Below are 72089 nucleotides of genomic sequence, written 5' to 3' on the forward strand. Positions count from 1 at the left end.
TTCCCCTTCCTGGGACAATGAATTCACGGTGTTCTTATTTCTATTTCCAGGAGTGTAATTATGGAATTAACTACTTCCAGTTGCTGACCTGCTACATTGTAGCTAAATGACAAAGGCTCTTTCTTTCTATGTATTCGAAGCACATTACACTTGTCTACATTGAGATTCAATTGCCATTCCCTGCACCATGCGTCAATTCGTTGCAGACCCGCCTGCATTTCAGTACAATTTACCATTGTTACAACCTCTCGATATACTACAGCATCATCCGCAAAAAGCCTCAGTGAACTTCTGATGTTACCTACAAGGTCATTTATGTATATTGTGAATATCAACGGTCCTACGACACTCCCCTGCGGCACACCTGAGATTACTCTTACCTCGGAAGACTTCTCTCCATTGAGAATGAAACGCTGCGTTCTGTTATCTAGGAACTCTTCAATGCAATCACACAATTGGTGTGATTGTCCATACGCTTTTGCTTTGTTCATTAAACGACTGTGGAGAATTGTATCAAACGCCTTGCGGAAGTCAAGAAACACGGCATCTACCTGTGAACCCGTGTCTATGGCGCTCTGAGTCTCGTGGACGAATAGCGCGAGCTGGCTTTCACACGACCGTCTTTTTCGAAATCCATGCTGATTCCTACAGAGTAGATTTCTAGTCTCCAGAAAAGTCATTATACTCGAACATAATACGTGTTCCAAAATTCTACAACTGATCGACGTTAGAGATATAGGTCTATAGTTCTGCACATCTGTTCGACGTCCATTCTTGATAACGGGGATCACCTGTGCCCTTTTCCAATCCTTTGGAACACTACGCTCGTCTAGAGACCTACGGTACACCGCTGCAAGAAGGGAGGCAAGTTCCTTCGCGTACTCTGTGTAAAATCGAACTGGTATCCCATCAGGTCCAGCGGCCTTTCCTCTTTTGAGCGATTTTAATTGTTTCTGAATCCCTCTGTCGTCTGTTTCGATATCTACCATTTTGTCAACTGTGCGACAATCTAGAGAAGGAAGCACAGTGCAGTCTTCCTCTGTGAAACAGCTTTGGAAAGATTCATTTAGTATTTCGACCTTTAGTCTGTCATCTTCTGTTTCAGTACCATTTTGGTCACAGAGTGTCTGGTCATTTTGTTTTGATCCACCTACCGCTTTGACATAAGACCAAAATTTCTTAGGATTTTCTTCCAAGTCAGTACATAGAACTTTACTTTCGAATTCACTGAACGCCTCTCGCATAGCCCTCCTAACACTACATTTCGCTCCGCGTAATTTTTGTTTGTCTGCAATGCTTTGGCTATGTTTATGTTTGCTGTGAAGTTCCCTTTGCTTCCGTAGCAGTTTTCTAGCTCGGTTGTTGTACCACGGTGGCTCTTTTCCATCTCTTACGATGTTGCTTGGCACATCCTCATCTACTGCCTCGTGATGGCTGGGTGTTGTGTGTTGTCCTTAGGTTAGTTAGGTTTAAGTAGTTCTAAGTTCTAGGGGACTGATGACCATAGATGTTAAGTCCCATAGTGCTCAAAGCCATTTGAACATACTCATCTAAGGCATATTGTACGATGGTTTTGAACATTGTCCACTGATCCTCAACACTATCTGTACTTGAGACAAAACTTTTGTGTTGAGCTGTCGAATACTTTCAAATGAGCCTTACTAAAGACTGAGCTTGCGACCACACACTCACTGGGTTCTTGTATGGGTCACAATGGGCTTCACTTTAAGGCAGTAGTGTTGACGTTTAAAGCATAGTGCCCGAGTCAGCGCTGCTTAGGAGTTCCCGGTTAAGACCTGCGAGAGGCTCGGCCTGTTTATACAGAGTGTAGAGAGGAAGTTGGGTACGGGGCAGGAGGAAGGGGGGGCGGGGGCGACGCACAACAGACAGACACACACGGCTGGGGCACCAGCGGCGGCCCGGGCTCCGGTTTTGCCACCGGCCGGCTATTTCCCTGGGCTGCCACTCGGCGGCGCGGCGATCGCGCTTCGGCCGCCGCCCATTGGTCGGCGGCGAGCGGTAGGGGGATCCCCCGGGCCTTATCTTATCTGGAGGCGCATCAGCAGGTCGCGCGCGAGAGACTTAATTGAATCACCCGCTCGCCAGGAGCGCATGAGCGCGCTCGCTCGCACGCACACACAAGCATCAACACATTCGGCAGCCTTTCCTCTTCGGAGTGCTAGCTCGCTGTATGTTGCTCCGTCATAATCCCCCGGTGCTGCGCGGACTTCGTTGCGGCAATTTGCCGGCGCCTGCAGATCTGGCAGATAGGGGCTGCGCCGGTACACACCTGCAGCCCCGACACCTTCCCCTCCCCCCAGCACTTTATATTCTTCTGCCTCGCCTCGCCTCGCTGCAACCACTCACACGAACGACCTCTCGCGCCGTCGCACCGACTGTGCGCATCCTTCGCCCACTCTGACAGCTCCTCCACGCTACGGATCCCCGCCTCTTGTATTCCTCACACTCGTCGCAGTCTAAAACATTATCTGTAGGCGGTGGCGTCTCCTACAGAAGGGGCCGGGCACGTTCTCGATGCAAATTTGTAAAAACTGCGCATCTCTCTCTCTCTCCTGGCGTCCTATCCCGCTAACAGTATTCATCTCATAAATTTCTCCCCTGAGGTTTCTCCTCGATTTTTGCTTCCTTTCTGCTCTCATTCCACTTTTTCAGAAGCTACACAGCATTCGACCAACTTTTCCTCCTGAGTGGATTTGTTCACAACGTCTTAACACAAACTGAATGCTGTTCAACTTAATTTTTGCCTATGAAAACTGAAGAATTTCAGAGTGTGATTTCTTCTCGTAAGTGGACGAGTAACTGTTAAGTGTGCAACCCATAAAGAATAAAGTTAGAAATTGAGAACCATGTCTTTCGCGACGACATTCTTGTATAAAACACTTTCGGAGTTCTTGCCGCGTTAATTCAGGGTAAAACCTTGACGTTTTTTTTTTTTTTTTTTTGGTGTGGTGGTGCTGATGTTTGATCAACTTCGTTAATTTTTGCATCTATAGGGAAAGGAAAGGGTTAAAATTTTCGCTTTATTTATTTATTCTTCTATCAGCTTTAGTTTGGGCACACAGAGGGGTCATTTAACTCGCTGATTTTGGTGTGTGTTTGAAAACAGTGTGTAGAAGTGCTAAAGTACATTACGCCCGTAAATTATGTAGAATTACGCAGGGCTAACGAATACGGGGGCTCAACTACTATCGGCTTCGGTACTTTATATTTGTGGCTGCATGAGGGTTCCACCGTACCTACTGCGGTGAGTTGTGGTGTACTGTCGCTTATCATCTCCAGCTTCCGAAATAAGGTTCGTGCCTTCTCCTTGACCGTATCTGAGAGGTGAGATTCGCTTAAGGCTCGATGAATATCATGATTCCGGATCCACCATTGGTCTCCAGTGATCCATTGTAGGCATCTGCTTTGTATAACCTGTATCTTCTTGTATTTAGTGGTCGATATAAAATAGATGGTTCGACTGTGGCGTGGTACAACTGGAGTTTCGTGCGTTGGCTGAGGTATGAGTTCTTCAGAAATGGGATGAGAGCTCCCAGTGTTTTGAGGCCAGATGTCTTGTCCATAATGTGATTACTATACAGCAGTTTGGCGTCCAGATGCACTCCAGTGTATTTTACAGTTGCTGCCTAGGGGAGTGGCTGGTCTGATATCCGTAGGCGTTCCCTGACGATGGGTCTCCGACGTGTGAAGACAATAACTTTGGTTGTTTTGTTCCTGTGGGTCCAGTGGTCCACTAAATCTAGTCGGCGCTGCATCCGTGTGACGAGGTGGTCCATTCTGGTGCCTGCAGTCAGGAGCGGTGTGTCGTCCGCATAGAATCTGGCAGTAACATGTGGCACCGTCGGGAGGACGTTAATGTATGAATTAAACAGCAGTGGAGACATGACCGTGCCTAATGGAAGTCCTTCAAGGACAGGCCTGGTTGTTGAAGTCTTGTCATCAATGCGTATATGTAATCTGCGATCCTGGAGAAAATTGCCGAGAAGTTTTAAGTAGCAGTCTAGTAGGGGAGTGGTACGTCTGAGCTTGACGATCAAGTTGCGTCGCCATACTTTATCGTAAGCCCTCTCTGTATCGAGTAAGACTCCAATAGTATGTTTTTTCTTGTTGAAATTATCTTGGATGGATTCCGTGATGCGTAGTAGTTGTAACTCAGCCGATAGCTTCGCCTGCAAGCCAAACTGCTCCGGTCGGATGATGTTGTGTGCCACAAGGACGTCCAGCACGCGTTTCAGTAGGACACGTTCCAGTACCTTTCCCAGGCAGTAAACTTAGGGGTCTGTAGCTGTCAGGGTGTGAGAGATCCTTGCCCGGTTTTGGTATTGGCACTATTCTGGCAATCTTCAACGCCTCTGGGAAGTACCCAGTCCTGAGGCAGCTGTTCACTACCCGGGTGAGAAGCACAATAGGCTTTCTCGGTAGGTGTTTCAATTCGTATTTCCGATTCTATCTGTCCCAGGTGAGATGTGTTTGCTATACTTGATAATCTTCCGAATTTGGCTTCCCCTTCCGCCGCTGTGTCCTCCTCTGCACGGTGCAGAGCATCATCTCCATCCTCCGTGGAGGGCGTAATCGTCTGTTGTTGGTTTGTATCCGCATACAGCTCCGCCTGCGCCAATGAGTCGTACAAGAGACCATGGGGTCCTCGAATTGCCCTTTTGGGGGGGCGGGGGAGCTGTTGCTGTCTGAGACTTTTAACTATTCGCCATTTATCTTTGGTGCGTAACAGAAAGTTCTCCATTCGCAGTTCCCACGTGTGTTGTTTCCAGCCCTGAACTGTCCGCCGGAGTTCTCGGGTTAGTCTGCGAGTCTACCGTCTATCATCCGGATGGCGGCAACGGACCCATCGCTTCCGAAATCGATTTCGCCTTGTCTTAAGGTCCTGCACTGGTGGTGAAACTCGTCATAATTGACTTCTGGTTGCAGGTGCTTCGTGAGTGCCAGCTGCCACATCAATCGCTTCTCTGATAGTAACAACCTGGGTTGGTCGCACATTGTTGTTGAGGTACGTTTGGAACTGCTGCCAGTCGTAAGTTCTTGTCGTCGGCAGTGGGAGTTGCAAAGTAGCGCTCTTTATGAGTCCTAACACCGGTCTGTGGTCCGACGAAAGAGGATCCAGTGTTCGCAGATGGAGATTCGGGTTGATGTTCTTGATTATGACGATGTTCAGAACATCGGAGTCTTGTGTCCGGACGTAAGGTATCCTCGTTGGTTCCCGCGTGTCGTGGACGGAAACATGTAAATGGTTCAAATGGTTCTGAGCACTATTGGACGCAACTGCTGTGGTCATCAGTCCCCTAGAACTTAGAACTACTTAAACCTAACTAACCTAAGGACATCACAAACATCCATGCCCGAGTCAGGATTCGAACCTGCGACCGTAGCAGTCGCACGGTTCCGGACTGCGCGCCTAGAACCGCGAGACCACCGCGGCCGGCAAACTTGTAAATCCTCAAGCAGTGCAAACAACATATGTCCTTTTGGGTAAGTCTTACGGGAATTCCAGGGAACATGTTTACTATTAAGATCCCCTCCAAGGAACGTCTTGTCGTAACCATCCGTAACCGCGTAAAGATCTGCTGGGTGGAGAGGCTTCTTTGGGCTAAGGTAAGCTGCAATGCAGGTGATGTTTCCGAGCGTCGTGTGGGTTGTTACTGCCGTGGCCTCTAAAGTCTGGAGTTGGGGTAAAGGTTCTTGGTGACGAATGAATTTTTTTTTTTTTGACGAGAACTGCGGTCCCTCCACCCCGTTGGTCCCGTCTGGTAGATGTGCATGTTCCTCAAGCGGATGTCGGTTGACTCGCGGAGATGTTTTTCGGAGACAAATGCTACGTCTATCCTGTGGCGATGTAATAAGTCCGTGAATTCTGTTTTCTTCAGTTTCAGGCCGTTGGCATTCCATATGCAGAAGTTGAGATTCCTCGTGTGATATGCCGTCTATCCTTTTAGCGCGCTTGAAAAGGCATCAGACGCTTTCTACAAGAGGGAGGATAGACGTCAGCTTCTGCTGGAGGGCGGTGAGTGGTTGAAAAGCTACTACTGGTGTTGTGGCGGCCTTGTGTATCACAAAGACGGCTTCTGATTGGTCGTTAGTTACGGCATGCCGTCACACTTCGAGTCAGCGTGTGCACTGGTGGCGCCACCTTGCCCGCCGTAGCGCTAACATTGCGACGAATGAAACTTCCTGGCAGATTAAAACTGTGTGCCCGACCGAGACTCGAACTCGGGACTTTTGCCTTTCGCGGGCAAGTGCTCTACCATCTGACCTACCGAAGCACGACTCACGCCCGGTCTCACAGAGTTACTTCTGCCAGTATCTCGTCTCCTACCTTCCAAACACACAGTTTTAATCTGCCAGGAAGTTTCATATCAGCGCACACTCCGCTGCAGAGTGAAAATCTCATTCTGGATTGCGACGAATGTATCTGGCGCTCCTCTGCATGTAGGGCTCGCTTCCATGCACCTCTAAGGTTATATCCGCTGTCACGGTTGAAGATATCCTACAGCCTAACTCGTTTTCATTCCTATAGCATCTTTAATTACGGAATCCCTGTATGTAGGAACCCGCGACGTAACTTTTGTTTCGGCAATGAGTATCTTGTGTTGGTCTGTGGGATTCTGTTCAGCAACTGCAGCACTTCTCGATCTTTAATATGCCGTTGGTGGTCTGCACAGCCGTCGGCAATGGCGCTTATGAACTGACAAATGTAATTGCTGCCTCACTCATACGGGATGTTGTAAATCCCAGGAGTTCTGAGGCAAACGCTGTCGTTAAAAGGGCGCAGCATCTCATTTGTCTTCCTAGGACATCAGAAAATAGATCTGATACGTTATGAAACGTCCCCTTAGAAAAATTAGTGAATTACTGTGCTGATAAATTTCTTACATTATTTGGTTTTCAAATAGCTGAGCAAAACTAACTCAGATATTTCGCTCTTTACCTATTCTGATCAACACTAAACTGACACACAATATTTTTGGCGCAACGCAGTCTGACTTTCAATAATCCCTACAACAGAATGGCCCTGACTAAATTAACCTATACGTTTCACAAATCACTTACCTCACAAAATTCTTCGTCACTCGAACTACTGCAATACAGCGAGCGCCACTACTGCCAGCTAATTAAAAGATTCAAACCACTGAAGGCACTAACTACTGATAGGCATAGTTAGCAAAAGAAAGATTTTGATAGAGAACAAACAATGTATTTACCTTAATAGTGCTCAAAAAAGAACACATTGACACCGGTGTGTCAGACCCACCATACTTGCTCCGGACACTGCGAGAGGGCTGTACAAGCAATGATCACACGCACGGCACAGCGGACACACCAGGAACCGCGGTGTTGGCCGTCGAATGGCGCTAGCTGCGCAGCATTTGTGCACCGCCGCCGTCAGTGTCAGCCAGTTTGCCGTGACATACGGAGCTCCATCGCAGTCTTTAACACTGGTAGCATGCCGCGACAGCGTGGACGTGAACCGTATGTGCAGTTGACGGACTTCGAGCGAGGGCGTATAGTGGGCATGCGGGAGGCCGGGTGGACGTACCTCCGAATTGCTCATCACGTGGGGCGTGAGGTCTCCACAGTACATCGATGTTGTCGCCAGTGGTCGGCGGAAGGTGCACGTGCCCGTCGGCCTGGGACCGGACCGCAGCGACGCACGGATGCACGCCAAGACCGTAGGATTCTACGCAGTGCCGTAGGGGACCGCACCGCCACTTCCCAGCAAATTAGGGACACTGTTGCTCCTGGGGTATCTGCGAGGACCATTCGCAACCGTCTCCATGAAGCTGGGCTACGGTCCCGCACACCGTTAGGCCGTCTTCCGCTCACGCCCCAACATCGTGCAGCCCGCCTCCAGTGGTGTCGCGACAGGCGTGAATGGAGGGACGAATGGAGACGTGTCGTCTTCAGCGATGAGAGTCTCTTCTGCCTTGGTGCCAATGATGGTCGTATGCGTGTTTGGCGCCGTGCAGGTGAGCGCCACAATCAGGACTGCATACGACCGAGGCACACAGGGCCAACACCCGGCATCATGGTGTGGGGAGCGATCTCCTACACTGGCCGTACACCTCTGGTGATCGTCGAGGGGACACTGAATAGTGCACGGTACATCCAAACCGTCATCGAACCCATCGTTCTACCATTCCTAGACCGGCAAGGGAACTTGCTGTTCCAACAGTACAATGCACGTCCGCATGTATCCCGTGCCACCCAACGTGCTCTAGAAGGTGTAAGTCAACTACCCTGGCCAGCAAGATCTCCGGATCTGTCCCCCATTGAGCATGTTTGGGACTGGATGAAGCGTCGTCTCACCCGGTCTGCACGTCCAGCACGAACGTTGGTCCAACTGAGGCGCCAGGTGGAAATGGCATGGCAAGCCGTTCCACAGGACTACATCCAGCATCTCTACGATCGTCTCCATGGGAGAATAGCAGCCTGCATTGCTGCGATAGGTGGATATACACTGTACTAGTGCCGACATTGTGCATGCTCTGTTGCCTGTGTCTATGTGCCTGTGGTTCTGTCAGTGTGATCATGTGATGTATCTGACCCCAGGAATGTGTCAATAAAGTTTCCCCTTCCTGGGACAATGAATTCACGGTGTTCTTATTTCAATTTCCAGGAGTGTGTATCAGTCCATGATATCCAATATTACAAATTTACTGTCTCTCATGGACACACGTCCAGATCTCAAGATTCCGCCGTCTCTCTCCCCACATCCACCACTGCTGGCGGCTCACCCCCAACTGCGCAATGCTACGCGCTTTTATCAGCCAACTGCCCTACAACAGCAATACTGCAAAAATGCAGACCAGCTACAGACTTCACACAGCACAGTCAGTGATTTTCATATAGAGCGCTACGTGGCGTTACCAACATAAGAAAACCTAAATAGCCTACTTACAACGTCACCTTCACAGGACTCTGCTTATTTCGCTGGATGTAGCGCCTCAGAGAGGAAGCAATGGAATCGGAGACACATCAAGCGAATGTTCAACATTTTCGCTTTTCCTTTTGTTGGAGAACGCCGACTTTGTGTCACGTGACCCATAGCCTTCCGCATGTCGAATTTCACGTGATGAGCCACCCATTGTATTTCTTCCTCTCTGCGGAACTACATCCAGAAAAATATGCAGAATACTGGGAAGACGAGGTATCACATCTATTTTACGACCCCCTAAGAAGATAAAAGCGATGCTACGCCATATTAAGGACAGTCTCGGCCTCGGGATCCCAAAGATATACAATATCCCTTTTGAGTGCGGAAGCTATTATATTGGTCAGTCCATCCACACCGTTTCCGAACGTTATGCACATCAGCGGCTTATTAAAAATCGAGAACTGGAGAAATCTGCAATTGCTGAGCCCAGCCTCATAAACAAACACAAAATACTGTTTGAAGAGACAAAACATTTTGTTCCAGGGTCCTACATACTGGAACTGTATAATTAAAAGCCACGCGTGGTAGCCATGAGGTCTAGGAAGCCTTGCCACGGTTCGCGTGGCTGCCTCCGTCGGAGGTTCGAGTCCTCCCTCGGGCATGCGTGTCTGTGTGTTGTCCTTAGCATAAGTTACATTAAGTCGTGTGTAAGCCTAGGAACCGATGACCTCAGAATTTTGGTCCCATAGAACCTTACCACAAATTTCCAAATCTCCTATAACTAAAGAAGCTGCAGAAATAAGAATGCTTGAGAAAATCTTCAACAGTGACAGCGGATATAATCTTAGCGGCGCTCGGTAGCGAGCTCTCGATTCAGAGAAGAGCCAGACATATTTGTCGCAATGTTTACGCTACGGCGGGAGCCGTGGCGTCACCATCGCAGATGTAGACAGCGTCGCGTAACTGCCGACCAATCAGAAGCCGTCTGTGGGCTATCTAAAGCCACCGAAGAGGAACTTTTGACAGCGAGTTTCTCCTGACGAAGACGATGGAGGCAACACTAAAAAACACGAGCTTTTACACTGAATTGACACGGCAGGAAGTCCGAGAAAGTTTTATACAAATATATAAACACTAATAGAAAAAACCGTCGACTCAGTCATCAATATATCGATTATCGATAGATAATTCAGTGATTCTCCCCCGTACCTGATAATACAAGAGCGTTACAATCGGCTGTATTGCTTGTTGCTGAATCTATAAAGTAATGAACATGACTCCAGATGTCGTGTTCATAGTCAAAATATTAGCGAACGCATTCACTTCCTCGCAGTTTTTTTTTTTTTCGCCTTCGATTACAGAAAAAAAATCATAAGTAGCAACCAAGGTTACAGAGCGAAAAACATTTGACCTGTATTCAGCTAAAGTGATGTGCTTGTATCCAGATATAACTTTTGCATCGTTTCCCTAATTTGACGGACGTGCAATTAGGAACAGTTTCTTTCAGAACGACACAGTCCTTTTCCTCCAGATACAAGAATATTCTGACAATATAATGCTACATTGCTGAGTGGACGTAACAGCAGTTTCCTTTTTTTTACAAACAAAGCCGTATAGCGTGCCTATTGACTCCCGCTGTCAATTAAAAAAAGTGGCCGAGCGGTTCTAGGCGCTTCAGTCCGGAACCGCGCTGCTGCTACGGTCGCAGTTTCGAATCCTGCCTCGGACATGGATGTGTTAGACGTCCTTAGGTTAGTTAGGTTGAAGTAGTTCTTATTCTAGGGGACTGACGTGAAGTCCCATAGTGCTTACAGCCATTTGAACCATTAATTTTAGGTGCACATCCGTGAGTCGTCCATTTCCAGGAAAGTCTTAGACACTGTTTGTCTCTTTAAAGTTTCTGAACTACCTCATTGCGCTTGTTTCCGCCGGCGGTCCCATCGCCCACTGGCGTTTATAATTCCGTAGTCCCGCTGTCACAGTTTTGGGCTCTGTATATCTAATACATAGGCATCCGAAAGGGAATTGTGAAGTTGCGGTTAATAATGGAAGTAAGACTAAAGAAAAATCAAGACACGTTCATAGGATTTTTCGACCAAGAAAAAGCTTTGGATAATGTGAAATGGTGCATGATGTTCGAGCGGTTCTACAGAAGAATCTTGAGTGTTAGGCGGGCTGATAAGGTAAGGAATGAGGAGGTTCTGCGCAGAATCGGTGAGAAAAGGAATGCATGGAAAAGACTGATAAGAAGAGGGGCAGGATGGTAGGATATCTGTTAAGACGTCAGGAAATAATTTTCATGGTACTAGCGGGAGCTGTAGAGGGAAAAACCTGTAGAGGAAGACAGAGATTGGAATACATCCAGCGCTACGGTTGCAGGTTCGAAACCTGCCTCGGGCATTGGTGTGCGTGATGTCCTTAGGTTAGTTACGTTTAAGACGTTCTAAGTTCTAGGGGACAGATGACCTCAGAAGTTAAGTCCGATAGTGGTCTGCCATTTGAACCACTTTTTGTTGAGATATTTAGCACTTGTCACGTATATGTCTCATTTTTATCATCAGCTATATACGGGACAAAGCACAACAAATGTGTGTAGTGGGTGGAATGTGTGAGGAACCTGTAACCGCCACCGAATTAATGCTACTAATTGACAAAAAGTAGTTATTGATAACTTATACAATCAGTACCAGAGTATTACAAAATTGTAATGACTGAAACGGAATCAGATCAGTTTTTACCCGTCAGAAAATTTCAAGTTACCCCTCAGTGGGTAGCTAACCCCCAGGTTGCGTCCCACTGATCTAGACGCACGTGCGTCTACTTTTAGTACTTTTCAAGGTATTCCGCTTATAGGGCATCTTCCTATCACCATTTTAGAACACATACATACATTACGTGTGGATATCCCAGTGCCTCACCTTAGGCATATTTGAAGGCTTGTTAGGGTCATTTTGGATAACTCGTCTGTGTGTACTCTTATGCGCCACCTGTTAGATCCATTTGAGTTCAACCATCAATAGAGACACTTCTTGGGGCCATTCAAGATAATTCATCTGCTGGAAGAGTTACGCAACAAATGCAGCTGCAAACGCGTGCCGTTACGTTGACGGGGCCGGTGGGTCGTGAATTGCTGGCGGGCCCTCTCTCCGTACACCGCGCCAGGATTGGCCCGCGCTGTGATGCGCGTCTGGAGTGCAGGTCTGGGCCTGTGTGGGAGAAGTGGAAGCGAGCGGCCGTTAAGCAGCGCCGGCGCCCGACATGCAGCCGGGCCTTATCTTATCAGGGGGGCCATCCCGGCCCACACAAACTTAATTGAATCACCTCTCAGACAGTTGGTAGGCCTGCCGATGGGCCATCCCCGGCGCTGGCCGCTCCGCCGCCGGCCGGGGAGTCAATCGCCCCTCCCCTGTCCAGCCCTCCCCCCCCCCCATCTCTCTGTCTCTCTCCTCATACACACACACAGAATGGCAAAGTTTCGCGCGCCAGCTCTTCCTTGGCAACTTGTGCCCCCCCCTCTCCCCCCCCCCCCCACTGCCCATCCCATCTCCTTCCTTCTCGCCACATCTAGTCGGCAGTCTTTCCTCCTCGACAGCGATGAATGCCTCCTCCCTCTCCCCTCCGCAAATCTCCCTTTTCTGCACTTACTCTCTTTCCTCCCCTAGAGAAGACCTGGCTGTTTCAATTACGCCGGGACTCCTGAAGTGCCACAGGAGCTAAACGGCAGCATGTTAGTATCGCACTAATTTCCATTCTCAGTTGTCATACAACACACTAGAACCTTTCAGTCTACGAACATCTGCAGCTGTTCTGCAGTTCCTGCCAAGAGACACCTTGTGTGTGAGGGTCACTTGAAAGCGCTGTGTTAACAATTATGGAGCGGAAAATACACTCCTGGAAATGGAAAAAAGAACACATTGACACCGGTGTGTCAGACCCACCATACTTGCTCCGGACACTGCGAGAGGGCTGTACAAGCAATGATCACACGCACGGCGCAGCGGACACACCAGGAACCGCGGTGTTGGCCGCCGAATGGCGCTAGCTGAGCAGCATTTGTGCACCGCCGCCGTCAGTGTCAGCCAGTTTGCCGTGGCATACGGAGCTCCATCGCAGCCTTTAACACTGGTAGCATTCCGCGACAGCGTGGACGTGAAACGTATGTGCAGTTGACGGACTTTGAGCGAGGGCGTATAGTGGGCATGCGGGAGGCCGGGTGGACGTACCGCCGAATTGCTCAACACGTGGGGCGTGAGGTCTCCACAGTACATCGATGTTGTCGCCAGTGGTCGGCGGAAGGTGCACGTGCCCGTCGACCTGGGACCGGACCGCAGCGACGCACGGATGCACGCCAAGACCGTAGGATCCTATGCAGTGCCGTAGGGGACCGCACCGCCACTTCCCAGCAAATTAGGGACACTTTTGCTCCTGGGGTATCGGCGAGGACCATTCGCAACCGTCTCCATGAAGGTGGGCTAGGGTCCCGCACACCGTTGGGCAGTCTTCCGCTCACGCCCTAACATCGTGCATCCCGTCTCCAGTGGTGTCGTGACAGGCGTGAATGGAGGGACAAATGGAGACGTGTCGCCTTCAGCGATGAGAGTCGCTTCTGCCTTGGTGCCAATGATGGTCGTATGCGTGTTTGGCGCCGTGCAGGTGAGCGCCACAATCAGGACTGCATACGACCGAGGCACACAGGGCCAACACCCGGCATCATGGTGTGGGGAGCGATCTCCTACACTGGCCGTACACCTCTGGTGATCGTCGAGGGGACACTGAATAGTGCACGGTACATCCAAACCGTCATCGAACCCATCGTTCTACCATTCCTAGACCGGCATGGGAACTTGCTGTTCCAACACGACAATGCACGTCCGCATGTATCCCGTGCCACCCAACGTGCTCTAGAAGGTGTAAGTCAACTACCCTGGCCAGCAAGATCTCCGGATCTGTCCCCCATTGAGCATGTTTGGGACTGGATGAAGCGTCGTCTCACGCAGTCTGCACGTCCAGCACGAACGCTGGTCCAACTGAGGCGCCAGGTGGAAATGGCATGGCAAGCCGTTCCACAGGACTACATCCAGCATCTCTACGATCGTCTCCATGGGAGAATAGCAGCCTGCATTGCTGCGAAAGGTGGATATACACTGTACTAGTGCCGACATTGTGCATGCTCTGTTGCCTGTGTCTATGTGCCTGTGGTTCTGTCAGTGTGATCATGTGATGTATCTGACCCCAGGAATGTGTCAATAAAGTTTCTCCTTCCTGGGACAATGAATTCACTGTGTTCTTATTTCAATTTCCAGGAGTGTATTAGCTACTAACGACTCACGACGTCCGTCAGCAGAGGTACAGGAAATGAGTGTCTGCTGGGTGCAGAGATCAACTTCCTACTGGACGTACACTATGTGATCACAAGTATCCGGACACCCTCAAAAACACACACGCGGAGAATGACATATTATGTGCGTTGTGCTGCCACCTACTGCCAGAAACTCCACATCAGCGACTTCAATAGTCATTAGATATCATGAGAGAGCAGAATTGGGCGCTCCGCGGAACTTCGAACGTGGTCACGTGATTGGGTGTCACTTGGGTCATACGTATATACACAAGATTTCCACACTCCTAAACATCCCTAAGTCCACCGTTCCGATGTGACAGTGAAGTGGAAATGTGAAGGGACCATTACAGCACAAAAGCGTACAGGCCGACCTCGTCTGTTGACTGATAAGACACCGCCAGAGGTCGAAGAGGGTCGTAATGTGTGATAGGCAGACATTTATCCAGACCATCACATAGGAATTCCAAACTGAATAAGGACCCACTGCAAGTACTATGACAGTTAGGCGGGAGGTGAGAAAAATTGGATTTTAGGCCGAGCGGCTACTCATAAACCACATATCACGCCGCTAAATGCCAAACGACGCCTCGCTTGGTGTAAGGAGCGTAAACATTGGACGACTGAACAGTGGAAAAAGGTTGTGTGGAATGATGAATCACGGTACACAATGTGGCGATACGATGGCAGGGTATGGGTATGGCAAATGTCCGGTGACCGTCATCTGCCAGCGTGTGTACTGCCAACAGAAGAATTCAAAAAATGGCTCTGAGCACTGTGGGACTCAACTTCTGAGGTCATTAGTCCCCTAGAACTTAGAACTAGTTAAACCTAGCTAACCTAAGGACATCACACACATCCATGCCCGAGGCAGGATTCGAACCTGCGACCGTAGCGGTCTCACAGTTCCAGACTGCAACGCCTAGAACCGCACGACCGGTAGAATTCAGAGGCGATGGTGTTTTGGTGTGGTCTTGTTTTACCTGGAGGGTCTCGCACCCTTTGTTGTTTTCCGTGGCACTATCATAGCACAGACCTACATTCATCTTTTAAGCACCTTCTTGCTTCCCACTGTTGAAGAGCAATTCGGGGATGACGATTGCATGTTTCAACACGATTGAACACCTCTTCATAATGCACGGTCTGTGGCGGAGTGGTTAAAGGACAATAACATCCTTGTAATGGACCGGCCTTCTCACAGTCCTGACCAGAATCCTGCAGAAAACCTTTCGGATGTTTCGGAACGCCGACTTCGTGCCAGGTCTCACCGACCGATATCGATACCTCTCCTCAGAGCAGCTTTGCGTGAAGAATGTCTGCGATTCCGTAAGAATCTGAACGTATACATGCTAGAGTGGAAGTTGTCATCAAGACCAAGGGTGGGCCAACACCATATTGAATTCCAGCATTACCGATGGAGGGCGCCCCGAACTTTTAAGTCATTTTCAGCCAGTCGTGCACATACTTTTGATCACGTAGTGTATGTATTACACTTCACAAAATTGACAGCATTCGAGAAATGTTCTAAACGAGTCATTAAGATTGACTGTGAACACCGAATGAAAAACGGCGCGCCACAGTGATAACAAAGGCTCGCACCATCAGGATCGAAGGCCAGCTCTTGTGAGTTACAAACCGTGTAGAACGCCCAGCTAGGTATCCGCCCTTAAATAATGGATACACAATCATATTGGTGCAACAGGATGATACCATGCAACTGAATGCGAAACCGTCTCTCGTGGAGTGAAACTGTCTATCCTTAAGGCGTAGCTACAGATAGTTCGATAATGTGTTTTATAAGCACGGAAAAAAACAGTCATCCAGAGGCTGAATTTCTCCAATGGTTCCAGGTGATATTAACTGCAATGTCACACACTCTTCAGGAGTGTGCTCTAAAAGACGATGATTTTTTTCTTTAAAGTCAGTACCGCTATTACACTGTTGTTTATTTACAGTGATACATTTACACTTTAAATAAACAAAAGTCTAATGACGGTACTGACTTTAAACAAATATATTATGACTGTGGCACCGCATTATGAAAAAATTATTAAGAGTATGATTTTGATGCGCAGACCAAAAAACAAAAAAAAGCAAGTTATTTTGACCAGCTGCTAGCCAAAAGCAGTGCTCACACCATGGTCTTAGTTCTCTTACGCCAATTTTCCCACTCTTGATTGCTGTGACGTACGTAGTCCCTCGTGCCTTTGCAAGATCACGCACACGAGAAAGAATCGTAGGGACCAGAGCAGCTCCAACTTCTCGCAGCACGATAAATAACTTTCCAGCCAATTTACCACCTAGATTAACAGTCGGCATATTTGTGTACGAATGCGTTAAGGCACTGATGTTACTTGACCTTGATACAACTCTTTCCGTACCTCTAATTTCCGGGGTTCCTTTCACACGCATTTCCTGTACAAATCTCGACTGATCGGAGTTGAAAATAAATTACTTGTGGAACGGTATAATAAGTTACCTCAGCGACAAATTTTCTGGCCGATTCCGCAGTTTGTTGTGCGTCGCCCAATTGACGATTTGTTTGACATTTCGTTATCTCACGTCTTCCAGTTCTGCCACACTGTTTGAAGTTATGCAAACATCCACTGCTTCCCTTGAAATCACTGTAATCTCTGTCTCACGCAATTTGACGTGCATAACGTAGTAGGTAAATGTCATGCACGTCTTATAAACTGTATCGAGCATGCTTGTAACAGGTGCGCCATTGAATATCCGTAGTTTTTCTTATGCAGTACACGGTGATATTGCAGCGAACTTATTCGATATCTGTTCCTGATTGTTTTGTTACTATGCTGCGGATGATCTTCCACGTACATACTTACGTTTAGTACCCCTGAACAATGGTTGTCCTTTACTACGCTTCACTGGAGATGGAATTTGTGGCTCCCTGTCTGATAAGGATTATGAAGTACATCGCTCGACACCTGTATCAATGTCACTTTCACTTGTTAAGCACGTATGGTCATCATTGTACTCCTTATGTACATAGCCTGCACAATCAAGCGTATACGGCACCTCAAATTGCTCGGCCACCATTGACCCGAGGTTTCCAATTGGTGAGAGATCTGGAGAATGTGCTGGACAGGACAGCAGCCGAACATTTTCTCTATCCAGTGGCCCGTACAGGATCTGCAACATTCGGTCGTGCATTATCCTGCTGAAATGTAGGGTTTCGCAGCGATCGAATGAGGGGTAGAGCCACGGGTCGTAACACATCTGAAATGTAACGTCCACTGTTCAAAGTGCCGTCAATGCGAACAAGATGTGACCGAGACGTGTAACCAATGGCACCCCAAATCATCACGCCGGGTGATATGCCAGTATGGCGATGACGAATACACGCTTGCAACGTGCGTTCATCGCGACGTCGCCAAACACGGATGCGACCATCAGAATGCTGTAAACAGAACCTGGATTCATCCGAGAAAATGACGTTTTGCCATTCGTGCACCGAGGTCCGTCGTTGAGTACACCATCGCAGGCGCTCCTGTCTGCGATGCAGCGTCAGGGGTAACCGCAGCCACGGTCTCCGAGCTGATAGTCCATGCTGCTGCAAACGTCGTCGAACTGTTCGTGCAGATGGTTGTTGTCTTGTGCACGTCCTCATCTGTTGACTCAGGGATCGAGACGTGGATGCACGATCTGTTACAGCCATGCGGATAAGATGCCTGTCATCTTGACCGCTAGTGATACGAGGCCGTTGGGATCCAGCACGGCCTACCGTGTTACCGTCCTGAACCCAACGATTCCATATTCTGCTAACAGTCACTGGATCTCGACCAACGCGAGCAGCAATGTCGCGATACGATAAACCGCAATCGCGATAGGCTACAATCCGACCTTTATCAAAGTCGGAAACGTGATGGTACGCATTTCTCCTCCTTACACGAGACATCACAACAACGTTTTACCAGGCAACGCCGGTCAACTGCTGTTTGTGTATGAGAAGTCGGTTGGAAACTTTCCACATGTCAGCACGTTGTAGGTGTCGCCAACGGCGCCAACTTTATGTGAATACTCTGAAATGCTAATCATTTGCATATCACAGCATCTTCTTCCTGTCGGTTAAATATTGTGTCTGTAGCACGTCATCTTCGTGGTGTAGCACTTTTAATGGCCAGTAGTGTAGGTATATAGTCCTAGTATTGCGATTACCGGAGGTAGTTATTAAGGTAGCATTATCACTCGAGATTATGACATTATATAAACAATGTTTTGTTTGTTTAAGGACCCGTGTCTGCACTGAGGGTGCACACTGAACTCCTTGACAGGCAGTCAAAATGGGAACTCGTGTTCCCCGGGGTGTGATTGGCAAACGGGCGCCCACTGCTGCCCAGAGCGGGTATAAAGCGTCGAATATTCATCTCCTACTACAGCGCATGTCTCTGTCTTAATTTCAGAACCTCCGTAGACAGATTAAGCAACTCTTCGTAAGTAAAAATTTAGTACAGACCCAATTGTATGTGCAAATTTCGCTAAAGATCGACAAATACACAATGGTTTCACAGTTCAAGTCACACACTTGAATCCTTCTGTTACATTGCCACTGAAGTGTCCCGCCTCCGGGCAGTTTTACAATAAGTCAGTGATTACACTCGCAAATTGATTACACTCGTAAATCAACTTATCGACACAAGCAGTTTATGTTCAATATGGTAAGTTCTGTGCTCTGTTAGCAGTTCGAAACAAAGAAGAAAAAATCTTCTTGAAAATAAAGGAATGACTTATTTGACAAATTAAAGTTCTTGGAAAACAACATAAATAAGTCTTTGCGTGAAACCATCCCCTGTAACGTTATTTTACCAAAGAAATCGACTACCTTTTTCGACATTAACGTAGGCAGAAAACTGAAATCCCATCTCGCGAGTGCAAGGAGTTCCAGCCTCAGAGTCCGACAGATCGGGATGCGCGGTGGTCCCGAGTGGCATGGTCAGCGGCGGTGTGGTGTTGGCGATCTTCTGCTTCTGATGGCGGAGAGGGAACTGCCTGTCGCTCGCCGGGCGAAGCCAGGTGTGTCCGCGTGGCGGGTGACTAGCAGACAAGCCATAGATCTAGCGATGTGAGCTCGGATTGGCTGAGGAAAATGGCGCCTTAGTTGCAACGATCTCTACTGCTGCTGTGAGCTCCCTCTGAGCTAGCCTGCTGCCTTCAGGTCAGGCGAAGTTCGGCTGAATTCGGGAGGTGCGCCTGCGAATCTGTGGAGTGATGACCCGCATAGCGCTCCTACATTGCGGGTTGGTGGCATTGTAGGGGACCCCGGAAACAAGCAAGTCTGGGTGTTACACTACTAACTTTATGTAACTAAATCGTTCAAATCGCGCTGAGCACTAGGGGACTTAACATCTGAGGTCATCAGTCCCCTAGACTTAGAACTACTTAAACCTAACTAACCTGTGGACAATACACACATCCATGCCCGAGGCTGGATTCCAACTTGCGACCATAGCAGCAGTGTGGTTGCGTACTGAAGCGCCTAGAGCCGCTCGGTCACAGCGGCCGGCGTAACTGGTTGGAAAGGTTGATAAATAATCGCCGAGATGGTTGGCGACCATAAACCGTACAAGAACGAACTGCATTCTTCTTTCACTCTCCATACAACGTGAGCATGTCGGCTTTTTCTGCATTGATATATTCCATCGTACATCCACGACCTACAGATTGCACCGTCACATAACAACTGAATAGGAAGTCGCAGTACACTCAAGGAACACACAAGCACGCTGTAAGCAAACATAACAAAATCGTACCTAGAAACTACGAAGGTTGAATGGCACAAGCAAGAGTTGGTGTGGGAACTTTTCAAAGTACGATCTCTCGTAAATGACTTGCACTACAATCCTTCAAGAAACTCCACTGGCATTTTAATTTGCCCTTCTTTTAGTTTTTTAGTATCAACGGCCGTAGTTCCATTTAAAAAAGTGTATATTTGACATAAAGTACACTTTCTATTATTATGATACAATGTCTTTATTGGCAAAAAAGTACAAGCCCCTGACTACCAAACCGGTTTGTGAAAACAACAATAGTACTTTCCGATTCCGCAATATCTGCGGTGCAGGTTTTAGGCGATTCACTCTTCATATAATGCACATTTTAAGTAGCAAGAAATGCGTTTCTGCCGTGATCTGGTTGATGGTGTTGACAGCGGCATTAGACTGTTTGCCGATGATGCTGTAGTCTACAGGAAGGTAGTATCACACGAAAGTTGTGAACAAATCAATGAGGATTTGTCGAAAATAAATGTGCGATGTAATGACTGGCAATGTTAGTAAGTGTAACATACTGCTTATAACAAGGCGAAAATCCCCATTGATGTACGAGTACAAAATAAATGCCCAGTCTTTGGAAGCGGTAACACCCGTCAAGTATCTGGGTGCGACTATTCGAAATGATCTGAAATGGAATGATCAGATTACAAAAGTAACAGGAAAGTAGAACTCTAGATTGCGGTTTATTGGTAGAATCTTGAAGCGATGCAGTCCTTCAACAAAGGAAATTGCTTACAATACGTTAGTTCGTCCAGTCTTAGAGTATTGTTCGTCTGTATGCGACCCTTACCAGTTGGGTCTGGTTCAAGAGATTTAGAAGGCCCAAAGAAGAGAGGCAAGATTCGTGACTGGTACATTTAGCCATTGCGAGAGCGTTAGAGATCTCATAGAAAGTTTGAAGTGGGACACACTTGCAGATAGATGACGGGCTAAACGGAAGGGGCTGCTCACTAAATTCGAAATCCGATCTTCGACGAGGATGTGGAGCATATATTATTACCACCAACTTTAAAATCGCGCAATGATCACCATTCAAATATTATAGTTCTTACTGAGGCGTTCAGACAGTCGTTTTTCCCTCGCGCGATCCGCGAGTGGAACACATGGGGGGGAAATATGACTTTGGCGCAAATTGTGCCCTCCGCCACACACTGCTTGGTGGCTAGTGGAGTATATATGTAGATATGTGGAATTGAAGTGATTCTGACGTCGATGTGTTAGGAAGCACTTTGTAAAGGCATGCGTATGTAGTGCACCGTTGTACATGTGAAATGAGGTCGATAGACGAGTACAGGCAAGACATGTGGTGCCGCGGGAGAATGCTTAAGATTAGGAGGGTAAATCGGATAATTAATGAGGAGTTACTGAATCGAAAAAGAAATTTATGGTATAACTAGAGTAAAAGAAAGGATCGGCTGTTAAGATATGTCGTGAAGCATCGAGGAATCATCAAGTTGGTAAAAGAGGGAAGTGAAGACCGTAAAAATAGTGGAAGAAGACGAAGGGCGTAATTAGTGGAACTAGCAAGTTCAAGTGGAACTAGGTAGTTGTAACTCATGCTTACTAGCGTGGAGGATTTTGACATAACTGGCACTGTTGCTGACATGTAGTTAGATTAATGTAGAAAAGCAGCTCATATAGTCTGTTAATACTGTAAATGCTACTACAGTCCGATTAAAATTACTTGACAGTTAACACTTCAGACGTTGGAGCTGGTTTCCTCCAATCATAGCACTCAACGTCGCGCCCGAACCGTTCGCCGTTGCGAACAACTATTGGGCGGTTCACTCCTACTTCCTCATCCACTATTCTTCCTTCTTCCGAATCGTGGGTCTGGCAATTTTATTTCATAACACATAATTAACCATACCCAAAACAACACACACACAATCATGGTCATGAAATACACACGTTTCATACGCAGCACTAACCAAACACTACTAGATCTAAGAACCTTCAACATCGCAGCACGTCAGCAATCTTTGGTTAATATATTAAAAAACTAAAAACCCACCTCGATTGCGTAAAAAGCACCTAGTGTATAGCTAGCGGGTTAGGCTTGTAAGTGAGCGACCGTTTGTAGCTGCAGTTTATGGCGTGTCATGGCCCATCGGCGGGTGTGAGGTGGGGCGTTCACCATTAAGTTAGGTAGTGGTTTTGACTTTGTACATATGTACTGATAGTGCTTTCCTTTTCTTTCTCGTTTATAAATGAATAGCCATGGTGTTCTTTTAATCATTGACAAAGGTCCTCTTAGGCACTTGTGGGTTTTATTGTTGTTCTGAACAAGATGTAGTTATCTACGCCGAAACCTGGGTTAACACTTAACATTAGGTGTATTTTCGCAATCGAGGCGGGTTTTTAGTTTGTTGATAAACTACTAGATCCTTCCGCACAAGACGCGATTCAGCGTCACGTATACAGTTCTCATAAACACTGAGATCGGCTTACAGCAGATAAGCTTCGCACGACATGGCGTGAAGCTTTGAAGGCTGCAATTCACCGTTGCGACTGGGTCGCCACAGTCATAAATATAGCTACTTATCTGACTTTGTAGCTTAGCGCTATGGTTAGCGTGTGCACTTAAAGGGGAGAAGGTCGTAGGTTCGAATGGTCAAATGCAGTAATTTTTTTTAATTTGTAAATCTCTTCCAAGTTTACGTAGTTCAAAAACAGATGGGACACCCGGTCTCCCTTCCTGAGATTACCTTGAGGACCGTGGCGGCAATAAGGGTGTCCGCGCACGAAATTAAATCCATACATATTATAAAAGTTTACATATGTATGTATGTTCCACATCTCCTTCTAAGCCACTGCACCGATTTCAACCAAACTTGGTACACATGTTACTTGCTATCTGGAAATGAATACTGTAGGCGTAAGAATCACGAACCTCCTATTGAGGTTGGGGTGATATGGTGGAGAGCGAAGGGGGAAGGAGGGCGTGGACATAAGGAGAGGGGGAGAGAAGAGACGGACACAGGTAAGCCAGAGGGGTACGTGGTCTGAGAGACTGGGACGGCGAAATGGATACAGAAAGAGAAGAGGAGGAGGCGGAGAGGAGGGAATGGACACAGCAAGGGAATTCAAGGAGGTGTGTTCCGTCTGTGCAATCAAATGAAAGGCAGTTTGTTTCGTGTCATACGCGTTTCGATTCTTTTATTTATAAAGCATCTTCAGTGGCCTTTAATACGTGTTTGTTCTTGCATGTATGATTAATGTATTACGTAGTAGTTACAAATATGTTACTGTGCCGCGCGGGGTAGCCGTGCGGTTTGGGGCGCCTTACCACGGTTCGCGGGGCTCCCCCCGTCGGAGGATCGAGTCCTTCCTCGAGCATGGGTGTGTGTGTTGTCCTTAAGTAGTGTGTAAGCCTAGGGACCGATGACCTCGGCAGTGTGGTCCCGGAGACCTTACCACAGATTTCCAATTTATGTTACTGTGTTACGTTTTCTTATCGGTTTTGTTTTGGAGATTAGAAACAACTTGTATAGCACAAGTTTCGTGAGGCAAAATTATCGTTTGGCATTACTTACGATTTCCAGTGTTACAGCACAAGAATCACACTCTTGTTACATTTAGAAACAACGATAGACAAACATAAATACTATGGAGCAGATATATACGAGTAAGAATGTCAAGAATGTGAATCAGCATATCCTGCAGTGACAAGCAGGAATTTCAAAACTAGATATAAAGAACTAGTAAGAAGCTGGAATTACGAAATTAGCCGTTGTATCTTTGGTGAACACATAATAAAAAATTAAATTTGGACATTTGTGGTAAGTTCCTTTTGGATCAAACTGCTGTGGTGATCGGTTCTTAAGCTTATACACTAGTTAATCTAACTTGCACTAAGGACAACACACTCACCCGTGCCCGAGGGAGGACTCGAACCTCCGACGGGGGGAAGGGGGGGGGGGGAGGGAAGCTACGCGAACCGTGCAAGGTGCCTGACACCGCGCGGCTACCCCCCGCGGCAACAAAACGTGAACATGAACCACATTCACCAAGAAACAAGGTTTGGAAATTGCACGGAACAAAATATGTAAATTATTAGAGTGAACAATTACAACAACAAAACCCTGATATTACAGGAAATGTCTCATATACAAAGAGCCTTTGCAATGAAAACGAGAGTAATTAGTGATAAAATGAATACAAACAGTAACTCACTGATCGTGTTAGCCACTAAATCAATAACACACACACACACACATACACAAACACACACACACACACACACACACACACACACACACACACACACACACACACACACACACAAACACAGACGCATCAGACGCATGTACACACACAAAGCAAATGGAAACTTTCAAACCGCACATACAGCACAAACAAAAGACGAAAGGTAAATACATAGCGACAGTTGGCAACACTACACACTGTAGACACACACCCGTTGATCACACAGTCAAAGGTGTAAGCGATATGCTGTAATAAATGTGAGTGGAAAACCGCCGGGAATCGGACAGCTGGAGTATGAGTACCGAATGGACACACCTCCAGGAGCATACACATACAATAGCAACATTGAAAATCATAAGCAACACTAAACGATAATTTAACCTCACGTGACGTATGCTTCAGAATTTGTTTCTAATCTGATAAACAAGAGAAAAGCATCAGAAAACTTAACATTGTAAAATATTTGTAACTACTACTTAATACATCTATTACACATATAAAAACAAACACGGGTTACAGGCCATTGAAGATGCTTGATAAATAACAGAAGCGAAACTCCTATGGCAAAAAACAAACTGTCTTTCTTTTAGTTGCAAAGACGAAAGGTACCTCCATGAATTTGACGTAACTAAGGACCGACGGGAAACGAGAAAAACGACGAAGATGAAGAGTAAGTGAGGAGATGGACAGAGACAAGGTGGAGGAAGCTATGGGCAGCGAGAGGGGGGAACGAGGTGATGGACAGAGAGACTGAAGTAGGAAAAGGACAGAGAAAGGGAAGAGGAGTAGTCGGACTGAGAGAGGGAGAGAGGGGGGGGGGGTAGAAGGTGGAAAGAGGAGGAGGTGCAGAGAAAGTTTGGGGAGGAGGGGATGGGATAATGGAAAAGTGATATAAATACATACTTGGACAACGCCTGGTACTCAGCTAGTAATAAAATAAAGTTGACAAATACTGAATGAAGGCTGTTCCCGATCTAGCCCTTTATTTGGCACACACAGAAATATTGCGAAGAAAAGTATTAAATTACTTAAATTAGATGTATGTGGCCATGTGGATAGTTTACATACATTGTTTTAAAATACAGTACATTACCTGACGAATGTCCACAATAGGGTCATGGATGCTACAGTAAAAGTACTACAATGTTGTTGTGGCTGTAAAAAATGCTTGAATTTTGAACTACTTCATATGAAATGCCTTTAAACAATTCCTTTATGCTGTAAAGCACGGAATAATTCCACATTTTCCGCGTTTTTACAGTCGACTTTCCCTGAGGGCAAAGGCTACGTTATCGCTTTTGGCCCACTCTCTGGCCAGTGAAAAAAACTGGTATACTGCAGATCATTCACAGGCACAAGAGCTTACGATTACTTCTTCTTCTAGTCTGATTGTCCATTCTATTTTCAAAGCCAGGTTTCCTCATCCCAGAAAAGATACGTTAGTTTGCAATGTCCCAGGTAAGAATTCGGTAAAACATTTCTGTAAGAAGTCACCTTCAAGACTTCCTCCTTCAGTTTATAAACAGTTAGCGTTGCACAGTTATAAACAGTGCCACAATTCGAACCAAAATGGTACACTAGTAACTGATGTTCCGACCACCTTGCAAGACGTCTGCTGACGATGCACATCATTTAGAAACTTTTCTCTAGAGACAACAGAGTATCGCTGTATGAGAGCTTCAATGTTGCATGCAGACACCATGACCCTTCCAAAGACGAAACTTGAAACAACCTGAAGAAAAGAGGCGCAGTTTTTGATGTTGCTTGAGAGCAACATTGCCGAATAAACGGCTAGATGGGGTAAATGCCACGGACATCTACATCTACATCTACCTGATTACTCTGCAATTCACACTTAAGTGCCTGGCAGAGGGTTCATCGAACCATTTTCATACTACTTCTCTACTATTCCACTGTCGAATGGCGCGTGGGGAAAAGGATCAGCTAAATCTTTCCGTTTGACCTCTGATTTCTCTTATTTTATCATATGATCATTTCTCCCTACGTAGGTGGATGTGAACAAAATATTTTCGCATTCAGAAGAGAAAGTTGGTGATAATTTCGTAAATAGAGCCACTAAGTTTCAGTGACTGCCACATTGATGTGGGATATACCAACACAAGTACAAGGATAGCGTACCAATAGGGACAAGAAAGGAGGCATGAAGGGCGCCAAAAACAGAAATAACAATCATCCATTTATTGCACCATTACAGACGAATTATGATATATGAGACATTATAGTTGCCATACTCAAATCTATTATGACAAACAATATGTATCATGAAGGGCACACACAATGGAGTTTAAGAAATTACAATGGCACATCAACTTCGCTATGACAAACAGTATGTATAATGAAAGCCGCACAATTTTACCAACGTAAGAGATTTAAATAATACTAGCATAAAGTTAACTAAAATGCCTTGAAGGAATGTTTATGAGAAGAACACGACGGGGCCTCAAGGGAGGAGGCAACACAATAACTTAACTCAGGTGCACCAAAACAAACAACGGACACCAGGCAGCGCCGACAACGGTCACGTAAGGCACGCAACTACTCTCTCCGTTGCGGTTCCGCGGGTTCCACCCAAGTAATAGCTACCTGAAACATTTTAATACTTCGAACAGTACACCAGTGATCAGCAAATTTAAAAAAAACAATAACATGATGTAAAAATACAATAATTTAAGAAAATCACATCATATGACTATGAGCTTAAGGTCTTTCGGTAATTAACAGATTACGAAACAGGTGAAGGGGCATGTGCCACTATTAAATCTTCCGTAATTACACTACTACAGTTTTCAGTACCCAAGTTGCAATTAATGCAAATTGAATTAAATCATTTAAGTGATAATGTTACTTTAAAATAACAATTAAATCATTTCATACAGCAGAGGACCAAGAATGGCCCGATCAGTGCTCCCCAGTGAAGCAGCTCACACAAATTGCACTCCACGGCTCCGAGCACCCAGCCCCATACAAAATACAACACAACCACAGTGACCCGGTGTACTACCAGAATCACCAGGCAGTAAACCAAATCGTACTGAGGCAAAACAAGGACCGACTTTTAAAATAACGAGACCTAGCCCGGGCCGGATAACAGATCAAATGCCGGGAAATCCATAAGAAACCTCAGCCAACTTAATACCAAAACAACAATTTATGAACAATATGCAAAACACAAGACCTATCAGTCCAAAGGCTTCCGTTTAGTCGGGAAGGTGGCTCCGTCCCGCCTGCTGAGGTGCCGAGCATCGTACGGAGTGCCGAATCAAGCTTAAACTTCGTTAATGGGAAGCGGAAGCACCACAAAGCAAAATTAACTCCAATCGAACTGCGCAAGGCAGACTCTAAGGAGTGCCACTCGAAGAATATGCACTTGAAGATCAAACATAAAGCACCCAGACTAACGTGCCGCTGAACGACGCGCATCCATCACCAGCGTCTAGTAGAGTACGGAGAGCAGCGTACCCCATCGATATGCATCCATGGGACGGTAAATGACGATAGCAATCCCAGCGACGGAGAGACAGGAGGACGAAATGACATCCCGCCGCACATAGAGGGTATTTCAAACTGAGGCTCGACAAACTACAACAGGCGAGATTTTGCTCCCCTTGCGAATGAAGTGAAACGGCAGACGACGGCGCTGTCCACACTATTAACTGTAAAATCACGGTCCGGTCTTCCCATCGGGCCCCACTCGGCGTCCAGAAGCATACAGCACCAGCCGAGCCGAACTGTCTCCACGCCAAGGCAGCCACCTCTTCCTTCTTCACACGCCTCCAGCTAAGCTCCGGTCAGCGATCACACACGGAAACAACAGCCGAACGCCAAAGCGCCGTCTGAGATCGATGCGGACTTGGAAATAAGCGAGCACCGTAACGCACACCAACTCGCGTATCATATCAGTCACACTCTCACCCCTATTGCGCGATAACACGAAACGAGCTGCCCTTCTTTGCACTTTTTCGATGTCCTCCGTCAATCCTAGCTGATAAGGTTCCCACACCGGGCAGCAGTATTCCAGCAGGGGACGAACAAGTGTAATGTAGGCTGTCTCTTTAGTGGGTTTGTCACATCTCCCAACAAAGCGCAGTCTTTGTTTCGCCTTCCCCACAATATTATCTATGTGGTCTTTCCAATTTCAGTTACTCGTAATTGTAATTCCCAAGGATTTAGTCGAATTGACAGCCCTTAGATATGTGCGATTTATCGTATAACCAAAATTTATCGGATTTCTTTTAGTACCCATGTGGATGACCTCGCACAATTTTTTGGTTTAGTGCCAATTGCCACTTTTCGCAACATACAGAAATTCTCTCTAGATCATTTTGTAATTGGAATTGATCGTCTGATGATTTTACGAGACGGTAAATTACAGCGTCATCTGTAAACAATCTAAGGGGGCTGCTCAGATTATCACGGAAATCGGCAGTGTGTGACGCCTCTCCTGTTTGTGCCAGCAGCCTCCGTTACCCTCCCACTGTGGCTAACTGGCAGGCTGACCGTTGATGGCTGGGATCTTCTTCGCCTCTGATCGAGCTCTCGCTGACTCGCTCTCCACGCATTCGTGTCTCACCCTGCCTGCGCTGTCTCACGTGTACTCTACATCTACATCTACATACATACTACGCAATCCACCATATGGTGCGTGGCGGAGCGTACCTCGTACAACAACTAGGATCTTCTCCCCCTGTTCCACTCCCAAACAGAACGAGGGAAAAATGACTGCCTATATGCCTCTGTACGAGCCCCAATCTCTCTTATCTTATCTTTGTGGTCTTTCCGCGAAATATAAGTTGGCGCCGGTAAAACCGTACTACAGTCAGCGTCAAGTGCTGGTTCTCTAAATTTCCTCAGTAGCGATTCGCGAAAAGAACGCCTCCTTTCCTCCAGAGACTCCCACCCGAGTTCCTTGACCATTTCCGTAACACTCGCGTGATGATCAAATCTACCAGTAACAAATCCAGCAGCCCGCCTCCCAATTGCTTCGATGTCCTCCCTCAATCCGATCTGATATGGATCCCAAACGCTCGAGCAGTACTAAAGAATAGGTCGTATTAGTGTTTTATAAGCGGTCTCCATTACAGATGAACCACATCTTCCCAAAATTCTACCAATGAACGGAAGACGGCTATCCGCCTCCCCCACAACTGCCATTACATGCTTGTCCCACTTCATATCGCTCTGCAATGCTACGCCCAAATATTTAATCGATGTGACTGTGTCAAGCGCCACACTACTAATCTGCATTAATTTACATTTATCTATATTTAGAGTTAGCTGCCATTTTGTACACAAATCACAAATCCCGTCCAAGTCATCTTGTATCCTCCTATAGTCACTCAACGACGACACCTTCCCGTACACCACAGCATCATCTGCAGACAGTCGCAAATTGCTATCCACCCTATCCAAAAGACCATTTACGTAGATAGAAAACAACAGCGGACCTACCACACTTCCCTGGGGCTCTCCAGATGATACCCTCACCTCGGATGCCTGCCCGCCCCCTCCCGCCTCTCGGAGTGTAGGCTGACCCCGCGTGTGTGTTCGCAGCGCTGCCAGTGTGGGCGTGGCGCCGCGCCGTGACGTACGAGGCGGGGGCGGGTGGACGCGCTGTCGCCGCCACCGACACGCCTCACACGTCAGGGCGCGTCACACGCACCTGCTGTGCGCAGCCGCCGCCGCAGCCGGCACCGGCGCTCGCAGGTCGTCCGTCCACGCGTCGTCTTCACAGCAGCGCTGCTTAAGATCTGAGAGAAGGGCGACGCTGAAATCGCGTTGCGGGGCGCCAGCAACCCTTAAGATGCCAATTTCGAAAATAATTCCTTTTCGGGCTCTGTCGTGCACAATATTTCAGCACGGAATTACCGGTTCCGACCGTCAGCGGCCATCTTCAGATCAAGACGCAAAGGAATTACACGTTGCTGCTAGTGGCCATCGATTTACATCAGTGTGCCAGTCTGAGATTCGAACCCGCATTTCCTACTTTGCTAGGTAGATGCTCTGACCACTAAGCTATCCGGACACTGCGGTTATTACAACTGTATGGCCTACTCTAGCACGCCTCCAGTCAGACCCAAATTCACAACTTATCCACACACTACTAACGTAGTGCCCCTTGCACGATATTCTCTTTACTCTCGGCGTTTTCGCTGATTCCGATAAGAGATTGAACCAGGTGTCTATCACCTCTGAAGAGAACATCGGCATTAATTAATAACCTAGAGCAGAGAGTACTTGAATCGGCTACCCTAAAGCCTGCTGCACTTCGAAAGTACGTGGACTGTACTGTCGTGGCCTCATCGAGAAATTAATGATAGAGTTTCTACATAACCTCAGCTCCATTCAGAACAATATTCGATTCACTATGGAAACAGAGATGATTGTCTTCCTTTCTTGGATGTCTTGGTTAGATGGAGGAAAGCCCAGTCATACAGACCTGTACCTACAAGCTACTAGTTGACACCATCCAGCACATACAATGGGAATTCTCAAAACGTTGATCCTCCGTGCCCATACCATCTCTGACGCCGACAATCTTCAAGCGGAACTGCAACTTCTGCAAAAACTATTTCTGAAGAATGGCTTTTCAACTAGGCAAGTGAACAGAACGATGCAGACCTACAAACGACGGAAGACGGAAGAGGAAGAGGCCTTCAGGTCGACTGCTTATCTACCATTTATTGGGAATATTTCTTTACAGATTCGGACAATATTGAGTAAGTATCAAGTGAGAGTCATGTTTCGTCCTTCTTCCAAAATTTCATCAGTGGTGGGATCCGTTAAAGACGACCTGGGCCTGCGTAAATTAGGTGTTTACAAAATTTCGTGTGAATGCGGCAAATCGGGCAAACAGCACCAAATGTGCGGGAACGCACACACCAACGGCGTACTCGCCTTCTCCAACTCACCAAGTCCGCAATCGCCGAACATTGTATTTCCACAGACCATTCCATGAATTACGACACAAAAATTATGGCACATACATCAAGCTTTTGGAGCTCGATTATCAATGAATCTGTGGAAATATGATTGTCTGAAAAAAATTGTTCAAATGGCTCTGAGCACTATGGGACACAACTGCTGTGGTCATCAGTCCCCTAGAAGTTAGAACTACTTAAACCTAACTAACCTAAGGACAACACACACATCCATGCCCGAGGCAGGATTCGAACCTGCGAGCGGAGCGGTCGCGCGGTTCCAGACTGTAGCGCCAGAACCGCTCGGCGACCAGCGGCCGGCAAGATTGTCTGACAACGAGACTCTCATCAATCGAGATAGCGGTTATCAACTAAACTATGCTTGGAGTCCTGTTATAGAGAAGCTTCGTAGACGACGTAGTTATCTGCGTAAATATGAAAATCGACCTCATATCGATACGCCAAGCTTTCACCGTGGAGGGCGCGAGGCGCAGTGCATGGAATTGTTATGAACGCGCAAGGTGAGCAGCGCATGCGCAGTGTCACCTCAGTAAGGCTTTAAATAGCGGAGCTCAGCGCGTACTCGCCAGTACTACTACAGTGGTACTCACCTGAAGATGGCAAGAAGACTCCGTGCCGAAATATCGTGGCAGGACGTTACTGAAATCCGGCAGTTCTCCCGTGTTTTTATGGAACAATCAGTACGCCGTAAAGCTTTAAACATCACACGCAGTACGAATACTTTGTATAGGTGTTTCAGCATGGGCCAATCTCTGATACCTCGGAACAGATGTAATCATTTCACATACACCATGTGTACTGAGGCAAAAAAAAAAAAAAAAAACTTGCATAAATTGGAAACCTCTAAAAGGGTGTACTATTTTTTTCTGACAGTATATTTCAAGTCATTGCAAGCAACTACTACAAAGAACCTCAAATACACTCCTGGAAATTGAAATAAGAACACTGTGAATTCATTGTCCCAGGAAGGGGAAACTTTATTGACACATTCCTGGGGTCAGATACATCACATGATCACACTGACAGAACCACAGGCACATAGACACAGGCAACAGAGCATGCACAATTTCGGCACTAGTACAGTGTATATCCACCTTTCACAGCAATTCAGGCTGCTATTCTCCCATGGAGACGATCGTAGAGATGCTGGATGTAGTCCTGTGGAACGGCTTGCCATGCCATTTCCACTTGGCGCCTCAGTTGGACCAGCGTTCGTGCTGGACGTGCAGACCGCGTGAGACGACGCTTCATCCAGTCCCAAACATGCTCAATGGGGGACAGATCCGGAGATCTTGCTGGCCAGGGTAGTTGACTTACACCTTCTAAAGCACGTTGGTTGGCACGGGATACATGCGGACGTGCATTGTCCTGTTGGAACAGCAAGTTCCCTTGCCGGTCTAGGAATGGTAGAACGATGGGTTCGATGACGGTTTGGATGTACCGTGCACTATTCAGTGTCCCCTCGACGATCACCAGAGGTGTACGGCCAGTGTAGGAGATCGCTCCCCACACCATGATGCCGGGTGTTGGCCCTGTGTGCCTCGGTCGTATGCAGTCCTGATTGTGGCGCTCACCTGCACGGCGCCAAACACGCATACGACCATCATTGGCACCAAGGCAGAAGCGACTCTCATCGCTGAATACGACACGTCTCCATTCGTCCCTCCATTCACGCCTGTCGCGACACCACTGGAGGTGGGCTGCACGATGTAGGGGCGTGAGCGGAAGACGGCCTAACGGTGTGCGGGACCATAGCCCAACTTCATGGAGACGGTTGCGAATGGTCCTCGCCGATACCCCAAGAGCAACAGTGTCCCTAATTTGCTGGGAAGTGGCGGTGCGGTCCCCTACGGCACTGCGTAGGATCCTACGGTCTTGGCGTGCATCCGTACGTCGCTGCGGTCCGGTCCCAGTTCGACGGGCACGTGCACCTTCCGCCCGCCACTGACGACAACATCGATGTACTGTGGAGACCTCACGCCCCACGTGTTGAGCAATTCGGCGGTACGTCCACCCGGCGTCCCGCATGCCCACTATACGCCCTCGCTCAAAGCCCGTCAACTGCACATACGGTTCACGTCCACGCTGTCGCGGCATGCTACCAGTGTTAAAGACTGCGATGGAGCTCCGTATGCCACGGAAAACTGGCTGACACTGACGGCGGCGGTGCACAAATGCTGCGCAGCTAGCGCCTTTCGACGGCCAACACCGCGGTTCCTGGTGTGTCCGCTGTGCCGTGCGCGTGATCATTGCTTGTACAGTCCTCTCGCAGTGTCCGGAGCAAGTATGGTGGGTCTGACACACCGGTGTCAATGTGTTCTTTTTTCCATTTCCAGGAGTGTAGAATTATCACAGGCCTCGAATGATACAAAAGGAAAGGATCACAAAAAAGGGTGTAGGGACCTACTCATAACGTTTTAATAATCACTTCGAAAGAATAAAGATGCCTAATTAATTTTTTGTTTGCTTGCAGGGATATGTTTTTGGAGTCCTACTACAGGCTGGAATCGGCGCGCCAAAGTACCGTAGCCCACCGCTAGAGGAGACACAGGAACGTGGCGGGGCCCATTTGTAAAATCCACCTTTAACTTTATTATTGGCAGTCGTACTGGACGTCAGCTACAACAGTAGTCCAGTGGTTGTATCCGTGGGTCGAGCTGTTGAGTCGCCATGACTTCACGACAAGTTGAGCACCGCATCAGATTTTCAGTGGGAAGTCGCTAGCTGCACAGCAGGTACTCGTGGCCTGGAGGCAGGGATGGGAAAAACGACCAGTTACAACCGTAACCGGTATTTTAGTTCTGAATAAGTGGTATTTTTCGAGAGTTGTTTGGTCTCCGTTATAGCAGGTGTTTTTCATTTTTTTACTAATAAGCGAGTAAAAAAACCGAAATATGAATTAGACCTAGTGGCAGTGACAAAATTACTAGTTTTTACATAAACCTTTTTTTAAAGCAGTTACTTTGACTCGTATAATTTGCATTTTTTTAAAGTATAACTTTATTACAGAAAATGGGAAAAGTTATCAGTGATATTCTTTATAACAATACTGAAAAATCGAGCAACGCCGACCGCGGTGGGCACGTGGTTCTAGGCGCTGCAGTCCGGAACCGCGCGACTGCTACGGTCGCAGGTTCGAATCCTTCCTGGGGCATGGATGTGTGTGATGTCCTTAGGTTAGTTAGGTTTAAGTAGTTCTAAGTTCTAGGGGACTGATGACCTCAGATGTTAAGTCCCATAGTGCTCAGAGCCATTAGAACCATTTTTTTTTAAACGAGCTACAAACGCATGGCATAACAGCTGCTACAATACTGCTGTTACAATAATGTCCCTGTTTTTGTGTGTCGCGGCTTAAGGTACTTACTGTGTGCAAGGCTTATACGGTAGTTTCTCGCTGTCATATCTGGACATCCACATTGTATTGCAGAATGGCACCAACCCTACTCTGGAAAGTTTTTACGAAGTAAAATACAATTCGTCATTTACTGTGAAATATTAATCTGCCATTTCTATGAAACAATAAAAGAAGAAGGAAACTATGATAACAGTAATAAATTAAAAAACTACCAATAAGAATTTTTCATGACGAAATAAATTTGGGGTGAACTGCCTGGTATGAGTGTGCATAGACACAATATTTCGGCAATCGACCACGTTGCCATCATCAGGTGCGCTGATGTACTGACCGGTGGTGGGCCGGCGCCAAGTATAGAAAAAGGATATTTTCTTCTGAGGAGGAGGGAAGAATAACGAGAGCGTTGCCGGCAGACCCTCCTGAACGAGAAGACCTAGGGCGCAGCGCCCAGACGGCGGGAGAACGGACGCTGTACCTGGACCGCGCGCGGGGCGCGGACCGCACAGACTCGCAGGGAGCGCCTGAGGGAGGAGCAGGACGGAGATCGTCCTATATATACCTGGCGCCGGCCCACCGCCGGTCAGTACATCAGCGCACCTGATGATGTCAACGTGGTCGATTGCAGAAATATTGTGGCCTATGTACACTCATACCAGGCTGTTCACCCGAGATTTATTTTGTCATAAAATGCGCCTGGAGAAATTGAAGAATCACATCAGAATTTTTCATGCTGTACAACGAAAGTACAGGGTGGCGCACGAAATGTGTTACCAATTGTTTTTCTTACGACGCACATTAGATATCCCGCTGGGATCTCTACAGCAGTACCAGCAGAGCTTGGAAAAACAAATGAGTTACGAAATGACGTGTAATTCACGATACTGCCGCTAGGAGACTAGTAAGCAGCAATGGCTGACAATGGAAGACTGATGACACAGCAACGATCGGCAATTGTGTTTCTTTTTCATGAAACGAATAGCCTTGTTGTGACTCAGAGGCATTTTCGACAACAGTTTAACACACGATAGGTCCCTTGCAAGAAGACCATCCACAGGTTGTACGATAAATTTCTACAGGAAGGAACAGTATTGGAAGCGAAGCGACCTCGGCCTAAGCCTGTCTGTTGGCCGGGGAATATTGAAGCGGTACGAGTTGCTGTACAGATAAGTCCCGGAAAATCGTGTAGAAAGGCAGCAGTGCAACTGGGAATATCCAGACGCTCCGTTCAACGCAATCTTAAAAGTGACCTCCATATGTACCCATACAAGATGACCTGTGCACAGAAGCTCACTGAAGAACATAAGCAGCAGAGACTACTGTTTGCTCAGTGGGGGGAGGATAGGGAAAAAACTAACAACGTTTGGTTTTCAGACGAGGTGCATTTTCATTTAGAGGGTGTGGTTAACAAACAAAATGTACGCTTTTGGCCCATTGAAAACCCACAAGTGCTTCATGAACGACAACACTATGCTCCGAGGATTAAAGCGTGGGCAGCATTTTCCAGTCACGGACTTATTGAACCCTTTTTCTTTGAAGAAACTGTGACCATCGAGCGTTATTCGAGCATGCTTCGCAATAGCGTCATTCCACAGCTACTTGCTCCTGCCTTGCCCTTCAACACGCAGTGGTTGATGCAAGATGGAGCAAGGCCACATACTGCAAACACTGTGTTGGAGTTTTTACACGAGCATTTCGACATGCGGATCATTACTCTCAGGTTTCTAGGTCGCTTCAATGACAGACAAAATTGACTCCCCAATAGTCCAGACCTCAATCCATGTGACTTTTTTCTTTGGGGGTACCTAAAGGAAAAATATTTCCCGGAACGTCGACGTGATTTAACGGAGCTCAGAAGACTTATTTTTCAAGTTTGCAGTGAAATTACGGAAGACATGTGCCGTAGGGTAATCACTAACTTCAGTGTTCGTTTGAAGACAGTTAGGAAACGAAATGGTGGACATATTGAGCACGTGCAGAGTTAGAACAAATCTCCTTGGACGGCTCTTCATTGTAGTCAATTTTCCTTTCAGATTGTATTGACAATAAAGTTTATACTCCAAAACAAAATGGTAACACATTTCGTGCGCCACCCTGTAGTAAGTAACTGATCCGCTGCCTATGTCTATATAATATGCCTTTATCTGCTTGTAGTACTTGACAACGGACAAATTAAACGAAAAGTGGAGTTCATCAGCCTCAGTTTTCACCTTTTGCCATTGACTATTCGTAATGTTCAAATAGTGGTATGATCCCCGATTACAACTTGATTCTTGAGCTGAGTTTGAAAAAATTAGAATCAATTGGAAAATACTGGTGAGTTTTTTTGGAGTATCCTGCCACCTACCACTTTCCGAGAAAAACAGCAAACCGTGGTCGGACTAACTTTTTTTTTCATTTACGAAGTTACTTTAATATTTTGAGGCTGTCTGTGTTGCAACTGAGAGAGCGGTGGTCCAGCGGTAACCACCATCCGTAGCTGGTGTAAAAAGGCACACAGGACCGACCAAGGAAATTGCGTCGGATGCCAGAGAAGGCACAGCAAAGGAGCGAGACCATTGTACGAGTGTATTCTCTGTAGATTTTGTTACAGTTGGGAACAGGGTTTCCTTTGCAGTACGATTAAATATCGTTTCACGCTGGAAATAGAAAATGGTTTATAAGTTAGCGCTCCCAAAAGGAAAGTTTTCATTTGGCGCGGCACGAATTCACGGAGCGTTTAGCGGAGACAGGGACGCGGTCTACGGCGACGAGAGCGGTATAACTGCGTTACCCGGCGCCGGCGTGCCCTGGGGCAGCGGACGCGAGCCCGTCGCGAGATGAGCCGAGACGAGATGAAAAGAGACGGCACGAGGGGTTATTACGTCCGCGCAGAAAGCTGCGGCGGACAGCGTGCAGCGCGCGCCAGCATTGCCGCTACTTGCAACACCGGCGTGTCGTGCAGAGTAGACTCACAGAGGTCCGGAAGGGGCACTAAAGGCTGCGGGTAGTCGGAACACTGGTGGGCTTTGGAAACATCTACTTCTACATCCACATGGCTACTCTGCGAAACACACTTAGGTCCCTGGGAGAGCGTTTATCGAACTACCTTCACAATAATTCTCTGTTGTTCCAGTCTCAAAGAGCATGCAGAGAAAACGAACAAGTATCTACATCTACATTTATACTCCGCAAGCCACCCCACTTCAAATTGTTCCGTACACATACTCCCAGATATTTTACAGAAGTAACTGCTACCAGTGTTTGTTCCGCTATCATATAATCATACAATAAAGGATCCTTCTTTCTATGTATTCGCAATTCGTTACATTTGTCTATGTTAAGAGTCAGTTGCCACTCCCTGCATCAAGTGCCTATCCGCTGCAGATCTTCCTACAGTTCGCTGCAATTTTGTAATGTTGCAGCTTCTCTGTATACTACAGCATCATCCGCGAAAAACAGCATAGAACTTCCGACACTATCTACTAGGTCATTTACACTCCTGGAAATGGAAAAAAGAACACATTGACACCGGTGTGTCAGACTCACCATACTTGCTCCGGACACTGCGAGAGGGCTGTACAGGCAACGCACGGCACAGCGGACACACCAGGAACCGCGGTGTTGGCCGTCGAATGGCGCTAGCTGCGCAGCATTTCTGCACCGCCGCCGTCAGTGTCAGCCAGTTTGCCGTGACATACGGAGCTCCAGCGCAGTCTTTAACACTGGTAGCATGCCGCGACAGCGTGGACGTGAACCGTATCTGCAGTTGACGGACTTTGAGCGAGGGCGTATAGTGGGCATGCGGGAGGCCGGGTGGACGTACCGCCGAATTACTCAACACGTGGGGCGTGAGGTCTCCACAGTACATCCATGTTGTCGCCAGTGGTCGGCGGAAGGTGCACGTGCCCGTCGACCTGGGACCGGACCGCAGCGACGCACGGATGCACGCCAAGACCGTAGGATCCTACGCAGTGCCGTAGGGGACCGCACCGCCACTTCCCAGCAAATTAGGGACACTGTTGCTCCTGGGGTATCGGCGAGGACCATTCGCAACCGTCTCCATGAAGCTGGGCTACGGTCCCGCACACCGTTAGGCCGTCTTCCGCTCACGCCCCAACATCGTGCAGCCCGCCTCCAGTGGTGCCGCGACAGGCGTGAATGGAGGGACGAATGGAGACGTGTCGTCTTCAGTGATGAGAGTCGCTTCTGCCTTGGTGCCAATGATGGTCGTATGCGTGTTTGGCGCCGTGCAGGTGAGCGCCACAATCAGGACTGCATACGACCGAGGCACACAGGGCCAACACCCGGCATCATGGTGTGGGGAGTGATCTCCTACACTGGCCGTACACCTCTGGTGATCGTCGAGGGGACACTGAATAGTGCACGGTACATCCAAACCGTCATCGAACCCATCGTTCTACCATTCCTAGACCGGCAAGGGAACTTGTTGTTCCAACAGGACAATGCACGTCCGCATGTATCCCGTGCCACCCAACGTGCTCTAGAAGGTGTAAGTCAACTACCCTGACCAGCAACATCTCCGGATCTGTCCCCCATTGAGCATGTTTGGGACTGGATGAAGCGTCGTCTCAAGCGGTCTGCACGTCCAGCACGAACGCTGGTCCAACTGTGGCGCCAGGTGGAAATGGCATGGCAAGCCTTTCCACAGGACTACATCCAGCATCTCTACGATCGTCTCCATGGGAGAATAGCAGCCTGCATTACTGCGAAAGGTGGATATACACTGTAGTAGTGCCGACATTGTGCATGCTCTGTTGCCTGTGTCTATGTGCCTGTGGTTCTGTCAGTGTGATCATGTGATGTATCTGACCCCAGGAATGTGTCAATAAAGTTTCCCCTTCCTGGGATAATGAATTCACGGTGTTCTTATTTCAATTTCCAGGAGTGTATATTGTGAAAAGCAATGGTCCCATAACACTCCCCTGTGGCACGCCAGAGGTTACTTTAACGTCTGTAGACGTCTCTCCATTGAGAACAACATGCTGTGTTCTGTTTGCTAAGAACTCTTCAATCCAGCCACACAGCTGGTCTGATATTCCGTAGGCTCTTACTTGTTTATCAGGCGACAGTGCGGAACTGTATCGAACGCCTTCCGGAAGTAAAGGAAAATGGAATGTACCTGCGAGTCTGTATCTAATATTTTCTGGGTCTCATGAACAAATAAAATATTTCCGTGCGAACTCTTTCCTTATTTCATTATGATGATCGTTTCTTCCTATGTAGGTCGGCGTCAATAAAATATACTCACATTCCGAGGAGAAAGTTCGTGTTTGAAATTTCGTGAGAAGATCCCGTCGCAGCGAGAAACGCCTTTGTTTTAATGATGTCTACCCCACATCTGTATCATGTCAGTGACGCTCTCTTTCTCGATAATACAGAACGTGCTGCTCTTCTTTATACTTTCTCGAAGTACACTGTTAACCCTATCTGGTAAGGATCCCACACGGTGCAGCACAACTCCAAGAGAGGACGGACAAGCTTAGTGTAGGCGCTCTCTTCAGTAGATCTGTTGCGTCTTCTAAGTGTTCTAGCAGTAAACCGCAGTGTTTGGGTCGTCTTCTCTATAGCATTTTCTAGGTGTTCTTTCAATTTTAAGTTGTTTGTAATTTCTAGGTATTTAGCGCAGTCTTGTAGCCATAATTTAACGGATTCCTTTCAGCACTCTTTTGGATGACCTCACACTTTTCATTACGTAGGCTCAATTGCCAATTTTCGCACCATACAGATATCTTATCTCAATCATTTTGTAAATGCTTGTGACATTCTGATGACTTTACTAGACGGAAAAAGACAACATATTCTCCAAACAACCCAAGATAGCTGCTCAGATTGTCTCCTAAATCATTTATATATATATATATATATATATATATATATATATATATATATATATATATATATGGAAGAACAGAGGACTTATGATACTACATTGGTGAACGCCAGAAATCACTTTTTCTCTACCTCTCTGACAGGAAATGACGAATCTAGTCGCATAACTGCGACGATATTCCATAAGCACGCAATTCGATTACAAGCCGCTTGTGAGGTACACCGTCAAAAGCCTTCTGGAAATCTAGAAATACGGAATAAATTTGAATCCTCTGTCGATAGTACTTAACACTTCGTTTGAGAAAAGAGGTAATTGTGTTTCACAACAACGTTAGTTTCTAAATCCGTGTTGACTATGTATCAATAGATCGTTCTCCTAGACGTAGTTAATCATGTTCGAACACAAAATGTGTTACAAACCCTGCTGCATATCGACGTTAATTATATGGGCCTGTAATTCAGTGGATTACTCTCATTGCCTTTCTTGAATACTGTTGTGATCTGTGCAACTTTTCCGTCTAAAGGTACGGATCTTTTGTCGATTGAGCTGTTGTATGTTATTGTTAAGTACAGAGTCATTGCATTAGCGTATTCTGATAGCAAATAACCACATAAACAATATAGTAAGATAATATATAATTAAATTTTATCCATAATGGAAACGTCGTCAGTCTTATTCAAATCTATGTTAAAATATAGGTTCAACCACCTTTCACAAATAACGACAGTAACTCACACTTGACTGGCTCACAGATGTTGTGCTTCACATTTTTATAGAAAGAAAAGTAGGCCATCTCCGTACCGCGAAGTTCAACCACTCATTACAGATGATGCAGTAAGAAATAACGTCGAGGTTATACAGGGTGGTCCATTGATAGTGACCGGGCCAAATATCGCACGAAATAAGCGTCAAACGAAAAAACTACAAAGAACGAAACTCGTCTAACTTGAAAGGGGAAGCCAGATGGCGCTATGGTTGGCCCGCTGGATGGCGCTGCCATAGGTCAAATGGATATCAACGGCATTTTTAAAAATAGGAACCCCCATTTTTTTATTACATATTCGTGAAGTTCGTAAAGAAATATGAATGTTTTAGTTAGACCACTTTTTTCGCTTTGTGGTAGATGGCGCTGTAATAGTCACAAACATATGGCTCACAATTTTAGACGAACAGTTGGTAACAGGTAGGTTTTTTAAATTAAAATACAGAACGTAGGTACGTTTGATCATTTTATTTCGGTTGTTCCAATGTGATACATGTACATTTGTGAACCTATCATTTCTGAGAACGCATGCTGTTACAGCGTGATTACCTGTAAATACCACATTAAGGCAATAAATTCTCAAAATGATGTCCGTCAACCTCAATGCATTTGGCAATACGAGTAACGACATTCCTCTCAACAGCGAGTAGTTCGCCTTCCGTAATGTTCGCACTTACATTGACAATGCGCTGCCGCGGGTCACGGTATGGTGCTTCGACGACCAATCCACCTGTCACGAAATATCCTATTCAATACCGCTTCAACCGCACGCGAGCTATGTGCCGGACATCCATCATGTTGGAAGTACATCGCCATTCTGTCATACAGTGAAACATCTGGTAGTAACATCGGTAGAACGTTATATAGGAAATCAATATACATTGCACCATTTAGATTGCCTTCGATAAAATGGGAGCCAGTTACCCTTCCTCCCACTATGAAGCACCATACATGAACACGCCAAGGTCGCTTCTCGATAAATAGAACGCGTGCAAAACATCTGTCATCATCCCGTAATTTCTCTTGTGCCCAGTGGCAGAACTGTACAGGACGTTCAAAGTCGTCGCATAGTAATAGGGACGGGTGCAATTGGTAAACGGTCCATTTTAACACGGATAGTGTATCACGAAGCAAATAACGTCCACACTGGCGGAATGTTACGTGATACCACGTACTTGTACGTTTGTGACTATTACAGCGCCATCTGTCACAAAGCGAAAAAAGTGGTCCAACTAAAACATTCATATTTCTTTACGTACTAGACGAATATGTTAAAAATGGGGTTTCCTGTTTTGAAAAATGCAGTTGATATCCGTTTGACCTATGACAGCGCCATCTAGCGGGCCAACCATAGCGCCATCTGGGTTCCCCCTTCAAGCTAGGCGAGTTTCGTTCTTTGTATTTTTTTCGTTTGATGCTTATTTCGTGAGATATTTGGAGCGGTAACTATCAATCGGCCACCCTGTATACAAAGCAGTAGAGGGAATACAATTTTTGGTCATTTCGGCTACAACGGTCTGGTTACTGAAGTATCATGCATGACGAAGCGACAGCGTTCGCTGGGAAGCAGACGCGAGCCCCTCGCGAGATGAGGTGAGACTAGATGGAAGCAGATGAGACAGTGTGTTGTTAATTCAACGCAGCAACCTAGGGCGGCCAGTGGACAACGAGCGCCGGCTTCGCCGCTACACGCAAGACCGGTGTGTGTTGCAGGGCAGTCTTCGCAAAGTGAGCAGGGGCGCTGAAATCTGCGAGTTGACGGGGAGCCACCGTTGGACATTCAAATAAAGATGTCAAGAAACGCATAAAATAATCGACTTTTATTTCTTGTGCGTGTCCGTTACCGAAGGGACAATACATAAAGTTTCCCCAATGGAGCATCTCAAATGTCAACTCCATCCGAATACCGGCATCCGCAATATTGATGACCAGTTACATCTACATCTACTTGTACATGGATACTCCGCAAATCACATTTAAGTGCCTGGCAGAGGGTTCATCGAACCACCTTCACAATTCCCTATTATTTAAATCTCGTATAGCGCGCGGAAAGAATGAACACTTATATCTTTCCGTTACAACAGTCATGGGATAGTTCGCCTCAGGACAGGATGGACGGGCCCTTTGACACCCTTCCCAACACACTCTGAGTGCATGCATCCACACCAGCGGGAGTGCAACATCATGCTGGTATGTGGGCTCGTACTGTCAAGTTTTCTGTGAACTGACAGGTATTTGGCAGTCACTGCAATGTCACGTACCCTCTCAATAGGTGAATTTTTATTTTCTTTTCTAGACCCGTTTTATCTGCTATATTTGTTAGGCAATGTGTTTAATGAAATGAAGTGAAGAAAGACGCTGTCATTGTAACGGAGTTGTCAGAACGTGACGTGTCTGCAGCAGCCGACTCACGACACGTTTATCGCTTCGAGAGTTCATCTACATCTACATAGATACCCCGCAATCCACCATACGGCGTGTGGCAGAAGATACTCTGTACTACTGCTAGTGGTTTCCTTTTCTGTTCCACTCGCAAACAGAGCGAGTGGAAAATGACTATCAATATGTCTCCGTATGAGCTCTAATTCCTCGTATACTATGTTCGTGGTCCTTACGCGCAATGTATAAAATGTATAAAATGCATGTTATCTAAATTTTCTGAATAGCGTTCCGCAAAAAGAATGTTGTCTTCCCTCCGAGGAATGTCATTTGAGTTCCTGAAGTATCTTCGGAACACTTACGTGTTGTTCAAATCTACCGGTAACAAATCTAGCAGCCCGCCTCTGAATTGCTTCGATATCTTCTTTAAATCCGACCTGGTACGGATCTCAAACAGTCCAGCAGTACTCAAGAACAGGTGGCACCATCGTCCTATATGCGTTCTCCTTTACAAGTGAATCACTCTTAAAATTCTCGCAATAAACCGAAGTCGACCATTGCCTCCCCTATCACAGTTCTCACACGCTCGTTCCATTTCATATCACTTTGCAAATTTACGTCCAGATATTTCAACACCTTGCCTGTGTCAAGCACGACAATAGTACATTACGGGTTTGTTCTTCCTACTCATCCGTATTAACTTACATTTTTCCACATTTAGTGCTATGTGTCATTCAACACACCAACTAGAAATTTTGTCTGTCCTCCTAAATTCACTTCGATACCTTAGCGTCTACCGCAGTATAATCAGCAAACAATCACAGATTTCTGGCCAAGCTGTCCATCAAATCATTTATGTATATAGAAAACAACAGCGGTCCTATCACACTCTGCTGATGATACCCTTCTCTGGTGAACACTCGCCGTCGAGAACGTTCTATTACTAAAGAAGTCTTCGAGTCATATGCCGTACGCTCGTACCTTCGTTAACAGTCTGCAGTGGTATAAAATGATTTCCAGAAACCTACAAATATAGAATCTGCCTGTTGACCTTCATCCACTGTTCACGGTATAGCGTGTGAGAAAAGGACAATGTGATTTCGCACGAGCGATGCTTTGTAAAACCATGCTGATTCGTAGACGTAAGCATCTCAGTCTCAGGAACATTCATTATATTCTAACTGATATTACTTTTGAATACATTATGGGAGTGACAGTGATCAATGTGTTACAAATATTTACTATTAAAAATAGTCTTGATCACAGTTTATTTATTACTGTGACCGGTTTCGACCACTAATGTGGTCATCTTCAAACCAATGAGTAAGAACCTCCTTCTGCTGGCGAATCACTACTCATTCTCCATCAGGAGGTTCTTACTTATTGGTCTGAAGATGACCACAGTATTGGTCGAAACCGGATAAATAAATAAATTGTGATCAAGGCTGTTTTTAATAGTAAATATTTGAACTGATACGTTCAAAGATTGCGGAGCAAACCGAAGTTAGTGATATTGGTCTGTAATTTTTCGGGTCCCTCCTTTTATCTTACTTATATACAGGAGTTCAAATGGTTCAAATGGCTCTGAGCACTACCGGACTCAACTGCTGTGGTCATCAATCCCCTAGAACTTAGAACTACTTAAACCTAACTAACCTAAGGACATCACACACATCCATGCCCGAGGAAGGATTCGAACCTGCGACCGTAGCAGTCGCACGGTTCCGGACTGCGCGCCTAGAACCGCGAGACCACCGCGGCCGGCTATACAGGAGTAACCTGCGCTTTTTTCCAGTCGCTTGGGACTCTGTGCTGGGCGAGAGATTCCCGATGAGTACAAGCTAGGTAAGGGGCCAGTGCTGTAGAGTACTCTTCGTAAAACAGAATTGGGATTCCATGGACCTGATGATTTATTTGATTGGACATCAAATTAAAATTTAAAACAGTCTTGATCTCAATTTTTGTTTATTTATTTTGAGTGAGTGACCGGTTTCACTCTTTCATAGTCATCTCGTTACACGAGCGTCGACGAAACTCCTCTGGCAGTGTCCATCCGCCGCCCTGGAGTCTGAAGATAACTCTACGAAAGAGTCGAAACCGGTCACTCACTCCAATAAATAAAAAAAATTGCGATCAAGACTGTTTTAAATTTTAATTTTAACAAATTTTAAGATCGCTGACTATTTTTTAAAAAATTTATAATTTGAAATCTTTCTGGTGTTTTTGTACGCCACGTATGCTTATACTATGTCTTCCATACGGGTGTACGCCCGATGTTCAAATGACAATATGTTGTTCGATTGTCCTGCTTGAACGATTTCTTGGAAGCGAAGTTTTTGTTTGGAGGTAGGGAGTGGCGCCTGCTCCTCGGCAGTGTGCGCAGCCTACACACAGTTTGCCTGGCAGGTGTGGTCCGGCCCGCCGTCAGCAGTGGTCTGCATCGCCGAGCTGCCAGCAGCTGGAGCCGCGGCTCCTGACGGGCGCTCCATTACGGTAATTCCGTCGTGTGCCGCCCGTTTCCGTGACCGGGTCTCGTCAACTCCCAGATCGCATTTAGCCTAATGGAGAGACAGACAGGGACGGCCTGCAGTCTGGAGACACGATCGACCCCACGGATGAGCTCCGCGGTTCGTCAACCGGCGTGGCCAGCCGGTGGAACCGCGCCTCGCTGGATGCCTTCACGTGGATCAACCGAGGGTCTCTCTCCACTGCAGTAGGGATGCGCTTCGCACCGTGCATTAGTTACAGCACAGGTCGCAAGTGATTATAATTATACACCTGTACCTAACGTCTGGGATTGGAGAGTTTGAGAGGTGGCATGAGCCCCCTCTCATATTTCTGTCTTACTCTGAGTAATTCGATTTTCCTCTCTAATTGAATGCGGTGAAAAGTTGCTATTCCTTCACACGCGGGCTTCCCACACAGCATCTCTCGTCACCCGGGTGGTCCGGTGACGGGCGGGTTCTGCTGAGCTTGAAAGGGCTAAGCCAACGAGTGTGAGGGAGTCAGGTGGATGCTTTCCAGACGCTGACATTGTCATAAGAGCGGGAGCGACACATCCACAGGGGCCTGGGGCGGCTGGGCTAGAGATTCCGTTACTTCGCAGAAATGGGAATGACTTGTGTTCCCAGGCAGTCTTGGCGGGCAAATTCCCGCGTTTTCTGCAAAATCATAACTGTGGTTGGCTGGCTCAGGGAATAGTTCTGTGACGTAGCAAAATCGGCGCAGAAATTGGCGCCAAGTATCTCCATTGGTGGAATAGTAGTGGGTCGGCAATAGAGTGGAATTTTCCGCCGGTTTTCGAGTTGCTGATTGGAACGTTTAACCACGGCGACTGTCGTGGGGGCGGGAATGTTCTGTGTTGGCTGGTACAGGTGTTCCTGAGAGAGTAGGCTCCCGCCTTTCAGTCGAAGTAGGTTATAAGACTGAGCTCTCGCTGCTCTGGACAGCCTGGCTTCCGTTGGCTGTCTAATACACTTTCATTTAAATATAACTGTTTGACGAAGTTGCTGAAGTTTCGACTTCAACGTAACTTTCCGAGTACAGTTGGCAATTGAGCGTTCTGCGTACATGCGGCCTATGTTGTCCGTCTTGAGCAGTTTGGGCTAAAGTCGACTGTATCGGAGTTACTGTGTGACTTCGCTTGTTAAAATCAATCACTGTACTGTCAGTGATTGTGTGACGAGCCTTCATCGTCTCCCTCAGAGGCGCATTTGTATTGATAGGAAGCCTTTAGTCTGGAACAACCAGACCAGGATATTTTGTTTCGGGCTATACTCGTGACATTATCATCACCACGACGGGACGTCGAAGCAACCAGCCATCGCTTCCGGTACGCCAGATCGTGTCCTTGCAGTTAAGAAGACAACTCGGTAACGTATGTCCGCAGCACCGGCAGAGTAGGGAATTTTGCTCTGTGATAATCAGAGCCCAGCAGAGCTCGCCTGTGCCTGTCTTTTCTTACGTAGTTCTGTCTTGGGTGTTCATTGTCTGAGTTCTCACTACTGTAACAGCAATTAATGTTGGGTTAACTGGGTGTTTCTCTTAAGATTTGAGTTGCAAGGAATTGGCTCCACATACCACTAGGTCATAAACGTCACAAGCTAGTTTACGGACAACTTCACCTTCACAGCATTTATTTGAGTATCCAATTTGACGTATTGTAAACGTTTTATGTGTTTATTATTTTGAGTTTAGTCATACTAAGTCAAATTGTTATTTTGGACAGAACTTTCATTCTGTCAATCGGTAGAGCAACCCTTTGATTTCTCACCACGTTAATGAAACTTATTTATCAAATTAAATTATTGCAGGTGACAAACTCTTTTCTATCCCACTTGCAGGGTCGATTAGAGTCAGTTCGCGTCCCTTCTTAATCCATGTGCAACAGCAAAAGTCGGGGTTAGAAAAGGGGGGGCTTAGAGCATCATTTCCATATGAAGATTCTAGAAGAATTTAGTGTTAAATACACTGCTAGCCCCGGCACCTCGTAAGTTCAGTACAGTATCCAGCCTAAGTCTGGGAGAGTTGGACCACTTTTTTTCATCAGCGTAAAATTTGTGTAAATTATTGTTGACTTAAGATTGTAACGTCTGACGTTTTTACACACACCAAAAAAATTTTGCATCAGTTCCGTTCCGAGAGTTTCGGAACCTGTACAGAAAATTAGAACAGATATCAACACAAACATCGTTTCCGCCCTTTTTATTTACTCAGGAAAACCACACAATGCATGTTGTAGCACCATACAGCGACACGTTCAGAGGTGGTGATACAGTTTGCTACACACAACGGTACATCTAATACCCAGTAGCACATCCTCTAGCATTGATGCATGCCTGTATTCGGTGTGGCAAACTATCCACAAGTTCTTCAAGGCACCGGTGGTCCAGACTGTCCCACTCCTCAACGGCGATTCGGCGTAGGTCCCTCAGAGTGGTTAATGGTTCACGTCGTCCATAAACAGCCCTTTTAGATCTGTCCCAGGCATATTCGATAGGGTTCATGTCTGGAGAACATGTTGGCCACTCTAGTCGAGCAATGTCGTTATCCTGAAGAAAGTCACTCACAAGACGTGCACGATGAGGGCGCGAATTGTCGTCCATGAAGACGAATGCCTCGCCAATATACTACCGATATGGTTTCACTATCGGTCGCAGGTTGGCATTCGCGTATCGTACAGCCGTTACGGCGCCTTCCATGACCACCAGCAGCGTACGTCGGCCCCACATAAAGCCACCCCAAAACATCAGGGAACACCCACCTCGCTGCACTTGACAAAAAGAAGGGACCGGTTGGTAGGACATGTTTTGAGGCATCAAGGGATCACAAATTTAGCATTGGAGGGCAGAGTGGAGGGTAAAAATCGTAGAGGGAGACCAAGAGATGAATACACTAAGCAGATTCAGAAGGATGTAGGTTGCAGCAAGTACTGGGAGATGAAGAAGCTTGCACAGGATAGAGTAGCATGGAGAGCTGCGTCAAACCAGTCTCAGGACTGAAGACCACAACAACAACAACCAACCAGTTTTCTTTGCACGGCTTGGAAACCTCTGGCAACATGTTCCCGTGCTTTCATTCAGTTTCAAGGTGTTTTTAGTACACTACGTGATCAAAAGTATCTGGACATCCCCCACAACATAAGTTTTTCATATTAGGTGCATTGTGCGACCTCAGCGACATCAGTAGTCATTATACATCGTGAGAGAGCAGAATGGGGCGCTCCGCGGAACTCACGGACTTCGAACCTGGTTAGATGATTGCGTGTTACTTGTGTCATACGTCTGTACGCGAGATTTCCACACTCCCTTACACCCCTAGAGTTTCCGATGTGATAGTGGAGAGGAGACATGAAGGGACACGTACAGCGCAAAAGCGTATAGGCCGACCTGGTCTGTTGACTGACAGAGACCGCCGACAGTTGAAGAGGTTCGTAATGTGTAATAGGCGGACTCCTAACCAGACCGTCAGACAGGAATTGAAAACTGCATCGTGATCCACTGCGAGTAATTCGACAGTTAGGTGGGAGATGAGAAAACTTGGATTTCGTGGTCGAGCGGCTGCTCTTATACCAGACATCACGCCGGTAAATGCCAAACGACGCCATGCTTGGTGTAAGGAACGTAAACACTGGACGATTGAACAGTGGAAAAATGTTGTGTGGAGTGGCGGATCACGGTGCACAATATGGCGATCCGATGGCAGGGTGTGGGTATGGCGAATGCCCAGTGAACGTCATCTGCCAGTGTCTGTAGTGCCAACAGTAAAATTCGGGGGCGGTGGTGTTATGGTGTGGTCGTGTTTTTCCTAGAGGGAGCTTGCACCCTTGTTCTTTTGCGTGGCACTATCACAGCACAGGCCTACATTCGTGTTTTAAGCACCTTCTTGCTTCCCACTGTTGAGGAGCCATTCGGGGATGGCGACTGCACCTTTGAACACGATCGAGCACCTGTTCATAATGCACGGCATGTGTCGGAGTGGTTACACGATAATAACATCCCTGTGTTGGACTGTTCTGCACAGAGTCCTGATGTGAATCCTATAGAACACCTTTGGGATGTTTTGGCCGTAAAGAATGGGCTGCCATTCCCCAAGAACCTTCCAGCACCTGACTGAACGTATGCCTGCGAGAGTGGAAGCTGTGATCAAGGCTAAGGGTGGGCCAACACCACAGTCTATTTCAGCATTACCGACGGACGGCGCCACGAACTTGTAAGTCATTTTCTGTCAGGTGTCCTGATACTTTTGGTCACATAGTGTGTGTTATGGTACTTTATCTGACTCGTCATTAAAGTCTGCGAAGGGGTATAGCGAGTAGGACGCAGTCCCTGTAGTTGTTGCTTGGCAGGCCACGGCGTATCACGTAACATGCAGAAGGCGGGGCAGACTCAGCGCTGGGATCCGTATGACGTGTGTGTGTGTGTGGTGGGGGGGGGGGGGGGGTTAATTACCCTGCTGTGTCGCTGTGATGTGCGCCGTGTGGTCAGAGGCAGTTCCGGCGGATGGCTCCCTGGGGTGGTGCATGCAGTGGCCACTAGCCGGTAGCTGGCAGGCACCCCGCCGATTGCACGCGCCGCTTCGGCTGACGGCCCAAGAGTGGCCCTAATGACGCAAGTACGCGTTTACAGCACACACTGCGACCATGCCCGTAACACCCTAATTTAGCTTGCGTTTCAAAATAATACCTGTATGGTTCAAATGGCTCTGAGCACTATGGGACTTAACATCTCAGGTCATCAGTCCCCTAGAACTACTTCAACCTAACTAACCTAAAGACATCACACACATCCATGCCCGAGGCAGGATTCCAACCTGCGACCGGAGCGGTCGCGCGGTTCCAAACTGTAGCGCCTAGAACCGCTCGGCCACTCTGGCACCCATGTTAAAAAGACAGACCTAACCGTCTTACCGTATAATATACTCAAGCGCCAAACAAATTGGTAAAGGCGTGTGTTTCAAATATAGAGATACATAAACAGGCAGAATACGGCACTGCGGTCGGCAACGCCCACAAACGACAAAAAACGCCTGGCGCAGTTATTAGATCGGTTACTGCTGCTAAAATGGCAGGTATCAAGATTTATGTGAGTTTGAACGTCGTGTTATAATCAGCGCTTGAGCGATGGGATACATCTCCGAGGTAATGATGAAGTGGTTATTTTCCCGTACGACCATTTCACGAGTGTACCGTAAATATCAGGAACCTGGTAAAGCATCAAATCTCCGACATCCCTCCGGCCGGAAAAAGATGCTGCAACAACGGGACCAACGGCGACTGAAGACAATCGTTCAATGTCACAGAAGTGCAACCCTTCCGCAAATTGCTGCAGATTTCAATGCTGTGCCATCAACAAGTTTCGGCGTTTAAACTGTCAAACGAAAAATCATCTATATGGGCTTTCGGAAATGAAAGCACACCTGTGTATCCGTGTACCTTCCCCTGGGCTCGCCAACACCGACACAGGACTGCTGGTGAGTGCAAATATGTTGCCTGGTCGGGCGAGTCTCGTTTCAAATTTGATCGAGGTGTCTCGTTTCAAATTGCATCGAGCGGATGGACGTGTACGGGTATGGAGACAACCTCACAAATCCATGGATCCTGCATGTCAACAGGAGACTGTTCAAACAGGTGGAGGCTCTATAATGCTGTGGGGCGTGTGCAGTTGGAGTGATATGGGACCGTGATACGTCCAGGTACGACTCTGACATGTGAGATGTACGTAAGCATCTTTTGTGATCACCTGTATCCATTCATGTCCATTGTGCATGCCGACGGACTTGGGCAATTCCATCTAAGCAATTCCACACCCCACACGTACAGAATTGCTATAGTGTAACTCCAGGAAAACTCTTCTTACTTTAAACACTTCTGCTGGTCACCAAACTCCCCACACATGAACATTATTGAGCATATCTGCGATGCCTTGTAACGCGTTGTTCACAAGATATGTCCACGCCGTCCTGCTGTTGCGGATGTATGGACAGCCCTGCAGGATTCATGGTATAAGTTCCCTCAAGCACTACTTCACACATTTTAGTAGACTGGAATGAGATTTTCATTCTGGAACGGAGTGTGCGCTGATATGAAACTTCCTGGCAGATTAAAACTGTATGCCGGACCGAGACTCGAATTCGGGTCCTTTGCCTTTCGCGAACAAGTGCTCTACCAACTGAGCTTCCCAAGCACGACTCACGACCCGTCCTCACAGCTTCAATTCTGACAGTAGCTCGTCTCCTACCTTCCAAACTTCACAGAAGCTCTCCTGTGAAGTTTGGAAGGTAGTAGACGAGGTACTGGCAGAGGTCCCGAGTTCGATTCTCGGTCCGGCATACAGTTTTAATCTTTCAGGAAGTTTCATTTTAGTAGACTCCTTGCCACGTTGTGTTGCGGCACTTCTGCGTGCTCGCGTGAGCTCTGCATGATATTAGGCAGGTGCACCAGTTTCTTTGGCTCTTCAGTGTATAACCCTGGATGTAGCTGTATATGTGGATGTTGCTCCTAACCGTGGGGCGTGGGGAAGCATGTGGTGGTGCCTGATGATGCAGAATTTGCAGAGGTGCAGGTTATCTCGTTCTCTACTTGATCGAATACCATTGTTTTTTTACTACTATCTCTGCAAAAGACATTGTATACATATCTGTATATTATACTATTCAATGTACCTGCAAAATAATGTCACTGTTCGCCACATAGTTCATCAGAGATGACTTAGCGTATATTGAGATGCGTGAGAAGCTCGTTACTTAAAAATGGAATGTAAATTCCTCAGTTTACAATCGCATAATCTTTCATACTGAGACCACTACGCGACTTCAACATACTTAAAGCCTTTTATTTCAAACGTATCCTAAAAATTTTCTCGCTAACATGCTTAAAGTCAAATACCTGACATGTTGACTTATTTGTAATCAGACGTTTAAAACTGTTTCATATATTGCAGTTCGATCCTTTAAGGAATCGAAAGTTTACAGATGATTCCTAGACAGCCAAAGATCCTCTGTGAGGTCCATATGTGCGAAACAAGTGTCTCACTACCCGAGATCAATGTCCATTGCAGCAGTCTTTCCAAAGTGATAATTAAAACGTTTTTACGGAACACCTCGTAAGCATACTGGAATATGTGAAGACTGTGACCGTGTATAGCAACTGGGCGTCGAAACCAGCGTCGCAATTACAGTAAAAGCTTTTAGAAAAGTTTTGTGATATCAGTCTGATAGGGCACGATAAGCAAAAAGGGAACACATAGCTTCATCGTGAAGAAAATAACAGTGATTTTCTGTTGTTTGTCGTGTGAGATAGTATCTACAACGAGGCGAGATTTTGATGTTGACAGTGGGAGAGGTTATTGATCGTCCCATTAAGCGCCTGGAACGACGCGGTAATCGTCTGAGTGGTTAGGTGCAGCTTTGGTACACTTCACGCTCGGTTTGCAGCCGGACGAGTGAACACTAGCGGGTGCGGTTTGCTTTAGCGCGCTGTCGGCTGGACTGGACTCCACAATTCGTCACCTCGGGCGGTCCCCGCTCGCGCTGGGTTATTGATCGGCCCTGTCGCGTCCTCTCCTGTGCTGTTACGTTATGTTATGGTGCGTGTGGGCGCCCCTTAACGGCACATTAGCGGCTAAGCAATCCCCGTAATGCCCCCGCGCGATCCTGCGCCAATCAGAGCTGCCGGCAGTTTGCGCACACACAGCCATTGGGGATCCGGGAGGTAGTTCTAGTACGGTGTAGCTTACACTACAGTATAGACTAGTTAGTGGCCTGGGACGCACCAGACTAACAAGGAAAACACACATCCGCTGCTCACGGACATTGATCATCTTTGGCGCTGAGATACACTGAAGAGCCAAAGAAACTGGTACACCTGCGATCACGCAGAAGTGCCGGAACACGAAGTGGCATGGACTCGACTAATGTCTGAAGTAGTGCTGGAGGGAACTGACACCATGAATCCTGCAGGACTGTCCATGAATTCGTAAGAGTACGACGGGGTGGAGCTCTCTTCTGAACAGCACTTTGCGAGGCATCCGAGATACACTCAATAATATTCATGTCAGTGGATTTTGGTGCCCAGCGGGACTGTTTAAAGATAGACAGTGATGCTGTAGCGACTCTGTAGCAATTCTGGGCTCTTGGGGCCCCGCATAGTCCTGTTGAAATTGCCCAAATCCATCGGAATGCGCAATGGACATGAATGGATGCAGGTGATCAGACAGGATGCTTACGTAGGTGTCACCTGTAAGAGTCGTATGTAGACGTATCAGAAGCCTCGTAGCATTCCAACTGCAGACGTTCCTCACCATTACAGAGCCTCCGAACAGTCCCCAGCTGTCATACAGGGTCAATAGATTGGTGAGGTTGCCTCCACAGCCGTACACGTCCATCCGCCCGATACAATCTGGAAGGAGACTCGCCCGACCAGGTAACATGTTTCCAGTCATCAATAGTCCAATGTCGGTGTCGACGGGCCCACTCGAGGCGTAAAGCTTTGTGTCGTGCAGTCATCAAGGGTTGACGAGTGGGCCTTCGGCTACGAACGTCCATATCGATGATGTTGCGTTGAATGGTTCGCACGCTGACACTTGTTGATGGCCCAGCATTGAAATCTACAGCAGTTTGCGGAAGGGCTGTACTTCTGTCACGTTGAACGATTCTCGTCAATCATCACTGGTCCCGTTCTTGGAAGATCTTTTTCCGGCCGCAGCGGTGTAGGAGATTTCATGTTTTGCCGGATCGCTGATATTCACGGTACATTCGTGAAATGGTCGTAAGGGAAAATCCCCAATGCATTGCCACTTCGGAGATGATGTGTGCCATCGCTCTAGCGCCGACTATAACACCACGTTCAAACTCACTGAAATCTTGATAAGCTGTCATTGTAGCAAAAATGGTTCAAATGGCTCTGAGCACAATGCGACTTAACTTCTGATCTCATCAGTCGCCTAGAACTTAGAACTACTTAAACCTACTTAACCTCAGAACATCACACACAGCCATGCCCGAGGCAGGATTCGAACCTGCGACTGCAGCAGTAGCGGACTGAAGCGCCTAGAACCGCTCGGCGACAGCGGCCCTATTGCAGGCCCTCAGTTAATCTCCTCCTAACCAGCTGAGTGCCACAGAACCAGCTTTGATCCGAAAACAGAACAGACCTCCATCCTGTCTTCCAGTGAGCTCTCGCTTGACACCACTGAAGCCGCAATTTGCGTTGGTTTTGGGTCAGTTGGATGGACGTTACAGGTCGTCGGGCTCGCAGCTGTCCATGAAGTAACTGATTTGCAGCAGTTCGTTGTGTCAGTGTGGTGCCAACTGCTGCTCAAAGTGCTGCGGCAGATAGCAGTGCCGTGCACCACAGCCGTACGCCGAACACGGTGCTCGTCTCCCTCGGTAGTGCCACGTGGCTGTCTGCAGTCCGGTCTTCTTGCGGCTGTACAGTCTCGCGATTGCCGTTGCCGACATTCATGCACAGTGGCTACATTCATGACAAGTCTTTCCGCACTATCGCAGAAAGAACATCCAGGTTCCTGTAGCCCTTTCACTCTCAGTGAGGTGTTAGTCATGGCGTTTTTGTCGCCTTAAGAGAGTCTGGCCGCCCTATCCCGAGAATGTTAAACGTAGTGACTTGGCTTCCCTGTATTTCGCGAACCACTGTAGCCATTGACATGAAACTTTTACAGGACACCAAACTGTACGTTACAAGTCTACAATAATTGCATTTCAGCCACTGCTTTCGGAAATACAGTTTCTTATTACACAGTTATAGTTTTATGTACATTTTTGTACGTTATCCTAAATAATTTTAATTGTAACAATATATTCTTCTTTTCGGTCAGTAGACTCAGGATGTGTATCTTATTACTCCCTGAAAATTTGAATAGTCTACTCGAAGTGGTTCAAATGGTTCAAATGGCTCTGAGCACTATGGGACTTAACATCTATGGTCATCAGTCCCCTAGAACTTAGAACTACTTAAACCTAACTAACCTAAGGACATCACACACATCCATGCCCGAGGCAGGATTCGAACCTGCGACCGTAGCGGTCGCTCGGTTCCAGACTGTAGCGCCTAGAACCGCACGGCCACTCCGGCCGGCAGTAATTCGGGATATGCCAGGTCTCTGTAAGTAAATTTAATGATATCTATGACTGCTGTTGGGATGGAATGTTTATCGCTGTATGAACTGTACTGCACATTGCGTTAATTGCACCATGAATCAGGTCCAGGAGGGGAAAGGTGGTGTACTTGTTTTCCATCAGTTGACAGTCTGTGGAAGAAGGTAGCCCATACTGTCTTCTTCATTTTCAACAAATCCTCATTATTATTTCTAACGGCCATCCCATAATACAGCTGTAGTTCATCAATCATTTTGTCTGTCAGCCTGCCTCTTGTGATTTTATCGTCAGAAAGTTTCTTGTCTCTGAAACTTTGTTTCAACTTCCTCAACGTGGTGCCCATCTCCTTCAGGACATGACCAATACAAACACATAATTTAGGTGGAAGGAGAAACAGCATTGGTCGTATTTTTTTGTTTTGTTTTACTATCCGCAAAATCGATTTTCGGTCACTTAGTGACCATCCTCAGTGCTGTAATATAAAATTTAAATTGGTAGGCATTGGTATCAACAAGCTTAGACCCATCATGGTTATGTGATCGCTCTAAGCTCGTTGATACCAGTGCCTACCAATTTAAATTTTGTATTACAGCACTGAGGATGGTCACTAAATGACCGAAAATCGATTTTGCGGATAGTAAAACAAAACAAAAAAACACGACCAATGCTGTCTCTCCTTCCAATTATATCCATTATCTGGTCCTGGTGCGCAGAACACTCCATGCAGTCGCCAATCAACATAATTTTACCTTTATAACAAAGCAATCCACAGTTTTCCATATAAAAAATTACCGGTTTTATTAGATCGTGAAGTAATGCACGTAAAAATTTTAACATTTTTAACCGTCGTAGATAAACTTTTAAAAATAAAACAAAATACTGTTCGGAAAAATTGCAAAATTTGTGAGACAAAAAACCCTAAAATGTGAAAAAAAGTTTTTTTTCTGTTCTAACTCCCCTTCAAGGCATTCTTGAGTAAGACCAACTCACCACGTTCTGTCTCACGTCTACTGCGAAAGGTAACTAACGCTTACGACCGTTACAGCGTGTATTTAAAGCAAACCTGACTTGCATCTTCATGTAACTGGCTCAGAAATTTGAAGATATAGAGACACGCCTACCAACTTCCGTTTATGTCGCACAGGTCGTACCTGGTGTTGCGATTTCTTTTTCGCGTCAGTGTACGTGGGCGGAGCCGCAGTGCAGACAGCTGGGAGGCGAGACTGGAACCCGAGCCCTCCGCTGGCTGCTGTGCCGGGCTGGCCCGCAGCTCCCCCCCCCCCCCCCCCCGCCCGCCTCTCTCCCCCCCACCCCCTACACTCCCTGCGGACCACTTGCGCTAACTCGCCACATCCGTCTCCTCGCTCCCTCCCCCCTCCCCTTGCCGAACCCTTAAGCTGGCTCTTCCTCTTCCCCGCCGCCTTCTTTACTCGCGGCACCTGCGTTCCGCTGGAATGCCTGCCATTCTTTCACCTGCCTAGCCGCGCCAAATGGACGTCCCATCCCGTCCGTTCCGCGCATCGAGACAGCAGAGCACTGCGCCACCCGACGCCTCTCATCGCAGGCAGCTGCAGCACAGGCGTCTGGGCCTAAGGCCGGCATCACACTATAAAATGTCTTTGTCAAACTTTTGATCAAAGATGTGATCAAATATTCGTCAAATATATTTGACAAAGATCTTTGACGTGGCGCTAAAAACGCATATTACACTGTCATCAAATTTTTCATCAAAGATGGCTGACAACAACAACTTTTTATTAACTGCAGCAGTTGCATGTACCACAATTGCACTGTGTGCACATGCGGAAGAGAAGCGGGGGCAAAACATTACTTAAGAATGAGTGAAACATGGACGATAAACAGTTTCGACGAGAAGAGAATAGAAGCTTTCGAAATGTGGTGCTACAGAAGAATGCTGATGATTAGATGGGTAGATCACATAACTAATGAGGAGGTATTGAATAGGATTGGGGAGAAGAGGAGTTTGTGGCACAACTTGACTAGATGAAGGCATCTGTGGTAGGACATGTTCTGAGGCATCAAGGGATCAGCAATTTAGTAGTGGAGGGCAGCGTGGAGGGTAAAAATCGTAGAGGGAGACCAAGAGATGAATACACTAAGCAGATTCAGAAGGATGTAGGTTGCAGTGGGTACTGCGAGATGAAGAGGGTTGAACAGGCTAGAGTAGCATGGAGAGGTGCATCAAACCAGTCTGAGGACTGAAGGCCACAACAACAACAAGAATGAATGAGCATACATTTCAGTATGTGCTCAGTGAAGTGTATCCTCATACTACAAACCACAATACTCATTTAAGAACTGCTATATCTGCAGAACACATGCCCACTGTAACACTCCGATTCCTTGCTAGAGGAGAGAGTTGGATTTAGGTTAGGCTAGGTCAGGTCTCCAATCTTCTTAATCTATTTTTGTATTCAGGGTCCCTGACATTGTAAAGCGCCTTATCAGCTTCACACATCTCTATTAATTTTGTAGTTGTCGGTACACACCAACTGTGTTTACCGGCCATGTTTATAAAAACACTGCAGATGATAGAACGCTGCAGCGATGCTAGCGCTCCACGTGGTAACATGTCCCATTGCAGTTAACAGAAGACAAGCGGCTTCTTTAATCAGATCTACAGCGAGGCCCTAGATTTGATCAAATATTGGACAACATTTCACAAAGTTTCCTATTGCACCATCAAATTTCTTTGACAAAGATCTTTGACAAAGATATTGGACAAAGAAATTTGATAGTGTAATACCGGCGTAACAGAAATGGAGACGGTCGACTAGCGAGCAATCCGGTAGATGTCTCTACAGGTTTCTTTGCGAGTCCAGGGTGGCCATTTCTGCTGTTCAGCTTGGGAAGGCGAGAAGGCAGTTAAAATAATGGCAAACTGAAGATTTGTCACAGAAACAAGACTCTTTTTTACGATTTTTTATAATTAAATGACAGTTAATGACGCATCGCTGTTAAAAAGCCTTTAGTTCGTTACTGTATACTAGTCACTTCGCTTGCTGTAGTGCCTTTAATCTATAAAATTACGTCCAATGGTTCAAATGGCTCTGAGCACTATGCGACTCAACTGCTGAGGTCATCAGTCGCCTAGAACGTAGAACTACTTAAACCTAACTAACCTAAGGACATCACACACATTCATGCCCGAGGCAGGATTCGAACCTGCTAGCGTAGTCATCGCTCGGCTCCAAACAGTAGTGCCTATAACCGCTCCGCAAAATGACGTCGAAGTTTGTATGCTGCGTAACTATCACCACAGTGCGTAGGCTTCCGCGGCCTGAGTCAGTCCACATAAAAATGCTCAAAACATCACACATGAGCTGAAAAGGCTACGCACAACGTTTCTAGCCAATGGCTACAGCCATAATTCGATAAACACAGCCTTGCCGACGAACACAAACAAGAACGATAAGCAAGAAATAGCAAACTCCAGCCAACAGTGCGCTTGAAAATGTTCAAATGTGTGTGAAATCTTATGCTGCTAAGGTCATCAGTCCCTAAGCTTACACACTACTTAACCTAAATTATCCTAAGGACAAACACGCACACCCATGCCCGAGGGAGGACTCGAACCTACACCGGGACACAGTATGCTTACCTTATGTGAAAAATGTTACTGACCGAATAGGCAAACACCTTCGCCGCGTTGGGGTGCAGCCTGTCTTCTATAGTGGTCGTAGGATCCAGGGTGTTCTATGCTCCACTAAGGTCAAGGTGGATGCATTACACACAGGCGTTTACAAGGTGGAATGCGAATGTGGAGAGGCATACATCGGTGAGACCGGTAGACCAATAGCAACGCGCATTCGGGAACACGGGCGCTATATTCGTCTAGGGCAACACAACAAATCCGCAGTGACAGAACATCAGCAAGACTGCGGAAAAGAAATAAAATTCAGAGAAACCTGTGTGTTGGCCAAGTAGCCAATTATGACGAAATCCAAAATCAGAGAGGCCATCGAAATACTTAAACACCCTAACAACATGGAGGATGGACTCAGGCTTGCCCCATCTTGGCTGCCAGCAATCGGAGCCCAACAGACCGCGCTGTCAACACGATGCACGAGCACCACCGGCGAGTAACTGCCGACGTCCAGCAGTTGGTAAACAGCAGCAAGCTTCTCATTCGGCGGTGACCACCAATCGTGGCACATAACACAAGAGACACTAGACAACAGAGGTTATGTTCTGCCTCCACCGCAATAACCTATTAAAATAAAGTTGCCTTTCTTTCTTCCTTAAGTAACCAGTGAAAGTAACTACCTTTTTAAAATTACGATGTAACGGCATGCACAGTGAACAGTAACAACAACATGTAAGAGATACTGCACAGCTAGAACGCACCATTAGACCCAGAAGTAGGCCGCTGAAACCGTGGCCGAAACGTTGGTTTTTCTTCAGCAGCCGTTGTTTTTTACATTATGACGCGGTACATACCCAGGAAACTTTTATGTCGTATCACTACAGTGATAAAAATTTTTGTATTTAGTTCGTCTCTGCATGATTGTCATTTCGCTTACTGTAGTGCCTTTAACCTATAAAATGGCGCTGTAGTATATATGGTGGATATCTATCACCAAACTCATCAAAAATTTTGTATTTGTGGGGATTCACAGCCTCGAAATGTTTACTAAACGCGTAAATATCGCCCATAGTAGGCTTTAATGTGATTTTTATTTACTTGCGGCTAACCCACGCTGTCTCAGGCGTCTTGTCACGGTCCTCGCGGCTGCTCCTGTAGCAGGTTCGAGTCCTCCCTCGGGCAAGGGTGTGTACGTCGGTCGCATGCCTCGGGAATGGATGTGTGTGACGTCCTTAGGTTAGTTATGTTTTAGTAGTTCTAAGTTCTAGGGGACTGATGACGTCAGATGTTAAGTCCCACAGTGCTCAGAGCCATTTGAACCATTTGTGTACGTCGTCCTTAGCATAAGTTAGCTTAAAGTAGTGCATAAGCTTAGGGGCCGATGACCTCAGCAGTTTGGTCCCATAAGACCTTACCACAAATTTCCAACTTTATTCAATCGTGCGATTAGCTTTTTTCGACTACATGCCATTGCCAAGCACCTGCTTTTCCATGTTGGTTTTCTAGGTGCTTGTCAATGACACGTAGTCGAAATTAGCTAATTGCACGATTAAATAAAAATCACGTTACAGCCTACTACGGACAATATTTACGTTTATTAACCACAGCAATCGTTGCAAAGTACGAAAAATGCAAAATTCTTCACTACAAAAAGCAAGCCAATTACAGGAATCGTAGTAGGCAATTAGAATATTGTGAAGAAACAGCTGTAGTGATGAACAGTGTTCGCCGTGGCTGCATACTGCATGACGTAAAGAAGGAATTAAATAGACTATGAGCAGTCTATAGAGATGTGGAAGATTAAGTATTGGTCAATAAATTGTACGCAACTCAAGTGAAACACATAATCGAATCTAACCTTCATAAATTGCCACTTAAGTAATTTATATTTTGTTTCACATGTGTCTGGAAGAAAATGTAAAGTAGTACAGTGCAGGTTTCGTGTATTCCAACCCCGAACAGCTTTCGCCTATTGGTAAAAATCGTAACCTACCCATGAGAAGATGTTCGCCAGATTCAAATCGCTCTGAGCACTATTGGACTTAACATCTGAGGTCATCAGTACCCTAGAACTTAGAACTAAACCGAACTAAATTAAGGACATCACCCACATCCAGCCCGAGGCCGGATTCGAACCTGCGTCAGCGGCAGCAGCACGGTTTCGGACTGTAGCGCCTAGAACCGCTGGGCCACAGCGGCCGGCAGTCCATGTTTCATTGCCATACAATGCTGTGCTCCAAACATACGTTCTCACAAATTTCTTCGTCAACTAACGGCCTATGGCCTACCAGCAGACTTCTCTTAGCCAGAAATGCCCTTTTTGCCAGTGGTTGTTCTCTTTTTGTGTCCTTCTTGTTCCGCCCGCCAAGGATTATTTTTCTGTTTAGGTAGTAGAATTCTTTAACTTCATCTGCTTCGTCATTACCAATCCTGATGTTAAGTTTCTCATTTCTGCTGTTTTTCATTACTTTCTTCGATTTACTCTCTACCCGTATTCTGTACTCAGACCATTCAGCAGATCCTATAATTCTTCGTCACTTTTGCTGAGGGCAGCGATGACATAAACGAATTTTATCTTTGATATCCTTCCACATTGAATTTTCATCCCTCTCTTGAACCTTTCTTTTATTTCCGCCATTGGTTCTTCGATGTACAGATTGAACAGTAGGGGTGAAAGACTACATCCCTGTCTTTCACCCTTTTCAAACCGAGCACTTCGTTCTTGATCTTCCACTGTCATTATTCCCTCTTGACTCTTGTACCCGTCTCTGCCTTTGGCTTACCCCTACTTTTCTAAGAATTTCAAACATCTTGAATCATTTGCTACTGGTTGCGCTAATCTATTTGGCAATGCACAATGCTCTCAATATCTTGAATGTGCCAGGGTTGGTCAGAACAGTGTTCTGTATAGTTGCGACTGCATTATGTTGGAGCCAAGTGAACTCGAACGTGGGCAAATGTTGGCGCTCGTAGTTCTGTGTCGAAGAGAGCCGAAGTGTTTGGGTTTCCAGAGGCACCATCCCGAAGGTTTGTACTGCCTAGAGGGAAAGGCAAGACACAACGTGGACGAAAGAGTTTCTCGAGTGATTGTGTCGGACAGTAGTTTTGGTGGATTTGGACAAAAATTAAGTGGACGACAGCTCAAAAGTCACTGTAGAAATGGATGTCGCTCTCGCGAAGTCTGTCAGCTTCAAAACAACATAAGCAGGGAAATGTAGGGCGACATGGAAATTCAAAACCATTCATCAGTGATATAAATGCCAGTAACAAGAAAACGTGGTGCTGAAAACAGGATTATACAGTACTGGAAGAAAGTCACTTGGTCGGATGAGTTTTGTTTCACACTGTGCAATTTAAAGTTTCCGCGCCGAATTAAATGTTCGAAGAAATTTCGGTATTGCAATAGGTCGTCGTAAACTTCATACACGATGTTTCAACTGCACACCTGCCAGCCATCGTCAGGTGAACCATCGAAGACTGACGAAGACGTTCTCCGCTCCGCCTTATACAGCGCGCTGATGGTACTGCCGAGAATGCGTCATAGTCAGGGTGACACATGAACCACCCCGGACGGCGGCAGCTCCCTCGCTGGTGGAACTGCAGAGATCAGCTGTGTTCGGCGTCGCCATGGGCAGTCCCTTGTCTCCCACGGTGGATACTTTGAGGAAAGAGCCCTTAAATCAGCTGTTCTTAAACCAACTATTTTTTGATGCGTGTATGATACTTTCATGGTGTGGCCCCCCGGAGAAAAGTTAATGGAGTTTTTACAGCATCTTAACTCCATTTATGAGAACATTCGATTCACTATGGAATTAGAGGACGATGGTTGTCTCCCATTCCTGGATATTTTGGTTCGACGGAAGATTGACGCCTCTGTGGGACATTCTGTAAGGCCACTCATATTGATTTGTACTTGGACTCTTCAAGTCGCCATCACCCATTGCAAACCGTGAGTATGCTTAAAACCCTTGTGCACAGGACCCATACAGTGTCGGATGCAGATAGTCTACATAAACAGCTTGTACATTTAAGAACAGTGTTCAGAGACAATGGACGCTCTGCCCAGAAAATAAACAGGACAGTAAAACTTCCTGGCAGATTAAAACTGTCTGCCGGACCGAGACTCGAACTCGGGACCTTTGCCTTTCGCGGGCAAGTGCTCTACCATCTGAGCTACCCAAGCACGACTCACGCCTCGTCCTCACAGCTTTACTTCTGCCAGTACCTCGTCTCCTACCTCCCAAATTTTACAGAATCTCTTCTGCGAAGAGAGCACTTGCTCGAGAAAGGCAAACATCCCGAGTTCGTTTCGGCACACAGTTTTAATCTGCCAGGGAGTTTCATATTAGCACACACTCCGCTACAGAGTGAAAATCTCACCCTGGTAACAGGACATTCTCAGCTAAAACCTAAAGGCGGGAAGTGGATAAAGACGAGAACGCGGCAGCAAAAAACCTTAGCTTTTCTTCCCTTCGTTAGAAATATTTCTTTAAGAATAGCAAGAATCCATAGTTATTTTCAGGTGAAAATGATTTTAAGCGCACTACCTAAGATTTCGGACCTGTTGGGGTCAGTGAGGGATAATTTGTTATTGCGGAAGGCGGAAATTTACAAAATACCTTGCCAGTGTGGTAAGGGCTATATAGGACAAACAACATGCACAGTGGAAGAAGTTGCACAGAACAAAAACTTACACTCGCCTTCTGAAACTCAGAAAGTCTGCAGATGCGGAGCGTTGTATCATCAGCGGACATTCGATGTAGTATGGCAAAAGATTAACTTTGGCCAAAGAAACATCTTTTTGGGATTCCAATATAAAAGAAACCCTTGAAACACCAATTGCGGGAAATGTAATGAACGGCGACAGCGGCTACCAGCTGGGTAATGCGTGGAATCCCGTCATCTCCTAGATTTGCCCCAGACGAAGGCGCCAAAATACTCCGATGTTAGCGCACTGGACTCGCATTCGGGAGGGCGACGGTCCAATCCCGCGTCCGGCCATCCAGATTCGGGTTTTCCGTGATTTTCCTAAATCACTCTAGGCAAATGCCGGGATGGTTCCTCTGAAAGGGCACGGGCCGACTTCCTTCCCCGTCCTTCCCTAATCGGGTGAGACCGATGACCTCGCTGTCTGGTCTCTTCCCCCAAAACAACCAAACCAACTCCGATGACTGCGGCAGCCGGCAACACCAGGGTGGGCGCTACTGCCAGGCGGTGTGATCCTTCCGTCACCCTGACTCTGACGCATGCGCGGCAGTGCATTCGGTGCTCTGTATAAAGCGAAGCGGGGAACGTTGTTTCACACAGTTTCTAACTTCCGGGCGAGTTTACGTCCAGAGAGTTCGTGATCGTTTGTGCAACCATACCGTGGTAATCCATGGGCCACACAGTTACGATACAAGGATGCATTTCTGCCAAGTATTGTTTGATACTTTTGACTGATCCGTCTCGCTGTACAATGTTTCTTGTCCAGTGGTGGTGCTGAGTTCCAAGACGGCAGGATATCTGTTCACACACCTCCCATCGTCCAGGACTGGTTTTGTGATGAATCATGTCTGGGTAACAAGAAAAAAACTATTTTGCAACAAACGCAGGACCTATGTGCAATAATTTTAACTCCAAACACGGGAGAAATCCATGAGTTGCAAAATCCAAACGATGAATGTACTAATTCTTGGTATTAAAGATGTTAATACACTACTGGCCTTTAAAATTGCTACACCACGAAGATGTGCTACAGACGTGGTTGGTTCAAATGGCTGTGAGCACTATGGGACTTAACATCTTAGGCCATCAGTCCCCTAGAACTTAGAACTACTTAAACCTAACTAACCTTAGGACATCACACACATCCATGCCGGAGGCAGGATTCGAACCTGCGACTGTAGCAGTCCCGCGGTTCCGGACTGCAGAGCCTAGAACCGCACGGCCACCTCGGCCGACGCTACAGACGTGAAATTTAACCGATAGACGTGAAATTTAACCGACAGGAAGAAGATGCTGTGATATGCAAATGATTAGCTTTTCACAGCATTCACACAAGGTTGGCGCCGGTGGCGACACCTACAACGTACTCACATGAGGAAAGTTTCCAACCGATTTCTCGTACACAAACAGCAGTTGACCCTGGTGAAATGTTGTTGTGTCGCCTCGTGTAACGAGGAGAAATGCGTACCATCTCGTTTCCGACTCTGATAAAGGTCGGATTGTAGTCTATCGCGTTTGTGGTTTATCGTATCGCGACATTGCTGCTCGCGTTGGTCGAGATCCAATGACTGTTAGCAGAATATGGAATCGGTGGGTTCAGGAGGGTAATACGGAACTACCTCGTGTCACTTGCGATCGAGATGACTGGCATCTTATCCTCATGGCTGTAACGGATGGTGCAGCCACGTCTCGATCCCAGAGTGAACACATGGGAACGTTTGCAAGACAACAACCATCTGCACGAACAGTTCGACGACGTTCGCAGCAGCATGGACTATCAGCTCGGAGACCATGGCTGCGGTTGCCCTTCACGCTGCTTCACAGACAGGAGCGCCTGCCATGGTGTGCCCAACGACGAACCTGGGTGCACGAATGGCAAAACGTCATTTTTTCGGATGAATCCAGGTTCTGTTAACAGCATCATGGTGGTCGCATCCGTGTTTTGCGACATCGCGGTGAACGCACATTGGAAGCGTGTATTCGTCATCGCCGTACTGGCGTACCACCCGGCGTGATGGTATGGGGTGCCAGTGGTTACACGTCTCGGTCACCTCTTGTTCGCTTTGACGGCACTTTGAACAGTGGACGTTACATTTCAGATGTGTTACGACCCGTAGTTCTACCCTTCATCCGACCCCTGCGAAATCCTACATTTCAGCAGGATAATACACGACCGCATGTTGCAGGTCCTGTACGGGCCTTTCTGGATACAGAAAATGTTCGACTGCTCCCCTGCCCAGCACATTCTCCAGATCTCTCACCAACTGTAAACATGTGGTCAATGGTGGCCGAGCAACTGGCTCGTCACAATACGCCAGTCACTACTCTTGATGAACTGTGGTATCGTGTTGAAGCTGCATGGGCAGCTGTACCTGTACACGCCATCCAAGCTCTGTTTGACTCAATGCCCAGGCGTATGAAGACCGTTATTACGGCGAGAGATGGTTGTCCTGGGTACCGATCTCTCAGGATCTATGCACCCAAATTGCGTGAAAATGTAATCACATGTCAGTTCTAGCATAATATATTTGTCCAATGAATACCTGTTTGTCATCTGCGTTTCTTCTTGGTGTAGCAGTTTTAACGGCCAGTAGTGTATTATTGTGCACTTGCGGACTACTTTGTAAAGACAGGTGCGTGATCACTATATCCACCCCCATCATCATTACGTGAACTTGTCACAGCTTTGCAGGAAGAGTGGTTTACAACCAGCTTGAAAACTATACAGGGCCTGTATTTATCCATTCCGAGATGACCTGTTTCGAATGCAAAACGATCAGGCATGGTAATGTATTGTGTTTGTGGTGGCTCAATATTTTTGCCCAACCTCTGTATGTATACCCTTAGCAGCATCCAGTTGACGGTACCCAAAGCGTTGCACAAACTACATCATAGTACACAACATTTCTGTAGTACCCTGCCTCCGCTTCATCTTCTGAGGTGTACACTGTAATAGATTACTTAATGTACTATCCTATGGTTGTAGCTGATGCCTAACAATGTTTTCCGTTTTCTTTACAGGTAAGTCCAGGACCTTCCCAGTCACTCTGCATGATACGTAAGTAATATCAGAGGCATTTGATATGTTTACATGGTCATGCAGTTAAGGATAAAATAGTTTAGTCAGTAGAGAACGATTGTGTAATAACACATCATTCGACTGTGCGTTAGAAAAACTAATAGCAATGGGAATGACAACTTAAAAGAGTATCGAATACCTACTTTATAACTGGGAAGAAAGTAACAGCGTATTAAAGTCTGCCTGACATTTGCAGATGAGTTTGTTTCAGACTGTTTCCTGAAAATCTGGCTGTTGCAGAAATACTAGTTAATCTCTTGAGAGAGTTATTTCGCTCAGCGGATTTACGAATCCTTACAGAGAAAACTAAATTTACTGGAACGTAAAAATGCACAATATGTTTTTACACACGGACATTGTCAGATAGAAAGGACAAAAACTGATATCTATAAAATAGATAATTCGAAAAGACGGATTTTATTTATCTAACTGAAACGAGAAGATACTCGAAACGAAAAGAGCTTAAGGAATAACGAAAACTAACTGAAGTAAAATGTCCACCTCATGAAATGCAGTAGAATATGACAGTGGAACCGGACTGCCGCTACGCAAGTGAGTGCTTAGCATTCAAATATACTGGTAAATTAATCAGACTAGATACATTAGAGTGAAGAATCGGGAAGAAATATTTCAAATGTTCGTCCTCTTCGTTGCCTGCGTGGTACCGTGGAAATACTGGCGGACGAATAAAAACTTCTGTATTTAAAAAATCTAGTTTTTAAGAAGGACTAAAATATAATGTATTCATCAATGTTAACACTTAACACTTGCCATGTATACATGCGAAGTAACTCGTTCCACATCATTTCGATAAAAGCATTGGTCATATGATCTATGGAACATGTAAGTAATTATGTGACTTACTAAGTATTGTATTGTATTGTATAGTGTGTTAACCGGGAGCCTAGAAACGAAGGAGAGGTTCCGTCCCCGCCGCAGCCGCAGTGGTCCACAACCCCACGACGACTACCGCAGTCCACTTCACCCCTCCGCCGCCCCACACCGAACCACTCTTTCAGGGTTAGTTTGCAGTTCGGCCCATCATGTGTGCTTACTTTGGGGAGCCTCTTTCTAGCTGAAATTGAGAGCTAGACTCTGTTTCTTGCCGCATTACTTGTAATGAGTCTTCATATGTGAGACGCCCTACTAAACCCGAAGGACAGGACAGGTAGTTTAAAATGTGGAAAGGGGCCAAAATAAGCGGCTGTCATTTACACTCGAACATACAACTTTATTTATTTGACCAAACATTAAGAGCCAAGAATTTTTTAAAACACTGCATTAATTTTTGGATCTTAATTACCGGCTGCATTCGCCATACAATCTCATACCTTAAGGGCAAGATCACTTCAATTAAAAACAAGAAAAACAAAACGCTGAAGGCTCATCTCTTAAGACTCAAACCAAAAATAAATTTTAAAAACGCAAAAGGCGTTATCTAAAAACCGTTCTTTAATTAGGATGAAGGCCCAAACAATCTGACACCTTAAGAGCGAAACAACTTTTTAAAAATCGGCTGAAGGCCCGTCACTTAAGACTCAAACCAAAATAAATTTTTAAAAGGCCATAGGCCTTACTTTAAAACAGTTCGTTAAATTAGGCTGAAGACCCAAACAATTTTACGCCTTAAGGGCAAAACAACCTGGATTTTAAAAACTGGCTAGGAGCCATACAAGTACAAAGAACAAGATGAAATAAGAAAAGGTGGTACACGCAACAGCGCTCGGAAGTTTCCGAGGGTCGGCTTGGTATTCAAACACTAACGCTCGATTACGTGAGACAAGCAGTCGACCCAGCCATTCTCGATCTGACGACTTCTTCTACCAGTTTTTCCATTCGTCTGTAAAGAATTCGTGTTGGTATTTTGCAGCCGTGACTTATTAAACTGGTAGTTCGGTAATTTTCACATCTGTCAACACCAGCTTTTTTGGGGTTGTATTTATACGCGGTGTTACAAAAAGATACGGCCAAACTTTCAGGAAACATCCCTCACACACAAAGAAAGAAAATATGTTATGTGGACATGTGTCCGGAAACGCTTACTTCCCATGTTAGAGCTCATTTTATTAGTTCTCTTCAAATCACATTAATGGAAACACACAGCAACAGAACGTACCAGCGTGACTTCAAACACTTTGTTACAGGAAAAGTTCAAAATGTCCCCCGTTAGCTAGGATACATGCATCCACCCTCCGTCGCACGGAATCCCTGATGCACTGATGCAGTCCTGGAGAATGGCGTATTGTATCACAGCCGTCCACAATACGAGCACGAAGAGTCTCTACATTTGGTACCGGGGTTGCGTAGACAAGAGCTTTCAAATGCCCCCATAAATGAAAGTCAAGAGAGTTGAGGTCAGGAGAGCGTGGAGGCCGTGGAATTGGTCCGCCTCTACCAATCCATCGGTCACCGAATCTGTTGTTGAGAAGCGTATGAACACTTCGACTGAAATGTGCAGGAGCTCCATCGTGCATGAACCACATGTTGTGTCGTGCTTGTAAAGGTACAGGTAGAGTATCCCGTATGAAATCATGATAACGTGCTCCATTGAGCGTAGGTGGAAGAACATGGGGCCCAATCGAGACATCACCAACAATGCCTGCCCAAACGTTCACAGAAAATCTGTATTGATGACGTGATTGCACAACTGCGTGTGGATTCTCGTCAGCCCACACATGTTCATTGTGAAAATTTACAATTTGATCACGTTGGAATGAAGCCTCATCCGTAAACAGAACATTTGCACTGAAATGAGGATTGACACATTGTTGGATAAACCATTCGCAGAAGTGTACCCGTGGAGGCCAATCAGCTGCTGATAGTACCTGCACACGCTGTATATGGTACGGAAACAACTGGTTCTCCCGTAGCACTCTCCATACAGTGACGTGGTCAACGTTAACTTGTACAGCAGCAACTTCTCTGACGCTGACATTAGGGTTATCGTCAACTGCACGAAGAATTGCCTCGTCCATTGCAGGTGTCGCGAGTCATTAGCTGGAATGTTCCGTGCTCCCCAAGACGCCGATCAATTGCTTCGAACGTCTTCCTGTCGGGACACCTTCGTTCTGGAAATCTGTCTCGATACAAACGTACCGCGCCACGGCTATTGCCCCGTGCTAATCCATACATCAAATGGGCACCTGCCAACTCCGCATTTGTAAACATTGGACTGACTGCAAAACCACGTTATTGATGAACACTAACCTGTTGATGCTACGTACTGATGTGTTTGATGCTAGTACTGTAGAGCAATGAGTCGCATGTCAACACAAGCACCGAAGTCAACGTTACCTTCCTTCAATTGGGCCAACTGGCGGTGAATCGAGGAAGTACAGTACGTACTGACGAAACTAAAATGAGCTCTAACATGGAGATTAAGCGTTTCCGGACTCATCTCCACATAACATCTTTTTCTTTATTTGTGTGTGAGGAATGTTTCCTGAAAGTTTGGCTGTATCTTTTTGTAACACCCTGTATAAAATTATTTTCTGCGTCATCCAACTGTCACCGGCTGCAGCAGTGGCTGCAGGGGGCGGTTGTCCCCACACTGACAGCCAAAGTGTTCGCCACTTAGTGTGTCCGCGAGGCACTTGAAAGAGCGCGCATGCGCGACGCCCGCAGGCCGCAACCGATGGCCGCTGGTCGCCTGTTTGCGCTGACGTCATCACTGCGTTTTTGCAGCGCGCCACATTACTCTCGCCATTATTGTAGCCACCGCCGCTGTTATTTCCCACTGCGGACCGTTCAGAAGCGTGTAATTATTATTCATTGTGCCCAGTAATTAACAATTATTGTTTCCAATTGAGACGGCACAATGCGGCGTTAATTTCTTTTGTCATTAGCTGATTTACGGCGCTGTGGCGGAGAGCTTAACGCGCTCCTGGCAGAGTTGCAAATAACAGCAAATTACAGAACACACTCACCGCCCACATACATACATATACGGACATATATGATGTACATACGTACAGCATAGCGGGTGGTGCTGCGTTCTGCCGCTGTTGTGGTTCAACACCCGCTCTGCCGCTGCGACGTACTCTACACTCTAACTTATACTGTGATAGTTTATGTGAGACACGTTACGCAGTGAAATTCTCCAGTGTGGGACCATTCCACATCTCGGAAAATCCTGGGACAGTGTGCTGTGCTACTCAGACTCATGTGGGCCTCTATCTGAAATGTGTAATGCATCCCTATATCAAGGCAGAGCGACTGAAATATGCCATTGCTAAACCCGTCTTTCAGGTAGGTGATAAGAGAAACGTCAACTGCTGACATCATGTTCCAAAATTCTTGAGAAGGTGATATACTCTAGAATAGCATCTCCCTTAGCAACCATGATATCCTCAGCAAATAACAGTTCCGGTTTCAGAAGGGCTGCTCTAGAATACAACTCACCACATTAAAAATGAAACAACGCCTGTTGTTATTTTTTGCGACCTTTTTGAGCCTTTTAACTGTGTGAATCACAGTATCCTCCTAGATAATAGGAAGTTTTCTGGGACTGACGGTGTAGACAAAGAATGGGTAATGTCATACCTGACAAAAAGA

The sequence above is a fragment of the Schistocerca gregaria genome, chromosome 9, assembly GCF_023897955.1.
Source record: "Schistocerca gregaria isolate iqSchGreg1 chromosome 9, iqSchGreg1.2, whole genome shotgun sequence".
NCBI classification, from domain to species: domain Eukaryota; kingdom Metazoa; phylum Arthropoda; class Insecta; order Orthoptera; family Acrididae; genus Schistocerca; species Schistocerca gregaria.